This window comes from Homalodisca vitripennis, unplaced genomic scaffold (assembly GCF_021130785.1).
Source record: "Homalodisca vitripennis isolate AUS2020 unplaced genomic scaffold, UT_GWSS_2.1 ScUCBcl_1120;HRSCAF=4345, whole genome shotgun sequence".
NCBI classification, from domain to species: Eukaryota; Metazoa; Arthropoda; class Insecta; order Hemiptera; family Cicadellidae; genus Homalodisca; species Homalodisca vitripennis.
In genome coordinates this window covers 1-72,089 of record NW_025777238.1, presented here as the reverse complement: position 1 = coordinate 72,089, position 72,089 = coordinate 1, and the positions used below count along the sequence as shown (strand labels likewise).

The 72,089-nt window shown below is 32.8% G+C and overlaps 2 protein-coding genes across 2 annotated transcripts; one reads left to right on the top strand and one right to left on the bottom strand.

The window, feature by feature from the left end:
* Positions 1-3,597: 3,597 nt before the first annotated feature.
* On the bottom strand, positions 3,598-33,092 carry LOC124371211 (protein yippee-like 5). The gene is made up of 3 exons (XM_046829542.1): positions 32,869-33,092; positions 27,873-28,045; positions 3,598-4,286 (listed from the first exon to the last, which is right to left on the bottom strand). The coding sequence occupies exons 2-3, from the start codon at positions 28,031-28,033 to the stop codon at positions 4,088-4,090; spliced, it is 360 nt and encodes a 119-aa protein (XP_046685498.1). The 5' UTR covers positions 28,034-28,045; positions 32,869-33,092; the 3' UTR covers positions 3,598-4,087.
* A 5,269-nt stretch (positions 33,093-38,361) lies between these two features.
* Positions 38,362-70,496, top strand: LOC124371210 (serine/threonine-protein phosphatase 4 regulatory subunit 3-like). Its single transcript, XM_046829541.1, is given in 14 exon segments — positions 38,362-38,790; positions 49,141-49,313; positions 54,408-54,463; positions 57,404-57,502; positions 61,743-62,039; positions 62,041-62,092; positions 63,016-63,109; positions 64,172-64,205; positions 64,207-64,353; positions 65,756-65,905; positions 67,154-67,315; positions 70,285-70,317; positions 70,319-70,390; positions 70,392-70,496. Coding segments are annotated over 13 exon segments (1,428 nt in total). The 5' UTR covers positions 38,362-38,790; positions 49,141-49,171; the 3' UTR covers positions 70,482-70,496.
* The last annotated feature ends 1,593 nt before the right edge of the window (positions 70,497-72,089 follow it).

Below are 72,089 nucleotides of genomic sequence, written 5' to 3'. Positions count from 1 at the left end.
CACGACAAGCTCTTGGCCGTGAGCCTGCCTCGTGGTTTACCAGACGTTCCAGTGTCGTCATTCTCAAAGATACAATCAGGGAAGTGAGTCTCAAGGAGAAGTTTGAGGCTATCACTAGACCCGGAAGTGTGTTGACCTCCCTGGGACCTTAAAGATCCCAAGTGACCGGTTGGACTTGAGGCTAGTAAGCGTTGCAGTCTAGCTGCCGCGCTTAACTCATTTACCTTCTGTGTAAACTGCCTCCAGGAACTTTGTTTTGCTTTTTTAATTGCTAGGCTGTATTCTGTTAGAGCTCTATGATAGGACTCCCAGATACGGCTCCTTTTGCATTGATTGTACAGCTTCCTGACATTAGCCCTTTTGCGAGCGAGGTCCACAGTCCACCACTTAGTATTGGTTCGACTCTTCCCCCGTCGCAATGGGCAATTGTCGTGGAAGCTATTGATTATAGCATTCTGCAGGTCAGAAGCTATCTGATCTATGTCTGTGAAGCATCGCACCCTTCCGCCTACCGATCCCAACTGTGACTGAAGGTCAGACTTATATCCCAACCAGTCAGTCCTCCTGGGATTGCGATAGAGGACCTCTGCAGCCTCATCTTGCAAGTTAAAGCGGATATACCTGTGATCCGATAATGAGGCCTCTTCGCTTACGTGCCACTTATCAACCATTCCAAGTATACCTTGTGTGCAGATTGTTATGTCAATAACTTCTTGTCTAATTCGTGTTGCGAACGTAGGGCGGTTACCTTTATTACATATAAATAGGTCCCTACTTAGAAGAAATTGTAAAAGTGCCTCACCTCTGGGGTTAGTGTTGGTGCTGCCCCATCCAGCAGAGTGATGGGCGTTGGCGTCACAACCTAGAAGAAGTTGTTGACGTCTGGCTTGTGCTTCTTCCACCAGGAGCTCTAGGTCTCTTGATGGAGGGAGTTCCCTGGCATCATATGGCAAGTATACGGAGCCTACAATTGTGCTCTGCACTGTGCCTCCATTCTTCCAGGTCAGTGTGCCCACAGTGAGATCTCTGGAGCAGAATTCGTTGAGGGTTAGAAAATCCAAGCCTCTCTTCAACAGGATGCAGGTTCTGACATTCCTTAGAGAGGTACAGTAAATTAACTTACCTTTGGTTTCATTTAGGCCCGCCACTCTCCCTTGGTGAAGCCATGGTTCTTGAATCAATGCCAGATCAAATCCCTCCTGGAGGAAGAACTGGCAGAAGGCTGCCGAGGCAGCCCTACTGTGCTGGAGGTTGATTTGTAGAACTCGTGGCATTGTCCTTGACTGTCGAGGAGACAATTGAGACCTGCCAGAGTCCTAAGTTGGCTCTACAGTTGGAAGCCTTCACAGCCTTGTAGCAGACCTCGTCCAGGAAGCAGACGAATCCGTAACCTTTCGGATCTGGCTTGGATGGAAGGATTTTCCACTCGTTTACATTCAGGTTGGGGTTCTGCTTATTGAACATCTCAAGTACCTTTTCAGGTGTCTTCTTCAGAAGCTTCGGGTGAGCTCTGAAAAACACCCTAGTGGACCTCAAGATGTCCTTACGCAGACCCACTCTCAGAGAGATGTCGTCTCCCAGAGGTTTTATTCTTTGAATAACTTCTTCCAGCCAACGTTTGGTGTGCTCGTTGATGCAGGAAGCAATTAAAACACCTTTCTCTAGGTAGGTGCCCGCAAACGATGGAACGGAACCATCCTCCTGGGGTTGGGATTTCTTCCATAATTGCGTCCTCGATGGCTTCTCCTTGCTCTGCACTAAGCTTCGCTTCCGGGTAGCCTTCGAGGGCTATGGCCATTTTGATCGCTGCGACCTCTCTGTAGGTAGCCTTGGGTGTGCTACCAGAGGCCTCGGGATCGTGGGTTTCGGGCTTTTGGGTTTCCCTCCTAGCCTTCTTTGCGGGTCCCTCAGCGGAGGGCGGGGTGACCAAGGTGCCTCTGGGGCATTTGGCCGACCCCTCCCCCGCCTTGGTACCCGCAGTTGGGCCCGGAGTTGAGACCTCCTGCCGTTCTGGATTCTTTTTCTTCTTTTTCCCCCTCCTCCACTTGGAAGGGTCAAAAGCTTCACCCTTTTCAAGAAGTTTAGCCTTTAGTGCTTCTCTTCTTTGAGCAGTGGTGAGATTGGGCCTCTTCATTCTGAGGTTGCCGAGTTGCTCTGTGGCATCATCCAGCGTACCTGTAGACATGGGAGTGCTTGGGCTGTTGAGGAGCTGATCTTCTATATCTTGAAGGGATTTTGCTTCCTCAGCGCTTGTACTGCCTTCCTCAGATAAAGCCTTGCCATGTATGGGAGCTTCAGTGTGCAATGGAACCTCCTGTGTTCCTAAGGCACTTTGTTGAGGAGAAGGTAGGGATGTTGGCATAACAACCTCTTGAGTTGTGTTGCCAGGTGGTGGTATGTGCGAGGTAGCTTCAGGAGCTACCTCAGCAGGATGAGGTAGGTTAGAAACAGCTTCAGGAACTGTTTCAAGGGTTGGTTGGTTTTGGTTTTTGTTTTGTTTCTTTTCATGTTGTTCCCACGAGAAGCTAGGGAATGGAAGGTCAACCCAGACAGAGCCCCGCATGCCTGGGTAAGCTGCTTTTAAACTGGAGGGTCGCCGGTGTCCAGAGTCCGCATAGTAAAGACTGGTTTGCCACCAGCCATTCAGCCCTGGCCTACGCTGTTCCACCGTGGCTTGGCCCCTAGTGGGAGAAATGAAAGGGAAACTAGATCGAAGAGTTGAGGAACTTTACCTCAGATAGAAGAGAGTGAAGAAGAGAGATAGGCTGACACATAGAAAAGTGTGCCAGCCATAGGCCTCCAGAACAAGAAGAGAAGGGATCTGGAGCATTAGCTAGGGTACCTCGGGGTCGCCACTACCCGTGCGGCCTCGAAAGTAAGACCGCCCCTGAGCTTCACTGAGCTTCACCCCTGAGCTTCACTGAGCTTCACTCCCTGTTAACGCAATTGAAGGCAAGTGCCTGGGAGAGATTTAATACTAACCTTACCTCTTCCAGATTGTAACAAGGTTAGATTATTTTACCATCATTGTGATACCTATTTTCCGATAGTGGTGAAACACCACGTGGTGATCCCAACACAAATCCTTATTATACTCCCCCAAAGGCCCGGATCAGTGATTATTTTGAGACACTCCTCTAGCCAGCTTTGATTAATAATCCTTAACTAATATTTGCCCATTATTAGAACCCCCCCCATTAATTAAAACATAACACTTAACCTCAATACCCGACACATGCTGCCCCCGTTCCCCACAACCCCGTAATCTTACATCTAACCTGCTTAATCCGCCATAATTTATTGGGATCAAAAGTAGAACAAAATTATATACCTGGATATCAAATAAAAATTATATCTAAACTAACAGATACTCGTACAGTCACATGCATCGGTCAGAGTGCGTTCTGGCCCAAACTCGTTCACTGACCAAACGGCATGATTGAGCCCCGTCTCGATCCACGGTCAAAGGTCAGGCCGACTACATCCTACCCACTGACCGACCCGATCACAGTGGCGGTCACATGCCACAAGATCATATCCCAACCACCGTAACAAAACTGTATTGAATGAGTAAAGAACACCACAAGTACATTATTATGTGCAAAAATCTTTATTTTGTTAAGGAAGTACAAGAAATTAATAAAATTGTGCAATTAGAACTTGTGTGAACTAAAATAGCTTGTACACTGAAATGAAAACAAGATTCTTTAAATATGAAAACCAAGCATAAAAATATAACAATTTTATTACAAAGGATACAGTTAATTTTTAACAAAATAGACATTTTGTAAATTTTCAAAATAATTTTTCAACAAGGCTTCTTTATATAAAATATATTAGATACACATACAAAGTGACACTGCCTTCTTAAATAAATTACAAAAATGTAGAAAACATTTGAAAAAAACTAACTGATTGACATTAACATTAACATTGGCAATATCGTATAAAATTTATTCACATTTCTTGTTGATAAAAATAAAGTTTTAATATATCTTAATCACTAAAATGTTTTATGATAAACACACCTAGTTTCCATGTCAAAATAAAAATATGTACAGTTTGTCCAGCATAATGTAATTTAAATTCAACCATCACCCATGTGTTCATCTATGCCGTCACTCTCCGTGACCAGAGCTCTCTCAAGGATCACTCGGCCCTCCTTGTAGCGTTGGTTCTCTTCTGTGGCAAACTCATAGATCCAGCCGAGCTTGGCATCACAGTTCTTACAGGAGACATCCCGCACCATGTGACGTCCCGTCAGCATCACTCTATCTTGTACCTCACTGTGACACAAGGGAAGGTATCAGTTCCAAGCAATAAAAAAAAGCTCCAAAGTGGTTTATACTTAGACACTGTAAAGTATACTCCCTTGGAGGGTCCACTCAGGGTTTATGTGTCAGTAGAACTGACAATAAGATCAAAAACTGATGCTATCAAGTACATTTGGGCCTATCTGTTTGATCTGTTACACCTGATGGCTGCATAAATAAAGCTCATCACATATGAAGGTGGAACATTTCCTGCTTGTCTGATTTTGATTTCAGATTTATTTTTCCTTAAAGTTGGTTGCTACAAAACAAAACCAAATTTTAGTTTGTTTATTAAACAGTGAAAATAAAATTATTATGACAAAAAGTATTTCCAATCAGATTTATTTTTCCTTAAAGTTGGTTGCTACAAAATAAAACCAAATTTTAGTTTGTTTATTAAACAGTGAAAATAAAATTATTATGACAAAAAGTATTTCCAATCTGTATTGCACATTAGAAACCTTGCATCAGCAGTATAACTATTAAAAAGGGAAGTATTTCTAATGAAGTAGTTACTATAATTAATTACATAGCAATAATAATTTGTGAAATTGCTACCTCATAAATAAATTCTAACATTGAATAAATATTAAAAAAAGAGATACATTTAAAGAATATCCACTGTCAATCCTTGGACTGCCACAAAGCATTGTCTGCATCCCACCCAATCAGTGAGTCACAACACTCTGTTTCGTATGTTATTACATGTGTATGTATCACATTTCACTATGACTACAGTCTTGAGCTAAGAGTTTGCAGAAACTTAGCCAATCTCTCCAGAGAATATCACACATAGTTTTTGATGTTGAACCTACGAGTAATACTGAGATAAAATACTGGTTTAAGCAATTCAGGATGGTCACACTGGAGACTGACCCATGATCTGGCTGGCCTGCAACAGCCAGAAATCTAAAAACGGTGGTCAAAACTTTATGTATAATTTCACAAACTGCAGATTTTGGGAAGTCAAGCTCTTCTTCCAACTCCTGTGCTATCAATCAACATTCATTTAAACCTTTAAGCTCTTTGCTCAAGACGTTCAGTCATAGTGAAATGTGACCCAAGCACATGAAATAACATACAAAGGAGATAATTGACTCACTGACTGAGCAGAGCTTTGAAAATTCCTGGTAGCAGACTTGAAACAGTCTCCTCAACCCCATAACCAATCTGAAACTGTTAGTCGTGTAATAATTGGGTCAGCATTTAGGAGGTTACATACTACTCTTACTGGCAACATAAAATAACTAATACTACTTGTCTTTCATGTTTTACTGGCCCAAAAGGCTGTTCATTTATAAGAGATTTTTAGAATACCTACCAAAAACTAAATTACTATCAAACCAGATCACAATCCTACTAGTATTAAAGAAAACATTGACACTCTTCATTTGTACAGAAAAAGTAGAATTATTATTACACTTGAGGAATTTTAAATGATCTAATCTCAAAAACTGAGGATGAATATACATTAAATAAGAAGTTGAATTACAGTAACACAATTTTCAACACCTTGATAAAAGCATGATGAGAGCAGTGATTCAAAGACAGGGTGATAACACAGCAGAGGTCAAAGTTCAAAAATAATAGGAATGACAGGGTTGCTACAGGAGTCCAATAATGAAATTCCCTGACTTTTCCCTGATTTCCAGACCAAATTTTTCATTTTTCCCTGACTTTTTTCGATGCTGCCTGCTTCATGCGCCGCGTCGTCTGCAGGCTTGGACTCAGCGCGGCGGCAGTAAGTTTATTTGTGTAAAGGGATTTTATATTTTTCCCTGACCAACGTCGAAATTCCCTGACTTTTCCCTGACTTGAGACCGGATTCCCTGATTTCCAGTCCTGTTTTTTTCCCTGACTTTTCCCTGACTTCCCTGATTTCCCTGACCTGTAGCATCCCTGAATGAGTACCAAGAATTTGACAGCCAGTAAGTACAGGTCACACTATCGTAATGTGCTTGTGATCACTTTTAAAAATCCTACTAGTTTTGTTGTCCATCATTGTATCGATTAAGTATTGTATTTTGCTTAGTTTTAATCATGTTTAACAACACCATGAGGAATACTAATCTTGTACATCATCTTATGATTGTCACACTGAAATCGAAACCGGTCATGCTCATTGTCATTGACAGTGGTGACTTACTTACTTCACTATGTATAAATATATGTAATTAGACAAAAATAAATTATATAAAATACTAGCTCGTAAAGCCATGCGATTAAATACAGTCCAATTTTTCAGTCCAGCCATTAACACATAATAAATTAAGGTGTTACAATGGTCATTGTTTAGTTAACCCAGTAATAGTTGATGATTTCTTTCCGCATTCTCTTCATACTGTTGAGTTTTTATTTCTTCAGGTAATTGTTAAGAAATTTGGCACCAGTGTAAGAAGGCTGTTCTTCAAAAAGAATAGGTAGTATAAAATGTTTTTTTTCTGTTGTAGTGATGGACCTTAGGTTCCTATCTTAGGCTGTATTCTAAGTGCCTGGCTTGAATAAGTGCCCAACCAAGGTGAGTGACAGGAGTCTCTAGGGGCATGGCTGCAAATATAAGTATGGCTTTTTGCAGTAAAGAACACTGTGTACCGTATTTGTTTTGGGAAAGTTTCTCCATACAGATATCCCATTCATCAATTGTGATTTGAAAAGTGTGAAGTATCCTGTTCTTGCTACGTCATATTAGCTAGAGATATGTCTAAAGCATATACAGAACTGAATTTTATTTGATTTTGTCACAAATATTGTCTATATGGTTTGTCCAAATTAGTTTTGTGTGTCTTGTTAACTCTATGTATTTAGCTTGCGTAACTTATAACTTCAAGAAGTTTAGATACTTCATCACTTTTCTGCCAAATGCAAGCTGTTCACTCTAGTTCTCATTTGATACAAGGTAGTTTTTGTTACAGTATTTTTACGTCATAGTAAAGGCAATGAAATATTGTATTTCTAGCTCAGTTGGCTGTTAGTGTTTTAGTAGTAGGACAGTACAATTACCATACAGCAGTGTTTTACCATAGCCAATTAGGAAGTTTGTAAGATCACTAGTAAAGATGTATAAAATGGATCCCAATACTGACCCTTCCAGGATATCTAATTTTATTGGTAATGGTTTTGATGTTGTAGACTGTGTTACCAAACAATGGTTGTTGTAATTTTAACTGCTTGTGTTTTACATGTTATTTAGCTTTTAAACTAACTTCTTATAGTACCTCTTACTGCAATTGATACCAGTTTATTTAGCAACATCTTGTAGTTGATAAAATCAAAAGCCTTAATGAAATCTAAAATGAGTACAATGGTTGTGACTACATTTTTTATGACTTGTATGAGGTAGTCAATGCCAATATACAGTACTGATTGATTTACAACCAGGGATCCATGTTGTTCTTTTGATAATATGATCTCTTGAGATATACTCTAAAAGTATTTAAAGGGCAACTTTTTCAATAACTCCTGAGAAAGTGAAGAGCAATGAAATCGGCCTAAAATCCTTAGTTTATGTTGGATGCCTTTGAATTTAGGATAAACTTTGTCTATTTTGAAGTGGGATGTAAATAATACTTGTGAGAGAGATTTGTTTATTATATCCATTAGTGGTCTTATTAGTCCACTTTCACATGGTTTCAATACTCTTCATAAGACTTCATCATAAAGGATTACGTTTTTTTTGACGATTTGGTTGACTTAAAGACATGTTGATGATAATATTCTCTTAACATTACCTACATCAAAAGGCTTCCTTTAATATTTGGATCAGGTAGTATTCTAAGGGCTGGTTTAACAAACAAAAATTTTCCGCTACATGAGCGAAAATAGTCATTTAACGCCTCTACTACCTCCATAGGGATATATTATATGGGTTAACACTAGTGACTGAAAAGACTAAGTTGGTTCTGCTCACGTGGAAAAGAATTCCTACAGCCATTCAACTCCAAGTTGGAAGAGTTGAAATACATACAAAGCCTGTTGTGAAGTACCTCGGTATGTACCTGAATAACAAGCTCTCATTTTGAAAATATATCTGGTACTTATAAGAAAAAGCTACCAAGGTAACAGCAGTATTGTGCAGACTTATGGCAAATATTGGGGGGCTGACCGCAGGGCAAAGCCGACTCTTGATGTTGATTACCAATTCCAACCTACTCTATGGATGTGATGTTCGGGCCGACACTATAAAGAAAGGAGAGTATCGAAAGAGAATGGTTTTCTATTTGTAATAAATCATAGCAACAATATGTTTATACAAAACTGTTGTGTGCCAATTTTCAAAAAAATACATTAAATAAGTTATTTTTTGACAAAGTATAATAAAATTTTGTCAGTTTGTAGATAATTGTATGGGCTTCTAGAGAGTGTAGTCATAATTAGCTCAAAGTTGTTGATCAGTCTGGGGCTCGAGAGTATGTCTCCAAGCTTGAAGGTGACTTTTGATAAACTTGAGTTTCAGTTCTCTTTCACTCCAGTGACAGAGACAGATGTGTTAAACGCTATTATAAGGATGTCCAGCAACGCAGATGGGGCCGATGGCATTCCTATAAGATTAACAAAAGATACTCTTCCAGTCACTCTTCTAACTATCACCGCTATTTTCAATAAATCTCTGGCTACTTCAATGTTCCCATTGACATGGAAGTCTACTTTAGTTTGCCCACTTCAGAGGTGTTCCTCTCCACAATATCCTTTACAATTCATTACGGTGAGGATGCTCTGTCCAGAACTCAGGTGTTTCAGTGGCACAAAAATTTCCGGGAGGGCCGCGGTGACGTCCATGATAAACAGCGCGTCGGTCCTCCATCAACGAGTCACACGGACACAAATGTGCAATAAGTGCGTATTGTGTTGAACAGTGATTGTCGTCTGAGCATTCGGGCTATCGCAGATGAGGTCGGAATTGATAAGATGACCGTTCAAAACATTATTAAGAACGATCTGGGCATGAGGAAGATCTGCGCGAAGCTGGTACCCAAACACCTGACTGATGAGCAAAAGAAGTGTGTTGCTGTCGCTTCGGAAATCCTTGATCGACTGCAAACCGAACCAGAGTTTTTCAACCACGTTATTACAGGAGACGAGACGTGGGTTTTTGAATACAATCCTGAGATGAAGCGGCAGAGTTCGGAGTGGGGCGTCACCACGACCGAAAAAAGCGCGCATGAGCAAATCGAAGGTGAAGTCGATGCTCATTGCTTTCTTTGACGTGAAAGGCATTGTTCACAAAGAGTTTGTGCCACCCGGTCAAATTGTAAACGGCCAGTACTACAGAGAAGTTGCTCTGTCGACTAACCCGCCCGGGTTCACCAAGTCCATCCGGAGATTGCCGATTCGTGGATTCTCCATCACGACAATGCACCGTCGCACACCTGCCTGCTCGTCACCGAACAGTTGGCAAAACAGTCGAGGGCAACGTTGCCACAGCCTCCTTACAGCCCGAATATGGCACCACCGGACTTCTTTCTGTTCCCCAAGATCAAGAGACACCTAAGGGGACGCGGTTCGGGGCTCTGGAAAACGTTCAACCTCGTGCTACGACGAGGCCTCTAGACAACATCGAGGTTGCCGACTTCCAGGGAGCGTTCAGGGATTGGAAAATACGGTATCAGCGTGTTATCGACTCCAATGGGGACTACTTTGAAGATTTCTAAAGAAAAATTGTACATATTTTGCCAATAAAAAATTTCCTGAAGTCAGTCCGGTTACTTATTATACGGACCCTGTATATATATATATATATTATATATATATATATATATATATATATAAGTAGATATAGACCTGCCGATTCTAGACCACTTTCGGAGCCAACAGAAAATCAATGGAAAATACTGTTTAAAGGACAATAAACGAATCTGTAACTCACGAATGAAAAATTACCGAATCTATAGCTGTTTGCTTCTACTTTCTTAAGCTGTTTTAATGTAAAATATATTGGAAATGTTGTCAAATCTGCTACGAATAAACGAAAAATCTTCGAAATCTTAATAAAATTTAAACAATTTAGAAGTTTTTTACTAAAAACATACTTTAATAAAAAAACTTTTCTACTAAATAGCAAACATGAACTCACCAAGCTCTCTTCAGTTTCTAGCATTTAAAGAACTTATAAAGAAAGACAATTTTAATGAGTTCAATGAATTACCAAAATATGTAAAACAACAATTGATACCTTCAACTGACGAAGAGTGGTTTGAAATCTTAAATACAGAAGATATTCCAGTGTTACAGGTGATGCGTTTATATGGTGTTTGCAGAGTTTTCAAACTTTTGAAACGTGAAGATATTCCTGAGTCAATTTCAATTGATATATTTAACAAACTCGCAAAGTATTTTTATAACAAAATTAAAAGAACAGCAACAATCAGAGTACTTTCTACATTTGTTTATGCTGTTTTTTGACAGTTACTTTAGTTTTAATTACAGTTTTACTTTCATGCGCAGACATGAAAATCCTCTTACCATTGAACCACTTGATTTATTAGAGACTATATGTGAATACCAAGATTTACCAACACAGTTTATTAAAGACTACAAAGATTTCTTTCTTAGTGGAGATTTTGATGGATATTTAATAGCGGCAAAAAATATTGACGTGTATAATATTCCATGTGATTCTGAAAAAGAAAGAAAAAAACTAATTAGTTGGAGAACCGCTTGGTTTTGCGGTGAAGACCCATGAAAAGTTTTCAAATTCAAAAAGTGCATAACCATTTCTCGGTCGACCTTGAAAAAATCAAATGTTGCCAAATCTGCTACGAATAAACGAAAAATCTTTGAAATCTTCTATTCTACAAAATTGATAGTAACACAGTCTTTATCTTTAATAGTCTTCTTTCCAGTAACAACCAAGTGTAATTTATCATGTTTATTCAATTCTTTAATCTTTTTTTCATCCAAAACAGTCAAAAGTCTGTTCGGTAAGTGTACTTTATAATCTTCCAACTCAGCAATTATTGTAAACCCGAATTTATCTTTTATTTTCTCCAAATTCAAAATTTTGTATTTCTTATTTTCTTCTAATTCATTCAACTTCTTATACTCTTTAAACTTGAATTCACCAACAGCGTTCAACTCTTTCAAGAACTCCATTTAGATAGAAACAATTTAAAGACGGAAAAAATGAAATTTGCTAACAATCACTCGAGAAGTCGAGGGAATTGCCAACATCTTCATTGTTTGACGAGGTTCTTCATTTAATTTCTCCAAATGTACTATAAAATTATCAAAGATTTCAGGCTTAAAATCGTAATCAAATTCAATATCCAAATAGTGAAAGATTATAGGTAAAATCTTCTCATAATAAACGTGTGTATCGATACCCACAAACCTAATGTATTCTTTGAAAAGGAAAATAATTTTTTCAATGGTTCTAAGAGATAAGTAAAAGTTTTTATTTATTTTCCTAAACTCTGTAACAAATTTTGTTTGTTTTTCACCTCCGTATTGTAATTTTGTAAGCAGATTATTCAAATGTGTTAGTTTATTTCGAAATTTCTTAGGTTTAGGTCTTTCGTACAAAATTAAATTACAATCTCTACAAACTAAATATTTTTTATCAATAATTTTTCCTCTATTATAACACTTGTAACAGTTGGCATTATACTCTTCCATTTAAACAAAAAGATTTTTTTATAAATGGAGATTATGGAACTAAGTCTGCCGAGATATAAATTTTTCAGCACAAATGTTTATGTTTACATTTCTACAACAGAGATAAATAGAAATAATTTCATTCTATTGTACAACTATTTAGGATATTTTGTCTATGATTACAAAGATTATTACGGAAGAAATCGAGATTTTTCATCAGCGAAAGAGTATATTTTTGAAGTTTTAGAAGGAGTGAAAGAGAATAATATGAACATCATCAATTATTGTTAAAGACATACAAAATGAGTGTTGTTAGTGTGCGTGTTTTTGCGATATCTACTTAACTTCTAAGAAATTGGGAATGGGAGAAGAAGAAAGGTATCATATATTTTATTTCAATCAACTCTAGATTTGTGACGTCTGCTTTTCAGCTGATAGCGTTTGTACCACTAACGCTTGACCTCGAATCTCATTTTATTGAAACATGTGAGAGGCGTTTTGTGTCACTAACGCTTGACCTTGGTTTGCTCACGCCGTGAACAATGACCTTGCTTTGCTTACACTACAATGACCTTGCTTTGCTCACGCTGTGTGCGACAATGAAATCATTGTAAAAACACTTAATTCTGTATTACAAATGAACACTATTTTCACACAATGTTTTTATTACAGTTTAGAATGTCTACACAAATTCACAATCTTCTTGTAATGTCTTTCTTCGAGAATATAATAGAAACTTATTAAATATGAAGGACAACGCCCAGTGGAACACTTCACTTCACTTTTAACAAGAAACACAGATCTTCACAGCAATCTTCTTACTTTATAAAGTCCATATCTTCTTTCTTCAACTCACAAATACATTAGAATCTTCTAAATAATGATATATCTTGTTAAATTTCGTTAAAATAGAGGAGGATCACACATGGCTAGCTATACGTGGCCAACGCCCAGCAAGAGATGAAGACGAGATGTAGTGTTACCAACATGTTAAAATGAAATGTCTCAATTCCCTAGAACTGTTATAGTTTCCAATGTATATTAAATAAGTGAATATCAATATTTATTTCAAACCTTGTTGTTAAAAAACCACTCAACCGATTTTAATGAAATTTGGTACACATATAGTAAATACTTAACTCTTTCGACTTAACTTATCCATAAGGGTGAAATCATCCCCTATTTCTTAATATTCATAAAAAAAATAAAAAAATTATCAGAAAAATCTGAAACTTCAAAAACAAGCGAGTTCAACTTAAAATTTCATGAAAATAACAAAATTTTCAAAATCTACCCCCATCATCCCTTATCTTAAAACTCTTATATATCGAGAACTATTGGAGCTTTTTTGATGAAATTTGGTATATAGGTTCAGTAAATATTGAAATATTTTTTAAAATCATCACTTCCGGTCCATGACCTTGAAATAGTTTTTTCCTAATATCATCCCTATTTTTCAAAGTTTTTTAATGCAATTTAAAATGAATACTTTTATCAATGTCTTTAACAATTCTGTAAAGTTTTAAAACTATCCGACGAATAATAGCGAAAATAACGCGATTTTTACTGAATTTCTCTAATATCGTTCTTAATCACATCATAGGCTAAAAATTTCTCAGAGACAACAACAACATAACAAATCGCGTTTGTAACAGCATTTTGAAAATCCATATTGATAATTATATCGTTCTTTGAACCAGAAATATTTGTCAAACTCTTTGTTGTATCAATGACATAAATAGGTCTATTCGCTAAAAATTCTTTAGGATTGTAATACATTTCCTTATTATTACAGTAAACTTTCTTAAAATCTTGATACATCTGATACATGATTCTGAAAAGACCTCCTGAAATGTTTAAATTTTGTAATTCATCTGGATAATAAGAACCGTTCAATTTTACTCTGATATTTTTTACATTCAAACTATCAAACTTTGAAGGATTTTTTTCTTGATTATTCTGTCTACCTGTTTGAAAACGTATAATAACGAACTTGGGATTGAAGATATTTCTATAAATGTTTGTAATATCGAACGAATAAGTTGTTCCGGAAATACCTTTTTGTTCAATACATTGCCAATCTAGAAAATTAAACATAATGTTTTGACTTTTTGTAATTTCATCAATCAACCTAATTTTACTCGTGGTTTTATAATCAATCATTGGAACTCTAATAAAAAAATCTGTAATTGTTATTTTTCCAGTTGCAGTCTTCAGAATCACATCATCGTCTTCTGCTCTTATAAAACTTAGATAAAATCCTCCTTTACAGATCGGAATAGTAACATTTTCAAAAAATCCTAATCCAAAATGAGATAAATTTCCAGCTGCTTCAAAAACACCAAATTTAAAATCTGATTCAAAGCCATTAGAAGTTTGAGAAATAACATCACTTTTTGAATACGAAATAGTTCCTTTAATTGTGCTTAATTGGCCACAGTTTTCGACTTCTTCTATCAATTTATTGTGTTTTCTTACTTCAATCTTAGAAAATAAAAACGGTATAAAATTATCGATTAATCTAACATTATCAGTTCCAAGATATGCTTGACCATCTTGTTTTGTTAAAGTTCCAGAAATATAAAACTGGAAGTTAGACGAGCAAAAGTTATCTCCAAAATCAATATTAAACTCAGTTCTTTTATTCGGTTCATTCAAATGTTGTTTACTAATTGGATAGAAATTTTTAAACTCCGCCCTTTCAATATCACTAGCATATTTTCTGTAGTCCGCCATTTAATAAGAGAAAATTTAGAAATTTTAAACATTATGTATAAGAAAGATATCATTTTTTCATCGATCTAATGTACGTTTTTATAAGAAAAGATATAAATTTTAGTAAAATAATTAAAAAGGTTAGAGTCATTTTTAATGATCTACTTCGTCATATTCGGGATTCTCTTCCTTAAATTTTGCGATCTCGGTCACATATTTCAATAAAATTTGCACAGGATAGTAACCGCTATCTATAATATTGTTCCAATCAACTGTATCTTTATTTTCATCCAAAAACTTTATACTCAAGTGTTGATAGAGACAAAGAACAGACATATGATCTTTTAATTGATAATGTATATTTTCTTGAATGAACTCTGATGATAAAGTTTGATATTTAGCAATGTTATACCAATTCAATTTGTCTACGTATAATCTCATCATATCTTCGGATAATTCATATTTTTGAGAAATATCATCCCAATGTTCTTTTTTCAAATCTCTTTCGTGTTGCATTATAAAAAGATCGAAAGCACTGTAATGTCCCGCCATCTCTATTTATTAGGAAAAAATTTCAAAATCAAGTTTTTATAAATTGGCTCTTTTTAATGTTACATTCAGCACATTTTCCAGAAACTCTTTTAACTCCATTGATATTTGCATAGTATTTTATATCATTTGTTTCAGTTTTTGCCTTACACCTCACACAATATATGAGCGCCATTTATAAAGGAGAAATTTTGTCATCATAGCCGACTAATCCATTAAATCTATTATCAATATTTTCAAAAGATTTATTAACATCTTCTTTAAATTTATTAAAGTTTTCTTCTAGTTTATTTACTTTATCGAGTTTATCATGTATACTTTGAAGTAATTCACGAATTTTATCTTCATATGTATGATAATTTTGCGCAATTTTTCCCAATTGCTCATTAATATATTGCTCGATTTTCATAAGTTTTTCATTAATTTCATCAACATCGTCTACTGATCTTTTACTTCTTTCATCAAGTTTTTCATAGACTTCTGTTGTAAAATCTTTAACATGCTGTTTATGATTCTCATAATTTTGTTTTAGTTCATTAAACATTTTAATAGGATCTTCTAATTGAATCATTACAACAACATCAAATGGATTAATTCCTTTACTAACATTGCTAATTCTTTTTCCTTTAAAATCTAAGGCATTTTTAACATTCGGATCATGTAAATCAACAATATCGATGTTTTCTGATAATTTTAGAGGTTTTAAAATTTGTTCTTTAACAACAACATCATGTTTGTCAATACCAGGTCGAACACCGACAATTCTTTTTTTATTAGCCAAACTAACATAATTCTTTTCAACTTTGATCGCTTCAGTAATTTTATCAGCTTTTTCGATATGAGACATTAAATTGGTAAATATTTTTTTTGCACCATCTTCAAATTCTTTTTTCAATGTTTTTATTTTATCAGCAACTTCATTTGAACTCATGAAATTTGCAAGTTTGTTATCATATTCTGCTTTAAAATCTTCAATCTCGACAGCAAACATATCTGAATCTGGAAGGTTTTGTAATAAATTTTCTAACTTGTTATCAAACTCATTTCTCAAACTATCAAAATTCAAACTATTATCTACATTTTGAATAATTTGTGTTCCAAATACGTCAAAAATATTTTGTGAATCCATATTTATTAAGTAATAATTTGTTGACAACTTCTTTAAAATCTTTACCATTACTCAGTTCATTCAAAACAAAAACACATAAATGACCACAAATTGGGGGATCTTTATAATCTTAAATCTGAGAATCATTGTAGTAGACGCTTGATTTTTTCAAATATTTAATCAATTCTATAGGTGGTTTGTACTCAATTCTTCCATACGAATCAAAATAACATGCATTCTTATCATTTTTATAATAACAAATCCAATGCGTTCCACCTCCCATAATCGAGTCTAAATTCACAATTCCACATTCAAATTTCTTAACTTTTTCAGGTAATGTATCTCTCATGAAGATTCCTCTAAAATGTTTAATGTTTTTACAGATTTTTTCCAATTCTCCGAATGTTAAAGGTTTAAATTTTTTTTTCAATGTTTGATTTCACATAATTCAAAGTTTTTTCATCTAATCCAGATCCTGTAACATCTTCTAACTATTTATCTAACCAATTTAAAATGTTTCGAACAATAGGAATCACATCTTTTTTAACGATTGGAGCAGCTTTACGAACATAAGGAACAACATTTTTAACAACTGGAATATTTTCTCCAAAATCTAATAAATCTTTCAAAAGTCCACCATTTTTAAGTTCTTTCAACTGATTATAAGAAAATTCTATTCTGGTTCCTTTATTGTTTTTCTTATGTTTTTCGAGTTTATTGTATTGTCTATTTGTTAAAAATATCTTATCTTCGCCATTTTTTAGTTGATCTATTTTAAATCAGAATACTAACGGGTATTTTTTTCTTAAAAGCGGATTTTATTTTTTCTTTCTGATTTTTGCTGAAATTTACGTTCACCTCCATTTATATAGTTAAAATTTCAAGTTCTCTTCGATTCCCATTCCTAGTTTTCTCTTCAAAAACATTGCTCCAGCTGATGGAAGCGCAACAAATCTTTCACCTAAACTAGCATCTTTTGATAAAAATCTATCCATTGCTTTATCTTGCAAAATTTTATCTGCTATATGTCTGGAATTTGTGTCTCTATGTTTTGCATAAAAAATATCGTGTTTCATAGCAGCTTGATCTAATTTATTTATACCAGGATCTCCTCTTTTTAGTCTTTTTTCGAGTTTTGTACCAGGCCCCAGATACTGATAAGTTGGTACGTGTAATTCAAAAGGTAAATTGTTGATAAAATCATTCAAAAGTCCGCTACCTTCAATCATAGATGAACTTATTGCCGGAAAAACTCGTTTTAAATATTTAATTCCATCAGGTTTTTCAATCATTTCATCAAGTTTGTTCGAAATAAAATCCTTAATCGCTTTCTTTTTGTTCAAAAAATTGTTGTTTCCAGCCTTTTCTTGAGCATAAATATAATTTATAATTCCATCGAGTTTTGTCAAATCGTCGATATATCTGTACTCAATCTTATTATCATTGTATTTTCTTACACCTGATCCTTCGATTCGTTTTTTCCCAAATTGGTTTAATTAATTTAATATATTTTTTACCTCTACTTGACTTAGGCTTCTTAGTAGATGGATCATTATTTTTGTAAATTGAGTCAGATTCCCATAAAATTTCTGTATACTTTTTCAAATCTTCTTCAGAATATAAATTATCTTTTGGAGCGTCATAGTCTGTTAATAATCTCCATAAACCTTGAGTTCCTTCATATGTTTTTTCATTAATAATGATATCATTATGCTCAAAATTAACGGGTAAATTTCCAATCATAAAACTTTTCTTTTTTTATCCCAATACAAACCAAATTTATCATCTTTTACTCTAGGAAGGAATTTTTTACCAATTTCACCAATTATTATATCCGTTGTTCCAGGACTTATTGGTTCAACTATGGTAGAGTCTTCAATGATTCGAGGTCTAAATGGTGTTGAAGATGGTAATTTTGGCAATTCAAACTCTTCTACTTCAGATTCTGGAATTGAAATATCAGCAAATTGTCGTACAACTGGAACCAAATTCATCAAATTTTGATTATCGCTTAAAACGTTTTCAATTTTACCTTCAACATTTTTAATTGCAGAAGTTACAGGTTGATTAATTTTTTGAATAAATTCTTGTTCTTTTTCATCAATTCGAATCTGTTCTTTAAATTCTTTGATTAATTTCTTTTCGATTTGATCAAGTTTTTTCGCTTCTTCAGAAGTTACGTTCACCATTTAATTAGAAAAATTTTGAAACGTGGAACGTAAAAACGTGAACGTGGAACGTGAAAACGTGAACGTGGAACGTGAACGTGGACCGTAAAACCGTGAACGTGGACCGTAAAACGTGAACGTGGACCGTTAAAACGTGAACGTGGAACGTAAAACGTGGAACGTAAAACGTGGACCGTAAAACGTGAACGTGGAACGTAAAACGTGAACGTGGACCGTAAAACGTGAACGTGGAACGTAAAACGTGGAAACGTAAAAACGTGAACAGATTTACCGTTTTTCAGTTGTTTTCATAATGTAAATAAAAAGTAAAGATAATGTAAAAATAATTGTAACAAATATTTTATCAAGTAGATTTGTCAGACCACTGAGCAGCATTTATATTAGAAAATTTATTCAAATATTTACCATTTTTAGGCTTCAAAGTTAGATTAATAGTTAAAAATCCATAGTCTTCTTTCCAAATTTTATCACATAATTCATTAAAGTGGTTAAAACTCATATCAGATCCCACATAATTGTTGTAAATCTTTCTCGAATAGTGATCGTCTTGCTTAAAAACACACAACATATTCAAATTATTTCTAATAACTTGTTTATCAACCTTTGAAAAGCATTGGGAAAGATAGATACAAGATATGTTTTTGTGACGAGACATTACGAAATATTCCTTAATAACGTCCTGATTTTCCAAAATACAATCATCAAAAACGATTAACGAATTGGGTTTACATTCGCTTAACGGAACTATGTCCTCAGAAGCATTATAAAAATGTGATATTTCTTTGCTTAAGTTCTTCTCAATATTTTTGAATCTTTGTTGTAATTTTTTGTATGCGTCTTGTTCTAAAGATTTACTAAAAACATACAAATTGGAATAAGGAATCAACCTATTGTAGATAAAATTCAATAATAAAGTTGTTTTTTCCACATCCACTTGAACCAACAATTAACAATCTGATTGGTTGATCTTTCTTATTTTCTTCAAACGTTTGAAGTTTTATCTGATCTTTTTGCTTTAAAAATTTCTCCATTTAAATAGCGAAAATGAAGCTGTTCAAGTTGACTTCAGAAAGCTCTCAATTATTTTTAAACTTGGAACATCCTATACACTTAGAGGAAGAATCAAATTATTTTATCGGTTTAAGCGGTTTCTTATTCTGACAATTTTGTAATAAATATTAGTGAAAGTTCTCCTTATTGTATAGGATTTAGTGAGAAGAACATAACAAAATATTATGGTTTAAACAAAGGATATTATACTTTCGATCAAATAAAAAATTCCCTTAAAAATTATCTGAAAACATTCAAACAATCAGATAAATCTTTAAACTTTGACGAAAACAAGTTTGAAATGCAAAAAAATTATCTCTCTAATAAAATTCAAATAAAATCACCAGTAAGAATAATGTTTTCAGCAATTATTGTAGATTTATTAGGGTTTGTTCAAGAAACTATTGAGCCAAATCAGGTATATTTAGGAAATAAAACGCCAAAATTTAGACCGTTCGATGTAATTGAAGTACATTGTAATCTCGTTGAACCTAGTTTTGAAAATCATACCGAACATCTTCACAAAGAATCTGAAATTTTGTACACATTTTTCCCAAATGTTGCTTATGGATCAAAAATCAGTGAAAAACCGAATGAAATCGATTATATTCCAATTAGAAAAAATAATAACAGAATTCAAAAAATCTCTCTAACTATACAAGACTCTGAGGGAAATTTATTAAATAATGAGAGTAAAACAACAATATATTTAAGATTGAAGAAAGAATGATGAATCAAGGGGAGCTATTGAATAGCTTACCTTCAAACTTTCAAAAAGACACCGTTTTTATCAATGAATCTGGATTTTACACTCAAAATAAAAATTACTAGTTAAATTTCTTTTCTATCTAAATAGAGACAGTTGTAGATCTAATAAATAACCAACTCAAATTCAATAATACAGAAATTTTTATGATTGTTGACGAAAATAATGAATTTTGGTTTAAGGCGAAAGATGTTGCAGAGGTGTTAGAATATAAAGATACGAAGAAAGCAATTAAAGAAGATGTCAAAGAAAAATATAAAAAAAGCTTCGAAAACATACATTCTGAAGGTAGGGGTGATTCGCCCTCGCCTTCAAACTTTCAAAAAAACACTGTTTTCATAAATGAAGCAGGCATATATTCTTTAATCTTGAAATCTAAAATGAAAATAGCAGAAATTTTTCAAGATTGGGTTTTAGAAGAAGTTTTACCAAGTATTCGTAAATTGAGAAATACCGAAAAGATTGAAAGAACTTGAAATTGATTACCCAGAAATGGAAATTTTATTAAGACATGGAGATCCAAATAGTATAAATCTCTACAACCAAATGAAAGAATCTTTGAATATTTTATACAACGGAAATCATTTTACTACAGATATGGCAGAATCTCGACTGATTTATAGAATATCTAAATTACACGATGAAAATGTTTCTAAATTTTACTAAAAACTCTCGATTTATTATATTTTGTTTGTAAATGTTTAGCATAACTAGGTAACCATCGTAGAATTTTTTTTTTCATATTCACAAGGCATTTCGTTTTTATAACTTTCGCTGAAAATTTTTTTAGCACAATCTTTGCAAAAAGCATCTTTTCTATCTTTACTATACTGCCAGTTATTAAATTCAGAAATATTTTTAATTTCTTTACAAAAGTAACACTTTTTCTCTTCTAAAGTTAATTTGTTCATTTTATCATATAATTCCTTACAATAACAGTCTTTTCTATTCTTTTCCTTATAAAATTCTTGACACTTTGTACATTTCTTTTGAGACTCCATTTATATAGAAAAAATTATTACACGATGAAAATGTTACTAAATTTTATTAAAAACTCTTAACTTATGATATTTGGTTTGTAAATGTTTAGCATAACTAGGTAACCATTGAAGAACTCTTCCACATTCGCAATGAGTCGGTTTATTTTGACTTTCTCTCGGAAAATTCTTCTAGCACAATCCTTACAAAAAGCTTGTTTTTTATCTTTACTATAATGCCAGTTGTGAAATTCTGAAATATTCTTAATTTCTTTACAAACGCAACATTTTTTCTCTTCTAACGTTAATTTTTCTATTTTTTCGTATAATTCTCTCTCATATTTACTACGACAATCCTTACACATAGACCCTAATCCTTCTTTTTTATTCTTATTTTTATAAAAAGCTTCAAAATCTTTAAATTCTTGACACTTTGTACATTTCTTTTGAGACTCCATTTATATAGAAAAAATTATAGCTTTGACTTTCTCAATTCATATTCATAAAACTTTCCGGTTATTTCTTCATTATTTAAATCTTTTATACTATAAGTTACAGGATCTGTGTTATTAATTTGATAAATCACAAAGATTTCTCTTGACCAATTGTTCTTATATTTGTTCGAAAATGTTGTTTTTTTTACTAACAATTCTTACATGATCATTGATTTTAAATTTAGTTTTCGTGTGAATTTCTGGTGGAATATACTTGAAAACGGTCTCTAATAACTCCTTTTCTGCATCCTTATCTACGTCTTTGGGCTTCATTTTGATTGTGCTGTGAACTGTATCGTTATAATTGTTTACGATTTTTTGAAGAATATCGATCCATTTAAAGTTTTTATTAATCTCAAAAATTACTTTCATTATCTCATTTTGAGTTCTGTTATATCTCTCTACAATACTTGATTTCTCTTAGTTTTTCAGTATGATAAATCTTAATGTATTTTCTCAAAACATCATTAAATTCTTTATTTTTAAACTCTAAACCCTTATCTGTATGAAGTAGGTTTGGAGGTTTGTGATTGATCCTTATGGCATCTTTTACTATATCTTCGAAAGCTTTTGAAATATCCTTGCCGTTTTTTCTTTTGATAGCTCTTGACCAAGCATATTTTGAGAAAGTATCAATAACATTTAACATATACTTAAATCCATCATTTTGATCTGAATAGTTAGACATTATAACTAAATCTGCTGCCCATAAATCGTCAATTCCTAATGTTATAATTTTTCTCTTTTTAAACTTTTTTCGTACTGGTGCATGAATTTCTCTAGCTTCAATCTCTATTTCCTCTTTGTTCTTCAATTCTTTCTTTACTTGTTTTTCGTAAGGATTCTTTATAAATTTACTCTTATTTGTCTTACATTTTGAACATTTTGCTGCAATTCTATACAATCCGTTTTGAGTTTGAACAATTTTAGAATCTATATTTTTCGTTTTTTTTCTTACATTTGTGGCAGTGAATTAAATCATCTTCCATTTATATATCAGAGTTTCCAAGTTTATTTAATTCGTCTAAAATATCTGTTTTATATCCATACGGTACTGTATCGATCTTATTTTCTAGGATAATTCTCTTATCATCTTTAGCGCTCAGTGCTAACTTGTTTATGGTAACTGTGTACAACTCATGTTTGTAGCTTCTAATGCAAGTCATCTCTCTAAATTCTTCTTTACCTTCGAACAAACATCTCTTCAAGTTTTCGATATTTATTGTTTTATTTACAACGCTTCTCTTAATTCCTTTACACCTAACTGGATTTTTGTCTAGATATTTGTACGAGTACATTTTCGATCTCAATCCACAAAATTCTTCTAAAACTTCGCTATTTAACTCATCTTTGAATTTCCCTATTACCTTCTTATTTTTAGTAGTGAAACATTCGTGATCTTTTGGATAATCACTTGTATCAAAGTCATCTATATTTTCTTTAATAATTTTAAAAGGATCTCGTTTCAATTCTAAGAAATAACTGTCTGTATCCATGTAACACAGATTCAAATCTGGGTCAAACTTCTTTAATTTATCGTAATAAAACTCATACATTAACAATTTTGATAGGTCAAGAACTGAAAATCCTATGTAGATCGGTTTGTTAAATTTAACCTTTTGTTTGAACATGTGACTCGCTATACAGTTATCGTCAAAGATATTGAAACATTTGAAGTTCGTTTTCTTGGCCTGTTTCATTGAAAATTCTTCATTTCCTAGTTTGATATCACATCTATTTCGCACATTTTCCATAGATTTTCCAAAAACAGAGTTGTTCATCAGCTTGTAAAAATCTTTCTCAAAGTCACTTGTAGCTTTGGTTCTCATGTTTGTGTTAAAATCAATGTACTTTTTCATAAAAGGCTTCTGGTCGAACGCTATAACTCTATTCACATGTTTCAACACCATCCCTTGTTCGAGGTAAAATTTCAAATTTCTTGAATGAACAACGTATTCAGTTTTATCCAGTAAAGTTGTGCAAAGTTTGTTTTTATAATGTTCGGGAGCAAGAGGTAAATCCTTGTGATGTTCATGTAAATTTGTTGGATATCCTAGATCAACTTCGAGAATATAGCCATAATCTTCGTCGCCAGTGAGTTCTAAAATTGTTTCTTGCCACTCTTCTTTTGTATATGTTTTAGGATTCATCCACTTGATATCACTAAACGGCAGTTTTTGCATAAGACCATAACCATAAAGGTTGTTTGCATCGACATAAAGTAAATAGTTTTCAGGTTTTGTCTTATCGAAATCTTTCAAATATTTGTTATTTGCTTTCACATATCGCTTAATACATTGAGAAATACCTCCACGAATACCTTTTTCAATCATTAAATACATATCGTAAACGTGTATCAGTTGAAGCTCGATTTTCGTTAATTTTAACATAGCGTCCCATGCGAGACTTGGAGCTGTTAGATAATGTGCTGGATCAAGTTTGTAACAATTTAGACAAATGTTTCTGAAGTTTTCGAATATATCAGCGAGCAATAGTACATCTTGGATATTGTACAAATCAGAGTAATTTCCAAGATTTTTATCTTTTAATTTGTTCCAAACGCTCAAGTAGTGTTGATAATCTTTCTCAGATATGCTCTCGTCTGTCAAAAGTGAATAGAAATCTTGAATTTTCAGCTCTTCTGTGTAATCAAGTTTTTCAATACTATCGATAAATTCGTAAGGAAATATACCTTTTCCAGATAGAATTTTAAAGATTTCTTCTTCGTCATTTGGTTGTCTTTCTAGAATTGCGTTCAGACCATCTTGTATAAAATGATTTGTATGTTTGAAGTCTTCTTTCTTGAGGTTTTTAGCTAACTTTTCAATAGACGATGCCATGAATCTAAATGTGTCTACGAAAGAAAACTTGATAAATTTTCTAGGTTTATCATTGTCAAACTCATAGCCATATCCAGAATTTACAGAATAATTTATGTATCGTTCATCGGTGTTTGCAATCAAATCAACGTTTCCATATTGTCTAGCCAATTCCTTTATGTACAAATGAGTATCGTAATTTGACATATTGTGACAGAAAACTGGGATGTTCTGGGGAAATTTCAAATTCAGATTGCAACATGAATGAGCTGTGCCTCGAAATTTACCTGTTAAATGACAATGATCTCTTACTTTTAATCTTTTTTCACCATCAAAACCTTCTGTTTCACAGATATGACAAACGTTTGAATTTTGATATGAAATTTCTTCTTCTTCGGTCAATTTCATAGGCTTCATGTTCCTTGAATTATATTTTTTAGCTATGTATTTTGATATTTTATTGAGTTCTTCAAACAATTTTGCAGGAACATTAGGCAAATCGTCTTCATTTTTTGCTCTATAACATATAGGTTTGTACATGCGATTGGTCACATTCGACACTAAATATAGAGTAAAACCATAAGGAATGTGCTTCTGAATCTTGGTTGTAGTTGATCTTTGTGGATTGTTCTTGCATGTCGGAATTTTTTCTAATATGCTCTCAAAATCCATATAAATAACGTACGGATGGTTAAACTTCTTTTGATAATTAGTAAATTTAGTTGTTTGACCTGAAAACGGCATAATTGGCTTACAAACTTCATGTTGCTTGCAAATTTCTAAATGATCTGTTAAATCTCCAGATTTGTAGAAATGGCTTAAACATCTTCTACATAGAAAATTTTTATGTCCATGTTTGAGAACTCACTAACCTACTTAAATCGGTTATCAAAACAAAATGAGATTTGTCTTCTTGTTTTACATACAGTAGATCAATATTTAATTCTGCATCATATTTTTCAGAAATTTGTAACGGAACAACCTTAATACTTTCATCAAAACTGTAGACATTGATAGACATTTTTGGATATTTGTACTTGGAATTGTAACTTCGTTTCTCAAATAATTGTATATCTTTTAAGGACATTGGATACTCGAAACCTGAAAATATCTCGTCATTTACAAATTTTTCGTATTGTTTTGCTCTGTCAACATGTGTCTCGGGTTTTTCAATAGCACATCGGATAGAATAAATAAAGCAATAATCATCTTTATTTTTGATATTTATACAAGCTTTTTTATCTTTGATTTTCTTTGGCAAATCGATATATGATCCAGCATTCATCATTTCGTGTTTGTTAAGGCTCAAAACTAGTTGTTTGCAGCTTTTAAATGTCCATCCTGAACCCCTATTTGGATGATTTGTCTGTTCTCGATGTGATAATTTATTAACTTGTTTAGAAATAAAGTCGTTTACATCAAAGATCTCGTCTGCTTTTATAGTAAAGTACATTGGGCAAGTTTGTGGTTTACCGTTTACTAAAGTTCGTTCGTATTCGCATTCCAAAGAGAGATATCCTTTACTATTTTTCACAGTGTCTTGAAATTTTTCTATTAAACTTTTAATTTCTGGGCGCATAATTGAAAGATATTTGTAAATTGACATAAAATTATCGCTCAAATTCGTTAAAATGTATTGCTTGAAAAGACCTTGCATAGAGGATAAAACTTCAACATCTATGATATTTTCAGGTTTTTCGTTAAGAGTTTTATCAATGTTTACAATGATTTCAGACTTGGTTTTATCGCTAGTACCGATAGCCAACTTTTCAGCTATTGAATGAATTTTTTCATCATTAAATAGGTCGAGATTTTTTTTTTTCAAAACTTTTGAAATTTCTCTTTAATTCTCGTAATTTCTCAATATTATTCATGTTTTCGTGATCGGCAATTTGATTTTCTCTAGCCCATTGTCTTAAATAATTTAGCTCCTTTTCATAAATTTCTTTATTTTTGGCATGGATTTTGGAGTTATAATGTCGATCATAGTTTTTTCTTAAAATTTCTTTTTTACAGAATGGACATGATATTTTATCGGGCTCCATTTATATTTAAAAAATTTGAGTGTGTCAAGTTTCACTATTTAGTAAAATATCTTTTTATTAAGGAAAATTTATCAACTTTTAAGCTTAAAGTTGGCAATAATTTGAGATAATTCAGTAGATTTTCAGGATTTTTCAAAAAATCTCTAATACTAGTGTGTAGGGACCTTAAAAAACCTTGATTTTAACCCTAAAAACTGTGATTTTGACTCCACATTGATTGATTTGACTAGACAGCTCAAGAAAGTAGAAGCAAACAGCTATAGATTCGGTAATATTTCATTCGTGAGTTACAGATTCGTTTATTGTCCTTTAAACAGTATTTTCCATTGATTTTCTGTTGGCTCCGAAAGTGGTCTAGAATCGGCAGGTCTATATCTACTTATATATATATATATATATATATATATATATATATATATATATATATAAAGTTACATTAATTATTGATGCTTGTTTTGTAAACTAAGGTTCATGTAATATATATATATATATATAATTTAAATAAATGAATTTATTTTTAGTTATAAATTTATACATGTTAGTTTAATTTTTAATGAGGTTAAGTGGTAGAGAGGACTTTATAGTCCTAACTTCATCTCTAATAAAGACATTTTTCAATTCATTTCATTTCATTTTCTATAACACTTGTATAGAAAGAGTAAAAATCACCCAATAATAGTCTGCCACAACTGCCAGTTTACGTTAGAATGGTATTAGTTATGAAATGGTGTGACTGATACTTCTGTCAGTAGACGCTGAACTGTCAGAGGGACAATTCTGTCCAAAGATTTTATATACTTAACCAGTAATACGATCTCTCATCCAGCAGGGATCACTTCTGGCTGGTTTATACCTTCCAATTGAACCCACCACTGGGCACAACAAAAACCGATGTGTCACTTAAATCTGGACAACCTTATGGATGTCCAGGAGCGGCACATCACTAACCGCAAATGTCGAGATTCTGGGGTTCATGGGCAATTCGATAAGTCTAGTCTACTGTGGGAGATGACTGTTGTACTTGGTGGGGTTTGTTCCCTACCTCAGAGGATCTTGTTAGCCTAATATGAAATCTGTTTAGTAGGTAAATAAAAAAAGACAAATAAAAATAAAGCTTATGAAAGGAGCAAACCATGATGTCTAGATCAATAATGTCTTCAGTATTACCTCCTGAGGATAGTTTATCAATTGAGAAGTCCGTGTAAGCATGAGCACTAAAAATGTGTTTAACAATTTACCTAATGAGTTTGCACTAACCTGTAGTTAAGATTGACCACCTTATTGAAGAGAAAAGCTCTCCCAGTAGCACCAGTGAACCTTGTGCTTATCAATTCACTTCTGTTTGTTAGAACAATGTCACATGACGCACAGTGAAACAAACGGGACCCTCCGATGTGCTCCAAAAAAATTCGCCCCATTTCTGGAATACCCTAAATAAACAAAACATATATATATTTTAAATGTTAGTGAATCAATCGTGTCCAAAATTTCTGCTCAAAACAACTTATTTTGAATCTCTTCAGTTAGTCCTGCCTAATTTGCAAACATACTAGGTACCCTATGTAGAAACTGTATTTATCCATGATTTGAAAAGAAGTACAATTATCTGCAAATTATAATGCATGTCAAGTTACTAAATAGCACAAAAAGTGTTAAAAACAGGGTAGTACAATATGCTAAAGATTTAGCATAATACATTATTTTATATGAACTCTGCTCAAACGTATATAAAGTGTCAAAAATATCCCCAGACAGTAAAATATTTTTGAAATGTTTAAGATAGAGCTACAAAACTTGGTACAGACTTACTGCAATTGAGATTTCAAAATAGTTTTAATTTTTTAACCCTCCAAGCGTCCAACATCAATACTTTTGATAGTGAAGGAAACAGGATTTTTCCGGACATTTGCCATCGTTCAGTGAAACAAGAAATCAGTAACACTATGTTTTGAGATCTGCAATCTGATCTCTTCTTCAGGTAAAGAACTAACCTAATACATAATTACAAACTAGGTTAAAATAAACAAATCTTACCAAAGCGTTGTGGCACGCCTAAGTCAGGAATCACAACCTACATGTTGTTTGTCAACTTCACTAACTCTATAAACATGCACTTAGTAAAAAACTATACAAAACACTAATCATTAAAACTTAACTACGGAATACAGGTCACAATACGTCTTCATTCGTCTACTAACCACCTACGACTGGCTGTGGTCACAACATCATTATTAAAAAATCATTGGTACTTTGGGATTATACCGACCACACCCAGACATGAATCGTTATTTCACATTTCGTTTCTACTGATTACTAGATTAGCGTAGAACAATATTTCGTCAATATAAAAACAGGAATTGTCTTATCGCAAACCCCTCCCATCCTCAGACAGAGGTCAAAGTCGAGCGTCTAGTAGATAACGTGATTGCAGAGTCTCGCCGCCCGTTCAGCTGGTGCATCGCTTTGTTGTACTTCCGTGTTTTACCTCTACATTTCTCCAAAACACAAAAATTCAACAAAAACAAACATTTACCAAACTAAACTCTTTATTTAAAAAACACTCAAAACTTGTTTTTATTCTTGATCACATTCCGCCACCCAAAATGCGAGTGCCTCCGGCCATCAGCGCGGGCTTCGGCAGCACCTTTGGTGCTGCCGAAGCCCACGCTGATGTCGACGAAAGAAAAACATCCCTCGAGATAGTACCTATCAGTAAAATATCAAATTCTAGAGGGGCTAATCAGAAATATAAATTGAATTGTAATGGAAAGGTAATTATGTACCGTGCAAATCACGTGATGCCGCGCGGCCTGCCGTAATCAGGATTCTCGAGAAAGATAAGATAACAGCGACAACAATACCGATCACAATACCTGGAAATGCTTGTAAGTTTGTAATTTTTGTAATTGAAGAGTTGTTTTTTCGTTCTATCATGTTTGTTTCTATAAATTTCTATTTTTGTGTTCTTCATACTGGTGTGGTCGGTATAATCCCAAAGTACCAAATCATTATTAAAAAAACTTACATCAATGTGTAATTGACTACCACAAGTAGGACAAAATTTCAAATGTGCACTTTTTGATTCCAATGTGTAAAAAAAGTTATTAATTAATACAAACTGTCCAACATTATACATTTCTGCCTTCAGGACAAAATTTTCTACAATTTGGCTATTCTGAATTTTGAATACAGTATGATAAGCGGCCACCAACACAATCGGATGATTATTATTTATTTTTAATATTAATACTATAGAATACAACATTTGATCTATGAAAATTCATAATCGTTCCAGCTTTCTTTATTTAGACTAGTGACATCATTACCAGCTGTTGTTATTTCGTTTATGTAGGAGGTCAGTGAAGACAAGAATAATGGCAACGAATATGCAAATATTGGCTCAAAATGTTTTAATAAACAAAGAAATCTTTAAATACTGGTCTCAAAAGTGAGTGCCTTAATGATCATCTTGCAGAATATAAGTATCAATGAGAAATTATGATTTTTGGTGGTGATCCATTCGAGCAAACATGTCTACCCTATGAAAGAATAGTACTACGCGGTTCAAGAGTACCTTAAATACAATTTAGGGTACTTCGGGATTATACCGACCACACCCAGACATGAATCGTTATTTCACATTTTGCTTCTACTGATTACTAGATTAGCGTAGAGAACAATATTTCGTCAATATAAAACAGGAATTGTCTTATCGCAAACCCCTCCCCATCCTCAGACAAAGGTCAAAGTCGAACGGTCTAGTAGATAACGTGATTGCAGAGACTCACCGCCCGTTCAGCTGGTGCGTCGCTTTGTTGTACTTACGTGTTTTACCTCTGCATTTCTCCAAACACAAAAATTCAATAAAAACAAACATTACCAAACTAAAACTAAAAAACTCTTTATTGAAAAAAACACTAAAAACTTGTTTTTATTCTTCATCACACTCACCACCCAAAATACGAGTACCTCCTGCCACCAGCGCGGGCTTCGGCTGCCCCGCGCTGATGTCAAAGAAAGAAAAACATCCCTCGAGATAGTACCTATCAGTAAAATATCAAATTCTAGAGGGTCTGATCAGAAATATAAATTGAATTGTAATGGAAAGGCAATTATATACTGTGCAAATCATGTGATGCCGCGCGGCCTGCCGTAATAGGGATTCTCGAGAAAGGTAAGATAACAGCGACAACAATACCGATCACAATACCTGGAAATGCTTGTAAGTTTGTAATTTTGTAATTAAAGAGTTGTTTTTTCGTTCTATCATGTTTGTTTCTATAAATTTATATTTTTGTGTTCTTCATAATGGTGTGGTCGGTATAATCCCAAAGTACCCAATTTAGTTATTCCATACGATTCATTTCTTTTACATATACACATATAGTATCTCTATATTAACATTTTTAAAGCCTAAAACTTAATTCAATTCGACATCATCATTCAAAATTTATTCAAAGTAAAAACGTGTTTGGAAATCTAAATAGAGAATAAAAAAGGTTCTTTTGTGTTAAACGGAGGCCACCTATTTATGTCTTTTAACATTGCTTTATTATCAAATTTAAAAATTTACAGCTTCTTACAATTATTTATCTGCTGCCATTGACTGCCAGAAATGGGAGATATCAGAGAGGAGCGCGTCAGTGGCAGTGTTTCAGTCAGTCAAAGTCAATAGCCTGTGCACCAACGGTACGATTATCTTATCTTCCTAGATAGCTATTCACTCACAACCTGTCTGTCTTACTCGCTTTGTCGCCTGCTTGTACTCAGTCTACTGATTTATATTTTAGTAATTGGAGATGAAAATTATTTTTCTTGCCGCAAAATGTCTGATTTTGTTTTGATTTGGAACCTTCCAAGAAGTGAAGAGTAAGCATGTTGTTGTTTCTGCAAAGTAAAGGACGTTTACCATCGTCAAAACTTTGTATGAATCATCATGGTATGAAATAGTATTTTACAAATGAAAACCCATTTTGGCAATGCAACACTAGACCGTGCCAGAAAAAAGTTGGACTTCTTGTTGACACTTTTCAAATAGTTTGTGACAATTGTTCGGTTCCTGTATTGCTGGTGCGAAGAACTAACTTCAGTTTCTAGGTGCGATAGACAATTAAACATGGGTGGGAACAGTGGACTGGAACAATTATATGAGGGAAGTGTATTCTTTTTCAGTTGAACAGAAAAATGAAGGGAAGATTGGTGGTGATGGATGTATTATTGAGATAGATGATAGACGAAACGTAAAACCAACACTTGCCGGATATCGTGGAACAGCTCTTCACCACCTGAAATCGTACGTGGCGGAGTACATGTGGTGATCAACGGCAGTTAACAATCAGTTTGATGCGCTCCTGTCCGACATCACCCAGTTCTGGCGGTCACAGGCACCAGATAAATAACTGTAAGTGGCTATAACTTTTTGCATTTGTTATTAAAGCATTTTACTTTGTGTTCATATTGTAATTTTACTTTCTTCACCAATGTTAAAAGACATAAATAGGTGAACTCCATTTAACACAAAAGTACCTAAAAGAATCATATATTTCGTTATTGACTAATGGTGGCGAGAACAGTGACGTACGTGTCTTCATTTCATAAGCAATCACGTTTATCCTTGAAAAGAAATGAGGTAAGTAAAGTAAATATTATTGTTTTGGTGTAATTATATATCATATTTTAATTTGTAAACTATATTAATATTTATACATTACTTTTTAAGATAGCAAACTAACCAAACCATTAGGCTATTATTCTTTGAAATATCTATTACATTATTTGGTTTGAAATTTTACTTTGTCATTTGGATGGTCATGAATATTGATGATTCCATATCATTCGATAATCATCAACCGATTGTGTTGGTGGCCGCTTATTATACTGCGCCTATTTCAAATACATGTGCATATGTTATTGCAAATTTTGTTTTATTTTGTACTTATTTTTAACTTTTTTATTTCTAAATTAAGACATTTATTTTCTTAACTCCACTTGTCAAGATTTATTATTAATTTTACAAGGAGAGTCTCAAGGGTTAAATGTGATGATCTAATCACTTTTAATTCATAACCATTAACTTTGGCCTGTTTTATTGATTTGCCATAACCCTACAAAATTTAATAGTTGTGCTCTAAAGCATAATTACTGTTCCCGTAAAAGGTTTCATATGTTTAACTTATGTAACTAAATATTTATAAGACATAGGCCTAGTAAAAAATATAGATTAATCTGTTGGCATATAAACTAAAGAACTAACCTAAACAAATTTCTAAATCTTGTTTTTTTCTTATTTCACGTTTGCAGTACTCTTAGCAAGTGTCACAACTTTATCTTAAATCAACGTGATGAATATTATATCCACTAAAATAATTTATTCTCTCTTCAAATAATTCTATTCAACAGTGCAAATCTATTCTGACATGTCAAGAAATTTAACTATACCTATCAATCTCGAAAAAATCAGTCTGTCTAAGCAAAGCAAACGCCACGACAATCAAGTTCACAGATCACTCAAAGTATAGACTTTTACTAACTGTACAGAGTAAAGTAAAGATAGATATTTCATAACCAAGGGTAAAGATCATACAGAGCTTATACGTAACGTAATATGATCGGGTGAATTGAAACCTAATTTAACTATTCTTCTTCATACTTAACAATAATGATGACTTTCATGTTTTCCGAAAGTAACTATTCTATCTTGTTCACTTTTCTTTATCTTTATCCTTTCAATAACCTCTTTGGAAGTTATTGATGTTCAACATCTGTTACTTGCTGCAGACGCAAAGATGTACACTGATCTGCAAAATCATCAAAACTGTAAAATTCTTAAACTATGCCTTTATCACATTGAGCAATTGTGTAAAAATAATTTAAAGACAATTAACTCAACAAAATGTTGTGTAATTAATTTTTAGCAAGGAATAAACCCAATCATTTGGAATTACTGACTAGACAAGATTGAGAGGATAACTGCAGTCAAGAGTATTGGAGTAATCTTGTCATCTAACCTTGGATTTCATATGCACATTGATTACGTTTGTAAGAAGCCTTATCAATTGCTGAGTCTTATTACCAGGGCACCTATAAATGGATTTGGTTTAGAAGCATTAAAATGTTAAATACACTTCCTTAGTCAGACCCTTTATGTAGTATTGCAATGTTGTACAATCTCTACATCAAACTGGCCTCATTGGCCGCTTAGAGACGACTCAAAGGTAATTCATTCGTATTGTTGGAGCTAAAATAGGTCATAACTCGTATTTCAATTTACCTGTTGAAGATGTAGCAGCTTGTCCAAGATCACCATACTTTATGAGGAGTATATGGCTGACGGTCTTTTCCCGGAAAAGCTTCTTGCAAGCGAGATTGGCTGCCCTATCTACTCCGCCTAAAAGTTTTTCGGATACAGGCAGTAACCCGCGCTAAGGAACTATTCCACTGACAACAATATACTTGTAAAGCGGTGTGGGTTGTGTGGTATATGATTTTTGTTTCAGCATGTGCTGTGGTAAGTGTGAGAATTTACTTCAGCAGAGAGCAAAATCTGGTATTCTCCCCTCCCTTTTCCTTTTCCTCCACACTGTCCACTAGACAGTAAACATAAAAATCCGAGCTTTTAGAAATGTTTCCCTTTATTTAACTTCTTCAGTACAATATGCACTACCGACCATAAGTTGTTACATGTTGACCTTCTTATTGATAATTATTATTATATTTCCCTGTTGTGTTTTGTTCTTGTTCAACCTTACTAGACCTTACGTATTGTCAATTTGGGAATGCCTTAGTATTAGTTAAAACATTTGCTTATTATATTCAGCATGGGATATAGTAGCATGTTAATTACCTAAATTTGTATGTATGTTAATTTCTTTTTAGTAAATTATGAGGTATTATCTACAATGCCATCTGCATCAAGGGAGCCTAAACAAGTTATGGACTACAGAAACTGTGATCTTGACTCTGTTTTTCGGCAGGTACAAAGCCTTGATTACCCAAGCCTAACAGACCTATCCCAATCGGAGATAACATTCAACTTGTTCTTTTCTAAACTTAGTGAGGTAGTGATGTCAAATACTCCTCTAAAAGTAATATATCCTACTAAATTTCCAATATGGTTTACCAAGGACCTTAAAATCTTAACTGTAAAGAAGAAAAGACTTCATAAGAAGTATAAACTATCAGGAGACTTTCATGACTATGAACATTTTAAAAAGGCTAGGAGAGAGTGCAAAATACTTTCACACAAATGTCATGAGGATTATATAAGTGGAATATAGAAGAGCATCCCGGGAAACGTCAAGTCCTTTTGGTCTCATGTAAATAGCCAAAAGGGCTCTTCTAATCTCCCACCAAGAATGTTTTATGGCAATGCTGAGGCACATGAAGCTCATGGCAAATGCAATCTTTTTGCTCAATTTTTTACATCAGTTTATAGTGACTCTGATGTCATCGCACCTTCGTTTGATTTTGAATGGAATATGTCTATCTCTAATTGTCCTGTTTTTGCCACAGACATCCAACGGAGGCTTGAGTTATTGGATCAGCACAAAGGAGCAGGTCCTGACGGCGTACCCCCACTGGTACTTAAGCATTGTGCTCACATTTTGGCACCACACCTTGCTCTGCATTTTGGGGTCTTACTTAGATCAGGTGTCTTTCCTGCCGTTCTCAAGCAGAGTTATATTGTTCCGATTCACAAGTCAGGTGACAAAGCAAATGTTAAGAACTATCGTCCTATATCTATTCAACCTGCCATTGCTAAAGTGTTTGAAAGTGTTGTTCTCGACTTCCTCTACTTTCGGCTTAGCCGTTGTATGGTAATGGAACAGCATGGATTCATGAGAGGACGCTCGACTGTGACGAATCTTCTTCAATTCCAGGAAGTCGTCACTTCTGCGCTTGTTAGCGGTCACCAAGTGGACTGCGTCTACCTGGATTATGCCAAAGCATTTGACAGGGTTAATCATCATATTCTGCTTGCAAAGCTGAATGGATATGGGATTTGTGGGTCCTTGTTGAAGTGGCTGGAAAGTTATCTACTGAACAGAGTGTTTCTGGTCAAATGTGATGGCACTACATCAACGCCTTATCCTGTCCTTTCTGGCGTACCGCAGGGATCCCACCTTGGACCCCTGCTGTTTAATCTATTTATAAATGACATTGGAGGTGTGGAGGTGTTATTACCACTAAATTTTCTATGTTTGCTGATGACATCAAAGTTTATACCTGTGTGCTTAGTGAGCAAAAAACTCCTCCCTAAGTTACAATGACCATATTTTGAACGTCACTTCTAGAGCCAATGCTCTCATCGGTTTCATTGTAAGATCTACTAGAGACTTTAGATCCCCAATCACCATGGTCAATCTATACAAGACCCTAGTACGCCCTGTTTTGGAATACGGTTCTGTAATTTGGTCACCCTATCAAATTGGCCACAATGAGATGCTGAACAGGGTTCAGGTACGTTTTGTGCGTCTCCTCGGAATACGACTTGGATATACCTTTCTGGGCACTCCAGTGGCTGAAGTGGAGGACATGTTTGGCTTGCAGTCCCTCTCTCTCCGAAGGAAGTTCCTCGACCTTGTGTTTTTGAACAAGATCGTGAGTGGTGTGCTGGATTGCCCGGTCATCTTAAGCTACATCGACATATCCATCCCAAGAGGTACTAGGTCGAGGACAATCTTCCAGAGAAGATCCATGCCCTCATACTATGCGTATAACTCATCAGTCCCAAGACTCCTCCGCTGTGGCAGTGACGTGGCTCCACTGATTGACTTCTTCATGAGGCCAACTGGATTTAGAAATGAACTATTTCAAATTATTTATAAGAAACCCTAGTTGGGCTTTTGTTGTGGCAGTATCATAGGTATGGCAATTTCTGTTTAGCGTAAAATTTTTGCACTCTTTTGTTACTTTATGTATGCCTAACTCATTGTGTGTTTGTTATTGTCTTGGTTGTTGAAGTTTGTTCTAGGTTTATCTTTTGTTATTTCTTTAGGAAATTTAATTTTGTTATTTTTAAAATTTTTATTATATTGTTATAGTTTGTTTCAAGTTTATTCCTTGTTATTGCTTTAAAAATTTTACTGTTGTAGTCGTTCAAGTTTTATTTTTGATTGTTGCCCTCTTTTCTTGTCTGGACACTAGTCTTGTTACACTTGCTGTTTTGCTCACCAGCTCCTGACTTTTTTTTGTCTTAGTTGTTATCCACATACTTAATGCATATATTATTGTGTATTCATATAGTATTAGTATGCCTATATTGTATTGTGTTATTCGAATATTATTAATTATTATTGTAAAAATGGTGGATACCGTTGATGAATAAAAAAAAAAAAAAATGTAAACCCTTAAAAAGTAGTATAATGCTGTTGCATGTTCTGTTGTTAGTTACTGTTACGCTCTCCTACTATATTTAATTTGTTAATTCTTTTTATTACTTTATATATTATTGATCCGTCACACGTGTAAATCTTAGATAACAATAAATTATCCAAACTTAATTAATGGCTTACTATAGCATGCTGAATAACGGATTTTTATTTTGTTATGTTTATTTTATAATTGCTCAAATTAATGCTCTAAAATAATGTTAATATTTCACTTATACCATTTATATAAGCAGCCAATGTCACTAAATATTAATATTGATAACAATGTAAATAAATTGCAAAAACTTGTATTCTCTTAGCTAAACCTTCACCAATAAAAGTACCGGTAGCATACAAGGTTTGTCACAGTTGATCCTTCCGCAAGAATGGTATATGGTGGGACTGATAACAGATCCCAGACAGTAGCACAGCTATAATCTCTGATAACATTAGATTTTCAAAAATTTGGTCCATAAATGTTCTAAAGAAAAAAGGTCAATTATTGCTCATCCTTTGATAGTTAAAAAAAAACTTCAGGATACACACCTTTATTACGTAGAGGTTGCAGAGGGGTTGCAGTGTAGAAGCAAAGACGTAATTACTTTTGGTAAAGTCAACACAAAAAATATTTAATGAATTTTAAGGAAGTAATTGGGATTCAGATGATAGTCTATGAGGTAAATTCAAGAGAGGAAGCTAAGAAGCCTTCTGGTGATATAGACATTTCATTTTTTACCGTGCAATGTAGACCAAATTTCTTGGGAATTTGTCATAATCATAAATAAATCCCATAATTGTATAACAATATGCAGTGAACACCTGGAAATCCTTAATGCTGATGATAAATATAATGCCTTCGTACTTCACAGTGATATATTTTAGAACATTTTAGAAACTAGAAATTAAGGTCTATAACAGTATTGAGTAATTTGGATGTGTATGTACTCTGCTGAAGATATCAACAGCTCTTTGTTCTATTATTTGCAGTCTGATGTACTATTAAAAAGATGATTATCTTAGATCTGAAATGTTACTTTATTTATGATAATGTTAATATAGAGGCTTTAGATGTCAATAAGAGTGTCTAAAACATTAAAACCTGAATTTTTTCTGACAGTACAGAATACAGATATTTTCATGAACAACCATTGTCACATTTAATGATACAAATTCGATCTATCGAACTTTGTTCATCCAAGAAATAGAGTTTACCAAAATATAAGCTTCAAAATTTGTTGTATATCTTGTAATTAATTGTTAAAAAGCTTGGCTGAAATCGAAGTATACTCAATAATTGTGATTCAGTGCAATATTTAGTTTATTGGCTGAAATTACGTTCCATGGCCAACAGCGAAGACAACTAGAACGCCGTCGATTCCTTTGTGTAAACCCCTTTCCTTCAAATGGTGTTAGGAAACCAAAATGGCTGATATTTTTATCGAGTAGTCAGTTGTTGATAGTTTCCTTCAAATATCGCGAGTGTGTTTATTATTGTGAATATCAGGGATTTGAAATGTTACTGACATCAATAGCCAAGTGTGATCAATGGCAGAATGAGCTTGAATGCATGTGAAATCCAGTGTGAAGTGTTCAATATTGTGTCTAAACCTTCAGCGTTTTAGCCTATTTAGTATACATTTGATCTAGAATACACGGTAAATTGTTTGGTCGTTTTTGAACAGAATTGGTCGTAAGGACACATTTTAACTTTTGAAAGAGAATTTTTATTTTACACGTCTTTATTTTAAGTTATGGATCAAGCCATCTTACCATGGTGAATTAAGGAATTTGCATTTATTTTTCAGGTAAATGAAACATTAGCTATGTTGAATGACCAATCAGTATAGTCTAAATAGAACTGGTTATACTATAACAGTTGTTAAAAATAAGTTTCGTAGGGTAAACAAATAGTCCATGATAATAAAATACAATAATATCATTTTAACACAGTTATTTATCTTTACCTATAATTGGCAGGGTATTTGAAATTAATTTTCTTTAATGTTTATTTGTTAACCATAGTAATAGTTGTTAGTAAATTGACAGTCTAAATCTGAAAAAATCAAATATATATATATATATATATATATATTGTTGTTTAACTTTTTATTGTATTTAGTTAGCCTGTTTGTATTCACCACTATAGACCTATGAATAAGCCATCACTGATAAAGCTTAGGCTTACTTTTGATAATAGGCTACTTTTAGCTAGGTCATGTTAGCAGCCTGGTCTTAATAATTTATCGTAGACTATGATGTTAGGAAAACCTACAAGTCAAATTGTGTTTTTTTTATCATGTAGGCTACATTAAAAGTTGGAAATCTTTTAAAAGCATTTTAGACTAGTGTCAGGATATTAGGCCTATTGTAAATAGCTAAAAAGGTTTTATGTCTAAAAGTGAAGTGTCTCACAAATTTGTGTAGGATTTTCAGAAGTCATAACTAGGTAGTTCAAATTCGAGACCTAGTTAAAAAATTCACATATTATTTATTGTGAATAGATTTAGTACGAATTAGACAGGATTGGATTGTTATGATTTTTGGTTTGATTTAGAAACATCTCATTAGATTGTTGTTATTTTATGATCCCAATGACATTTCACGATGAAACTCGTAAGTGTTTAAATTTGGTATTGATTGATTAATAACAATTATTTTATATTATTAATAAAGTTACCTGAAAAAGATTTGGGTAGAGTATGATAAGCAGACTGGGTTTTAATATTGATTAGTGTAATCATCGATACTTAATATTCATATAGGGTAGGGTATGATAAGCGGACCCGGTTTTTTATATCAAAGAATATAATCATCGATACCTAATATTAGCATCTCAAATCCTAGACTATCAATCGATATAAAAGTATCTGTAGTCCGCAACAACAAACATATGTTTTAAATTAAAATTTGAATTTAATATTAACAGTGATCAAACAAATTATTATAACGAAAATTAGGAAAACTGAAGACGACCATATTTGCTCCTCTCACAGTTATATTTGTTTTCTTCCCCACAAATTTCACATAATGGGTTTTTCGGTACGAGTCCTACATGTTGAAGCCACGAAAAACATGCCTTATCATTTTTCAAAGCAATGTTTAGTTTTCTAAAATTGAGTGCCATTCTTAATAATCAAATGTTACTTTTGTAAAACTGAAATATTACCTTATGTGTATTATTTGAATGTGTTTACAGCTGTTGATACAGATTATTTAGCCCTCTCCCACTCGCATTCTTTCCAGGCGCTCACAGTGCTTCTAACCTCAATTAATTCGCTCTGCCGGTCGCACTCGATCAAAATACATCGCGCCTCAACTTACACACGTTCTGTTATTGTAATTAACTATAATTATATATATTAATTAATTTTACTATATATTAGTTCAATGAAGTTGATTGTACGAGACCAGGGAGGGGGAACCCGGACAGCTTGGAACCAGTGGCGCGGGGTTGTTGCGCAGTTACTTGGTGAAGGTCATTGTCTGGCTCGCCGTCACTGCCACTGCCACTGTGATCACTCTGAACTACATCCTCAATGCAACTAGGCTATTTCACAAGGCTCTGGTACATCACTACACTCACTTGAATCGTCGCAATCACTACTAATAACGAGATCGATTTTACTGCCACGAAGTGTACGACTACAACCCGCCATTGTTTCCGCACAACTAATATAAATAGCAAAATAATGGAATAAATCTACTGTAAAAGTAAAGTAAATGGTCTCCTGATAGCAAACAACCCGTAATAGTACAAAATATTGCTACTCGAGAGCAGCACTTATCGGCTCTAGAGGGTAAAGCATTGCGTGCCGATCTGTGCCTTTTAAGCTGCAGTGGCTATGTGGTGGCCGTACCGATTCATGCCTTGCGAGCGGGAGAGGGTTAAGTTAATTGTTAAAATTAATTAATGGTAAATCTTAAGATCAGCGACTACCCCTCCGATTGCTGTAATTTTTTGCATACTAACACAGGTTAACGTAATTTCACATAATAAAAAAAATAGTCCCGATTGTCACCGGGGCCGTTTACCCCCACCCCCCAAAAAAGTTGTAACTAAGCAAAATTTAAATAAAAACAATTAAAACTTAAAAAATTGTTTATTTACCTTAATGGTATTTTTTATATTTCTGATCAGTCCCTCTAGAATTTTATATTTTACTGATAGGTATTATCTCGAGGGATGTTTTTCTTTCCTTGACATCAGCGCGGGGCAGCGTGCTGCCGAAGTCCGCGCTGATGGCCGGAGGCACTAGTTTCAACTCGATAACAACTAATTAATTTTTAGCTTGAAATTTAAGAAAAACATTGTTCAATTGGATCAAAATTCTGCTCATTTCAGTATTATTTTTCATTTACGTTTGCAAAGAATGCCTCGCATCCGATGACATCATCATGAGGTTGAATCATGCTCACAAAAGGTCACGTGATGCCCGATCATCAAACAAACACGCTTTGAAGAATAGCGTGTGACAAGAACCATCGCATGCCATGTCAACAACTTCACTAATTACTCCTTGCTCATGTGGGTTTGTTAGTTGACGTCTGGCAGTCAATCGAAGCCGTCCTATAGGTCACGTGATCCGCCCGGCCAATCGGAAACTTTCCTGTTTGTCACGTGACTACTGTCAACTCATCAAAACTACCATGGTCAGCCATTGTTTTTAGTTTGATAGTCGTAAATCTTGTTATTTATGTGTTTTGTATTGCCTACATTGTACTGCCGAAAAAACTGGTTTTTATATGTTAGCGACAATTGGGACTATTTTTTTTTTTTTTTTTCAGTGAAAATACGTTACCTAACCTGTGTTAGTATGCAAAAAATTATGGCGATCGGAGCGGTAGCCGCTGATCTTACTATTTACCTAATTAATTAGTATCGATTGATTATATCGATGGTTATGACTGAGTAATATCGTTTGCCAATTTCGATATAAAAAATCAGGTCCGCTTATTGTACCCTACTCTTCATATATCGAATACGCATCCATATATCATATCAAAATATCATTAGTCATAATAACAATCATGTTTGAAATTAAAATAACTAATATAATACACAGAGTGACAATATAAATAATAAAGAAGCTATTATAATTAAACAAACAATTAGAAATGGAAAAAGGAAAAACTCGTAAATTATAATTAAATATTGGTAAAGTACAATATGCGAACCCGGCTTTTATATCAATATATGCAAACGATATTACTTTCGATATAATCAATCGATATCAATTTTTTAACAATAACCAGCTTTTGTCAACTATAAATATTTTCATATAATAAACACTTTTTCTTACCGTTTAGGAGAAAATTAACCTAAAGAATTATGCATACTTTTCTGTCATCTGTTATGGTTTTATCATTTCATTATTATTTATTAGCTTTCCTGTTTTCAGTTCTAGGTATTCTGTTTGTTTGATTGTTTCATCTAATTTATCGTTTATGAGATTCGTCACTATATGTATTATATTAGTTATTTTAATTTCAAACATGATCGTTATTATGACTTAAGAATTTTGATATGATTTATAGACGCGTATTCGATATACGAATATTAAGTATCGATAATTATACTAATTAATATTAAAACCGGGTACGCTTATTGTACTCTACCCCAAAATAATAACGGATAGACTTTAATAAGCGGCTTTCACTTGATATTCGATTGCTATTATCGAATGGTTGGAGTGTTTTTATCCGAAGGAACAAGATGTAACTAATATTTTGAGACTTTGAAAATGCTGATGAATATGAGGAAAATATGTAAGATATTTCCCACAGTTGATGAGATTTGTTTAAGTAGCTTCAACATGTGGGTTTGGCTCCTGGTAACACATGGGGAAAATTCTTTCCTCCATTTCACAATAGCGGTTACTTATTGATATTGATATCATTATAAAACAATTCGATATATATATATATTATCCAACTTCGATGTATGTAAAAATCGTACACAACAAGAGCTATAATACATTACCGTAACAAGAAAAATATCGTACATTACAATTTTAAATAAATAAATAAATTTTACAATAACATTCCAAACAACAAAATCAACTACAGCCTAGATTTAGATATCAAAGGAACTTTAAAATATTTATAACTTTCCCAGCTTGATATCAATAAGTAACCACTTTTGTGAAATGGAGAAAAGATTCTCTCATGGGTTACCAGGAGCCACATCCACATTTTGAAGGCACCTAAAAAAAATAACAAATTTTCTTATGTTATATTGTAAGTTTACATCTTAAAAGAAAGCACATGAGGCTTTTTTCCCACAATCTAATATATAAAAATGAAACTGTTCGTGTGTAACAGCATCACTCACAAACGGCTGGACGGATTCGCCTAATTTTTTTTAAAATTTGTTCGTCTTGATCTGTAGAAGGTTATAGGATACTTTTTATCCCTTTCCCGATTCAGGATTCCGCCCCACTGGTTACAGAAATACCCGTAAGAAATGCATTGCAGCAAACATATGTTATTAAGTGAAAGAGTCTTTTCAAATTTTTAATCAGCTGTTCTTTGTAAACATATATAATGCGACAAAAAATTGTTGTTATTTTTGACAGTAACTAAGTAAACATAAATATTTTTGACGTTTCTATGTAAACAAACATTTTTTGACATTTACAACGTGTCAAAAATGTCAAATTTTTGATAAACGTGATTTGATATCTTTTTTACAATTTCCAAGAACAGTGTTATTTTCCATCAGTAAAAGGTTTAAAAAAATAGGCAAGTATTTTTGTTTTCTCATGTAAATATTCTTTGAAGAATGTTTTTCTCAACATTTTTTTTTACAGAATTCCTTTGAGCAGTTTTTTGACGAATTTTATTGGAAAATAACATAATGCCGCCAAGAAAAAAAAGTGCTTTAAGCCGTCACAGCGCACGTGCGATAGCAACAAAACGAATTCGTAATAATCAAAGCAACGACCAGCGCGCAAAGGTAAACGAATTGAATCGAATACGAACATCAGCATCAAGAATGATGCTGTCGCAAGAAGAAAGAGAAACATCAAATTTGAATGATAGATTGCCACGCGAGCGGAGCCGCGGGTTTAGGCTAGTAGTTATATAAAACAATCACATTTATGCCTCACCAAGAGACAAAATTTTATTCTATGTAATCAATATAAAAAAAATAATGTCATAACATTATTTAAATGCTTTCCCGTTTGTTACTAATTTCCTTAATTTGTTTTTGGGTACTTTGGGATTATACCGACCACACCCAGACATGAATCGTTATTTCACATTTCGTTTCTACTGATTACTAGATTAGCGTAGAACAATATTTCGTCAATATAAAACAGGAATTGTCTTATCGCAAACACCTCCCCATCCTCAGACAGAGGTCAAAGTCGAGCGTCTAGTAGATAACGTGATTGCAGAGCCTCGCCGCCCGTTCAGCTGGTGCATCGCTTTGTTGTACTTCCGTGTTTTACCTCTACATTTCTCCAAACACAAAAATTCAACAAAAACAAACATTTACCAAACTAAACTTTTTATTAAAAAAACACTCAAAACTTGTTTTTATTCTTGATCACATTCCGCCACCCAAAATGCGAGTGCCTCCGGCCATCAGCGCGGGCTTCGACAGCACCTTCGGTGCTGCCCCGCGCTGATGTCGACGAAAGAAAAACATCCCTCGAGATAGTACCTATCAGTAAAATATCAAATTCTAGAGGGGCTAATCAGAAATATAAATTGAATTGTAATGGAAAGGCAATGATGTACCGTGCAAATCACGTGATGCCGCGCGGCCTGCCGTAATCAGGATTCTCGAGAAAGATAAGATAACAGCGACAACAATACCGATCACAATACCTGGAAATGCTTGTAAGTTTGTAATTTTGTAATTGAAGAGTTGTTTTTTCGTTCTATCATGTTTGTTTCTATAAATTTCTATTTTTGTGTTCTTCATACTGGTGTGGTCGGTATAATCCCAAAGTACCTGTTTTTGTATTCTATTTTATTAGTATAAAAAGGTGATCATTAACTTGTCCCTCTGACGTGACACTAACAGTTCAAGTGGCTTCACAGGAAAAAAGGACGTACATTGGACTATTAATTGCCCTAGACAAGTTACAATAGGATTTATTTAATTTAATTTTGGACATGGCAGAAAAAATTTCTTTTGGGGATTTGAAGATTAAAGTGTAGATTTTACATTGAAAGTAGTTTGCAAAACTGAGCATTTACTACCAATGTTTTATTTTTTACAAATTGTTTATGTAGAACGAATTACTTTTCATAAATGGTTCAATTGGACTTTTACCAAAATAGAGTAAACTATAGATAAACTGCTCGTAAAGGAACGTGCGCAGAAGCAAATTTCTAAGCTGTACCACGCAGGAGGGATCCCCTCCGGCGGGGGATTGTGGTGGGGAGTGGGACCAGCACCATAGACGTATCCAGGGAGCTTGCATTTTTTGTGAGCAGCTTGGCAGTGGCCAAATAGAGGTGTGTCATTCGATCTTGATCCGTTCAATTCTAATGGGTCAGTCAAATGAACGAGTGATCCGGATCAGAGTGTTTCAAAAGACCCGTTCACCTCGAACATTTTGTTCACTTTTTCCTGCCAACTGAATAAATTTGATATTTTTCAAACCAGATATATATATTTTTAATGACCGTTAAAACTTACAATATTATAATTAAGTTCATTTTAAAACCCTTATCCATGAAAAATAGCTTAACATCATATTGAACTAGGGCCTAACTGTAACTATAAAGTTTATACTTTAGGTTACATTAGATCCCCCAAAATTGTTCAGCCGTTCCTTTCGTTCACTGCTAACCGATTAAGAATAAAACCGTAATCGTATAACTCAATAGAGGGAGTAGGGAGTCTGGATATTATGAAAAGTGGTGGAAGTTAATCGATCGTATATAAAATATCTTGTTATTTATAAAAATAAAATGGTTTTCAAACGAGCAATGTGTCTGTTTAAATTTTAGTAATTTATTTAAAACATTAATTGTAAGGGATAACCTTACTTATGATAGATCAAAGGCATATCAATCAACCAAGTCCTTGATTATAAGTATTAACATTTAAAATATTTAGTAATGTACCTGATAACTTACAGTTGCATTTTTTATCAGTTTTAATAGATCTATTTACATTTACCAGATTCCTAAAACAATACATTTATTGTTTTATATATATCTATCCATTTACTCCACGATATACTGTTTCTTCCTCTATACAGGCGGATCCTTTCGTTCACGTCGGTTATTACATTCAGTCGTTCATTTTGTTCGGTCAGCACAATGACCGGTATAACACGCTCTAGCGGAAAGGCTCAGTAACTCTGTACTGACCGGTTGAACTGAAATAATCGCAGCATTAAACGAGACCGACTGAGCCAGATCAATAAGATGATCCGATAGAGCGAATGCCGAGCAATGGTGGGGATTCTAGAAGAGGCAGCATCACAGCGTCAAAGGGGTATTTACCCCCCCACCCTGCGTGAACTCAAATCATCCAGGTTCTTTTTGTAAACGGTCTATCTATAGGGTTATTGCAAGCTAAAAATATTAATTATAATTATGTAAATTATTAAAAACAATTATAAGTAAAATTATGCAGTTTTATAATATTGTGTACTATATTTACTGTAAATTAATATCAATCTATGTTTAAAATAAGTATATTATTTATCTGAGAACAACATTATTATTGTAGTCTTCAGGTCACCTTGTACAGGTTATACAGTAGTAAATGAGCACCTGCTCTTTGATTGCCCTGCAATAGCAAAAAAAGCGGTGTATGCCATCTTTGGTAGCATGGACAGGGGTGGTGAATTTTCCCAGGAGGACTTGATAGGTTGTTTTCGGCGGTTTGTTGAACTGCTGAAGTTGTAGACTAGTAGGCCTCATGGTGTTTCCGGGGTGCGCAAAAAGCCCTTGAGGCTTAAGTGCATGGCAGTAGGCCGCCCCAAGAGAGAGAGAGAGAAAAAAAAATAACTGTAGCCTATACATTTTACCAATGTTAGGTGAAAAAATTTTATTTACTCTGTATAATTAAATCTTTGTTGAAAGTAAACTCTAAATGTTACTAGGGGATTTTAAAATCACATCATTTACATTTTGTTTTGATTTTAAAAAAATATCTCAGCCCTCCTTTGATATAATTAATTGCCTGAGAGATGGAGAAGGAATTGGTCAATGGGACAAAACTTCTTTGTTGTTTTAACAAAAAAATCAAGTATTTTGATACTTAAATTGGTAAAAATATTAATCTTAGTCAGATCTTCGCACACTTTGTGACAGTGTTACTTTGACAAAGTTGTTCTACCTCCACATACACAATATCAGTCTCGGGTTCAATTTCTGGGAGTTTTTCATGATCATTTTGACAGAAATTGGTTTTGTGGAATCTGTTTGTAATTGTCAGAAACTTGATTCCAAGCTCTGTTGCTCATATAGGCTGCATTGAATGTATATCAATCTTCAGTTTCTGGTTTTTATAAAAAAATGGAACCAAAAGTACATTTTGGACAAGTAAAAATAGTATAGCATTGCTGTCTAGCATTGCTTACAATATTTTTATTCCCTGGTGCATTGTTTGAACTTGTTGATCATGTTGGGAGAGACAACAAAATTTTTCAGTAATCAAATAATGCTAGGTGTGCTGTACAGTTATTAATTAATAACAAAATATAATGACTTTGTTGGAACGTTTTCTTGTCTAGCTTTTCAAAGATTTCACTTATCATTCCTTTTCTTTTGTTCATTTTTATTTAACAAACATTTACTTTACATTTTTTTTAAACTGTTGACTTCCTATAATCAATAAGAAAGTTTTCCATGTTGACTATGTCAAAAGAGTAATAGGAGCCATTATATTCTTTTTTAAATTTTCCTGCACTCTGCTTGATATGAAAGTTTATGTTTGTCAGGTGTAGGCTACGTTAAAAAATGGTCTAGTTTTGTCCACATAGAATAATTTACTTCTCACTACCTGTTGTTTGATACCTTCACTTTCACCTTTAGATTACCTATTTCAAAAGAAATGTCATTGTGTTTCTTAGACAAGTTGTCCTTTCTAGTCCTAAAATAATTTTTTCCTAAACTTGGGCATATGTATTTTTAAACTTAAGCTAAAACACTTGACTCTCACACCAAAATATTTCAAGAATGTAATATCACAAGCACTTCTCTACTTCATCAATGTTTGTCTGTCCTTTTAATCTCTTTACCGAGTTCACTATTTTTGTTACACTATTTAGGATTTTGTTGTTATTTTTTTAGTAACTACTGTGCATAATGTAACAACAACCAAGGGTTTGAATTTTTAAATTCTTTCCAATTTCAGTATTTTTATTCAAACCTTTCTTAACCTCTGTAATAGTTGCTATCTTTCAACTAAAGAAAATGTTTTATACTAACCTTTACAAGACTTAGGGCTTTGTAAAACATAAATAAATTTAGAAGGTTATCTCCAAACGTAAACCTTGTTATGGTTTTTTTGTTAAATATTATGAAACTTTTACACAAGCTACTTATTAAGATCTTTTGAATATATAAACATATCACTCAGTGCTTAAAAATCTACTTTTAAAAATAATTTATTATTATTGTCAGAAAACTAACTGTGAATAAGAAAACAAGTGCTGAGTACGTAGGCAAGTAGTAATAGATCATAGTTGAGCCTGTTGTGTCAATCAAGCCATAAACGCATAGACTCTTTCTTGTTCCTTTTGCCAGAAATTATGTTTGGTTGTTAAAACAAATAGATTTGAATAGCTGTCAGTGGATGCGAAAGAACTAGCAGTTCAAGTAAACAGCACGTTGTTGGTTTTTTAAAATCACTTACTGTCATTTTGGTTTTTAAAATATATTTTTGTTGATGTCTGGTAAAGCAGACATTATCTCCTCTAGCTTGATAGTACTGAAATAGTTGAATCTTTAGTTTGGAAAACAATATCTTTATAGTCTAATTAACAGATTGTATTTAGTGGGTAGGAGCATATTACGTCTTGAAATCATGCAAAAAAGTATAATTTTAATTGTAAATTTAGCCTATTTTCGAATTGTTATACCAATAAGTAGGTACACTAATAAGGTTTCAAACATAAGCTAAAATGTAATTAAACTTTTTATTGATAGCACTTTGATGTAAAATTATTATTGTGCAGATGTGAAGTGACTGCACTCTGAGACAAGGCCATGACGGATACACGGAGGCGAGTCAAGCTGTATGCGCTCAACGCAGACCGCCAGTGGGATGACAGAGGAACGGGCCATGTCTCATCCAACTACGTTGAAAGACTTAAAGGCATTTCACTTCTTGTCCGAGCTGAAGCAGATGGTAAGATCCATGATAAATGTTTTCTAACTAAAAAAAACAATATTGGAAAAAAATGTGGTAAACATCAGTTAACCCTTTGAACCCCAGACCAAAATATTGATGGTGGGAAAACGTACCAAAACCATTTGACCTAAGAACTACCGAGAATCCCCGGAGCAGAAACAGCTGTATTGCATACTGTTCGTAAAGAATTAATATTTTTGCTATTTTTTATGCTATTGTCTTGTATTACACACCAAAATGTCCAGAATGAAATTGTGTACACAGAACAATATTAGGCTGAAGTATAAAAAATTGTTTAACCTGTTGAGTCCCGGGTTATGGCAGCACAGGGGCATCTGCTGGCCCGGTTTTTTTCTGGCACTTGGTTACTACTTTGCATTATAGTTATTTTTTGCATCTGCATAATCATATACTCATAAGTTTTATTTTTATGTTTATTTATTTCATATTATTATAACACTATCCAAAGTAGGCTTATTTGGACGATTATTAGAATAAACAGTATCACCTGATGGTCCTGGTACTGGTTCATCGAGATAACCTAAATCGTGGTTGAAGTCTGCATCACGAACTAGTTCACTAAAAATAAAATCACCACTTCTTACACGACTGAAAATATCCACATCACTTTCGTCGTCACTATCAGATAGTTCACTAAACTCACTGCCCAATAATTCATTAATATCTTGATCAAACAACTCATGCTTACGCGAAGCCATAATTATTGTGTACAAACAACAGCAACCGGCTGAAACGCCTCGACGTTTAGAGTAAAAACAGGCTGCCAAGTATCGTAGCGCGAAACAAAAATATACCTCACGAGAAAGCCAGTGTTCTCCCGAGTAACCCGGTATATTGAACGTCATTTAATTTAGCGAATTGAGTTGAAGAAAACACAAAAATAAAACGCTCTGCGCGCGGCCGCAACAGTACGGCAACGGGCCACGACTGCACACTTGCCTCAGTCGCAACTGTGCGGCTACGGGATCCAACAGGTTAACAACATTAAAATAACTTTAAAATATATGTTTTTAGTTTTTTAGGTAAAAAAATAGATTTTAAGATTTTTTAATTCAAAAATAAAAATTTTTACTATGGGCACCCACATTTTATTTTTCTAAATTTAGTTTTATGTATGTACAAAAACAACTATATTAATATCTCTAAAGATAAAGATTTTGCAACTGCGATCTCACTGAGGGCCGGTTGGTCATTGTCCGGAGTAGGCCTAGCGGCGGCGTTACCGCGAGAAGTAGATAGCTGACTAAATGGCATTTCTTCGTCATCTGAGTCCGAGATACTTGGCCTATAGGTAGGATCAACATCAGTGTCATCACTGAAAATTGATGAGACGTCAGACCAATCGTCATCTGATAGGTCAACATCCAGTTGTCTGTTTAATTCACTCGGGTGATTTACAATGTTGTCACTCATTGTTCACAGAACTGATTATTACTATAAGATTAAAACTAAAGAAAAAGTGACTAAAAACAGTCCTCAGTTTCAACATTTAACTCAATTCACACGCATAAAGACAATATACTTAACATTAGACCGCTTTGTAAACAAATACAGCTGTAGCAACAAAGAGTAATATATTTTTTTGAGCATAGATGTTATTTTAAATACACTATATTAATAAAAAAATTTGTATTTTACTAAAATACTTATAAATATGTATTAATACTCGTAAAATAAGTATTTTACGGTTTCAAATAAATATGTATTAAACGCAGATACCATGGTGACGATATTACGTCGCCGCGGGGATCTTCACGTATCTTCTAGGCGACGATATTTCGTCACCTGGGGTTCAAAGGGTTAAAATCTATTGGGTATAATAATTCATGATTATTTAACAGCACAAGTTTTAATTTTAGTGTAGGTTCAGTTTCCTTAATTTTTTCCAATCCTTTATGGGAAGACGTCCAACATCACAATATTTCCACTATTATCCTGTGTCACATCATTGGCCCTGAACATCTCACCGACTATACCGCTAGTAGCAAGTTTCAACATAGTTAGTGACGTTCTTGATATAAGGCATGGGCGTTTTCATGGCTGGGACTTATACAATCACATAGTCATAGTCAAACTACTTTATTCTGTAATATGTACAATGTACAAAGAATAGTGTCACTACAATGAAACTTAAAACAAATATTAATTTTAAAATATAATTTAAAAAAGTGGCATCTTAACAGTTTATCTTCAATTCTTCTTTGAATGAATTTATCAGTTTTTTATTGAAATATGACTCAAAAGAATATAGAGACAAGGTTAAATAATCCTTGACTTCTATTTTTAAATTTTAACAGATGTGTTTTCATTATAAATTTTGTTGGTAAATTATGTAAATATCTAACACCTCTGTAATATGTTTTCTTTTTGTAAAATTCAAGATTGTATTGATAGATATGTCTATTAAAACGAGTATTATATGCATGTTTAATGGTTTTTTTTAGTATGGGATCAAAAAATTGTTTTACATAAATTATTGATTCAAATATGTGTAAACATATACTGTCAGAATTCCAAGTTCAGAAAAAATATGTTTTAACAGAATCTGTATATCTTAAATTTTTCATGATTCTCAAAGATTTTTTTGTAGGACCAATAGCCTATCTAAATTATATCATTATATCAGCACTATGTTTTGTTAAGTCAAAATTTATTTGTGTGATGTCTGTAATGTTTGTATTTGTAAATATTTTATCAGAATCGTGTGTGAGTGACAGCATTGATATGATAAGTTAACCCATTAACCACTCTATTCCTGCACCTATCCTCCTTGTACAAATCCAGTTACACATTCAAAAAATGCAAGAGTCTAGCAAAAGTTTCACCAAAACTTCAATTACATTGCTATTACGTTGACTGAGCTATTGTATTTAAGTTAATGAAACAGGCTATAGCATAATGTAATTTATAAGAATGTGAAGTATATAAAAAAATGTAATTTCTATAATAATTTTAAAAATTTGAATTTTGTTTGTAAATTTTGAAAGCATAGATAGTACTTTTACTCTAAACATAGTTATATATAATCTATGATATTTGGTGTAGTTTTATAGATAATTTAATTCTTTATGTGGAAAATGTTATTTAACTAATTTGTCTTTATTTTTTTAAATTTTACTTAGATTTTTGGTAAAATACGACATTTGTGCTTTTACACAAATCCAAGCAAACACGCAAAAAGTGCAAAGATTTGGAAAAACTAAAAATAAATTCAACTTTTTTGTGATTTGGTTGACAGAGCTATTGCTATTTAGCTAATGAACAGGCTATAATATAATGTAATAACACATGAAGTATATAAATTTTAGTATAAAACATAGTTATATAGTGTTCATGATATTTGGTATAGTTTTTTAAACTACATTGTTTATGTAGAAAAGTTTTTTGGTAAAAAAGGGTGCAAGGGTTTGGTAAAACTCAACAAAATATTAAATTTTATAGGCTAGTGTTTTGGTTAACTGAGCTACTATTTTTTTTAGTTAATGAAGGAGACTAGAATATAATCTAGTTTTTGACCAAACACAATCTAACTCACTAGAAGGCTCTGCCATGGACGCACTGTGTTTGTTTGTAAACCATAGATTATGCTGCAGAAACAACATGTGTCAGAGACATCCAAATATAAAACACAAAGTTTTACAAAATAAGATGCTGATCGATCGTTTTACTAAAATACAACATTATCTGCAATTCAGTTACATAACTGGCTAGAAAAAATTCAAAAATACAGTATTACGCTTTGATCCACATTGTTTTTCTGGGGTTAATAAAGAAAAAAATAGTTGTTTAAATATATATTTCAGTCCAATTTACTTCCGGTCTAAGGTATTTCCAGTTCCATAGTTGAATTTGTGGTTAAGGAAGTACTATATTATATTAACTACTACTACTATTATTATTATTATATTATACTATATTATATTAATTATAGGTTTGAAGAGCCTATGTCAGTTAAAAACAATTAAGGTGGGTTATCTGCATTATACTACTGTTCAAGCACTGCATACCTAATATTTGATATAATTTACAATTAAATGTATATTTTTATGAAAACTTCCAATTTTATTATCTTACAATCATGCTCAACATTGATTACAAAAGGTTGAAATTAGAAGTATTGTTATTTTTAAGGATCCTGAATGCTTTCAAGACAATAAATGTAAAGGAGTTTAAAATGGAACTTAAATTAACCAAACATATAATTGTGTTGTCATATTATAATATTTACATAGAACAGTTGATGACATTTAACAGGGTCTTTCACAATAACACGTGTTTGCTGCTATGCATACCATATGGGAGTTTTGACAACTTTAGAGACTAATGGGACGGAGTAGTACTGAGGTCGAAGAGAAAAATTCTTCCTTACTGCACCTCTAGCCCACAAGATAAACCCATATACCAAATTTCATGTCCCTATCTTTCATAGCTTTTGCTGGGCGTTCAGGAATCATTCAGTCAGTTAATCAGGACATCTATTTATTTATACACACATATAGTCATAAGCTTTAGAGCAGGAGTAGTGAGGATAATGTATGGTCAAGTTATGTAAATATTTATCATAAGTACTAACATAAAAACAATAGACTGATTTTGTATTTTTTTAAATACCTAATTCTTTATTAGCATTGGATAATTTTAAGGAATTCAACAGTTTAGTGTACGTTTGCCAAACACAATGGTCATTGTTGTTTCTTTTAATCATGCAGAAAAAAAAAAACTTTATTGGGAAGGCTATATTTTATATAGGCATTGTTCTTACCCAGTAATTAAAGCATTGAGGGATTTGAGGTTAGGTAAGCTATCAACATGATTTATACTGGTACCGTTTACCTCAAATCTTTGATGAATTATGTGTATAGTTTTCAGGCTGAGGTACTATTTTGTGTACAATGTATTTCTTCGAAGAGATGTGAATATTTTTGTTATTGGTAAAAAATGTTCATTTATGATCATTTTGTATAGTATGTAAATCATTATATCCTAAATTTTATGTCTAACATTATTGTGTATTTTAAATAATACAATTTTACATTTAGTTGTTGTTTAAGCATTGGTTTTAAATTTCAGGGTCCCTTCTGTTGGAGTCCAAAATTCAGCCTGATACAGCCTATCAAAAACAACAGGTAAGTTTTATCTTTAATCTTATCTATTTAGTTTTAGTTTAAAAAACTAAAGTTAAACCTATTTTTTTAAGTTTAAAATGTAAATAAACAAATACAATGGAGTACTGAAGGACCCTAAAAAACTTTATGCAAGAGTTACTGTATCACACAGACGGACGGACAACCCGTAGATCTTTCGGTTCTATACGTTGGTACAGTCCTTCCTTGGACCTACAGGAACCAGAACTATTCTATCAAGAGTTACCGCACAGATGGGCGGCCAGACTACTCTTTTACCTCTTAATCCCAAAATTAGTGTTATTCTTTCTTGGATGAAGAGAAATTACCATTCCAAGTTTCACGATTCTGGGACCTTTCTATAAAGAGTTACCGCGCAGACGGACAATACGACTTTAAGAAGGTCCTGTTTGGTCCTAAATAACATTTATATTACTTCTGTTTTAGTCGATGTACAATTCTTACTAAATTACTTTATTTAAACATGTACTGTAAAATGAATCAAATGGAATAAGACATAGTAATAAATTTCCAAATGTACTATAATATAAATAAATGCTATCGTTATCTCTAATCTTCGTAGCTGGTACTAAGTGAGTACATAATAAACCAATTACTGTTGTTTTAAAGCTATAGCTACATTCTATCATTAAAAAAGGAGAAGGAGGTGGTAAATTTGTAAGAAGTATGAGGTTTTCCTTGTTGTAATAACTCTCAAATTCAAATCCCTATCTCATTCAAGATATTGAAATAAAAGTGTTTACTTTTCAATGTCAAGAATAAAAAACTAGTGTCCCAACAGCACAATAATAATGACTTGGTGAACTATTGAAGTTCAAGAATGTCAAGTTATTTAATTTTTCAGGTCAAATAATTGCATTGAATTGTTTACATTAATTAAAATATGTAGTTTAAGTAGTAAAATTAGTTTATTTTTACATATTTTGTAATTGAAATTAACAACTCTCAAACTAAACCACTAGTTCTTTAACAGTCAATATTCAGTGATTTACTGTCTTGCAGAATATCCTCGACCTAACCAGACGTGTGACTCAATTGTATTTAATTTTTCCCTTAACCCATTGCGGATCGTACTGTTTTGGCACGCGGGCACGAATTAATTTACGATCAGCGGACCCGAACGAACAGCAATGGTGCGCCACATCGTATTGCTCGCTATTGTATACTAGAAAATTCAGCTGTGAAGGTATTCGATCAGATGGAACATGGGCCTGCTGGGGTATCTGTGATGTAGGAAAGATAACACGCGAGCAAGGTTCCGGGGTGGGTGGCAGGGATGATGTCTGAATCACAGTCTAAATAAAGCGGCTCGGGCGAAGCGATTACAACATCCGGGCCATTGTCTAAACTAAACCCGCCAACATGTACTTCTGTATCGTTTAGTTCTGTGTCACTAACCTCAAAAGTATTATAATAACAATTGAGGAAAACACCCAATCAGAAGTGCTAAAAAGCAGAGTGTAAACTCATATGAATGATTTTTCAACTTCGACATACAACTGCAATCTGTAGGATATTTATCAAACTTTTGAAAACTCTAAACGATCGCCTGATCTATCAGACATTAATAGAACTATTTGGAGGGAAACTTAAAAGCAGTCCGCTTTTGCGACCTGAGCTCGTCATCATGCCGTTAGGTCCGGCCGTTTGTGATGAGCCCAGCTCGTCAGTGATCAGCAATGGGTTAAGATGCCTGGCATTAAAGTAATGGATAAATATGCGAGGTGTATCTTTTCTATATGAATTGTGAATATTCCATCAATATTTGAACCATTGAATATCAAAAGTTAACAAAACCATATATTTATAATTTCTAGTTTATTACTCAAGGGATACAGGAAAAGCTTTTATCTAGTTTTATAATACTTACCTAATCTATTTTTAGATTTATTTAGATTATGTTTATTTCATGTAATGGGTTAGTTCAGATTGTAAAAAATGAACATTAGATGGAATTTGAAGTACAATTTCATACAAGCTCTCATTGGTTCATTTTACTTTCAAAATTATCCATGGTTAAAATCCTATTGGTGTAGGAAATATGTAATTCTAAATTACTTACCTGCCGTTGGTCAACTCAATTAAAATGCGTTTGTTCAGTGCATGTTTCAGTAAGCTGTATCATCATCAGCTTGTTCATTGTATGGAATTTGTTAAATAACCAGAAGGCATCATCAGGTGAATTAAAATATAACACATAACAAAATATAAACATAAATAAATATAACACTGGAATAAACATAATGTAATGAAATATTGACAGGCCTGTGGAAAAAATTCATGTCAATTTATGTGTCATTATAACATATCTATTGAGAGTGTCATGTGTTTTGGTTTATTTGTATGTTATGTGATGTGTTATATTTTAATCCATCTGATGATAATGCAGTCACGTCAAAACATGTCCTGAACAAACCTATTTTAATTGGGCTGAAAGATGGTACATAAGTAGGCCTTATCTAGTTTTTACTATACAATTTTGTACAACTAATAAATGTCTTTTTTGACAATCTTAACAGTTTGTGTTGAAATTAAGTTACTATATGTTGTATTATATATTTCCTTTACATTAAATGTCATACTGAATTTTGGCAATGAAAAATATGTTAGAAAAGAAAAATGTTTAAATAATTTTCTGAGAAAACGTATTCTATGTTATGCCATATAAAAACCTTTCTCTGTCATGACTTTTATTGAATTGATATTTTAAAAACTAATAAAATTTTCTTTTTTTTTTTAGTGATTTTAGTTGATTATGTACATATTTACTTATGTTAAGTATAAATTTAATTTGACCTATTAGAAATGTGTAGAGTTTCTGCAAAGATTATTCTCCTTTTAACTGTATCATGTAAGTTTACACATATTATCCTTTTCTAACCTGTTTATGCATATCTGATTGTTGTTATTGTTTTACTTTAGGATACACTCATTGTTTGGTCTGAAGGGGACAATTTTGATTTGGCTCTCAGTTTTCAAGAAAAAGTCGGCTGTGATGAAATTTGGGAGAAGATTTGTCAGGTCAGTTAATGAATAAAATATCTTTATAATGTATTAGAGGTACAACACTGGCATTTTAATGCAAGTTTTAGCATTTTTTTTAAAACTCTTGTCTAGCATCATAGAACAAGTCTTTTCATGCTCTATTCTAGATTTTCAACATATGTGCAACTCTTCTTCCTCTGTTTCTTACTGGTGACCTTTTTTACTTTGCTAGATCTGTTATGGTAGTAATATAACTCTATCTCTTATCCAAAAGTTCACATTATCAGTGAAAATCACAATGTCTATATGACAAAAAAATGTTTAGATAAACCAAAAAGTAATCAAAACTTGGGGCATATTTTATGTGTTTTGTGTTTATATTGGTAAAATCAAAAGGTGGTTGTTTAAATGTAGATCACTAGATAATATAGACACTAAAGAAGACTCGAAAGAGATATTTGTTACGATATCATCTCAAAAGACTTATTGTGTTAACAAAATATTAGCCTATGTTAGTGAGGTGGAATGTAAAGCCTACAAAGTGTGGATTAAATGAAATCTTAATGAAATCAAGAAAATTGTACATTTTATGTTTGAACTATTACAACAAATTCCTTTATCATTGAATTGGTTACAAATGATAAAAATGAAAATTTATGTGACGGAACAATCAAATGTCAAGTGTAGTTTGTAGTTATACTTTTTTGGTGTTGTAATTTTAACTAGTTGTGAATGCATTTTCTTTAAATATATTATGGAAAAATTTAATGAAGAGTCTTTTTGTAAATGGTCTGTAATTAGCTTTGCACTGTTTTATAAATTTCTACATCTTTTACTGTCAGTGGTGTACTATGCTCAATACATTATGAATGGGACTTGAGAAATTTCAGATCACCAAACTGTATTCTCACCTTTAACATTTTTAGTGCCACTGTTATAGCCTACTATCATGCCAAAAAGTGATAGCCTATTGTAGCCAAAATGAATTAGTTTGTAGAAAAAGATCATATAATATTTGTTTAAAGAAATAACTGTATACTTTTTAATTCTTTTATTAATTTAAAAAGAATAAATAGATTCATATAAAACATTTTAGCCAAATATATAAACATAAAACACAAAAATTAACCCTTTGAGTGCCGCAACATTGCTATTTTTGATGTTTCATATTTCAATAATATTTTATGTAACCAGATGGCTGTATTCAATAGGTTCCAAACTATTGATAAATAGGAGATTTATGTTGTTTGATCTGTGAAACATATGTTGTTTGGGTACTTGTCAGGAAGCCACTATTTTTGTATATTTTTCTTATCAGGGAAAAAATAAATTACAGTATTAAAAAAAGAACAGACTTTTTAAATCTATTTTGAAATTTAAAAGTTATTACAACAATCAATGAAAACAAAACTAAAAAAAAATTACTATTCAAAAGTGACAGGGGATTGTGCGTCTAGGCCTACTTGAAGGGTCGCTCTTATTGAAGGTGATTGTTGTATGATTTTGTACATTAATTGTACATTAATCACAATTGCAATTATTGTTCTATTATCTGCTAAAATACATACATACCTTGATATATTTACTACAATGCTTCACTGAATGAAGAACATTTTAAAACTGTAGTAGATGTGTTATAAATCATTCAATGAATACGTTTTTGAAGTTCTTTTTTTTGTATTTATATAAAAATTAATCCAATTAAGCACAAAAGCTATTATATGTGCAAATATGAGAATAAGATAAAATATTCAGTATTATCTCATGAACGTACTAAGGTACAGGTTAGGTACAAGTGTAACAGTACAAGTCTCTGCAAAAATCTTTGATGGTATGAAATCCGTGAAACCAGTCAGACATAACAAAGGAGAACGTTGTAATCACGCACATCCATGTCGTGTCCTGGTGCCGCTGCTTGCCGACGCTGGTCTATTTATACACATGGCTTGCTCTCCTCGGCTTGTCCTTCTTATCTGTAGCAGGTATGATGGTGGGAAAATTTCTGAGCTGTGTGTCTCAGGGGAGCATCTTATCAAAAATTTGTCTGTAAGTCTTTCTCGTGTCATTTTACGTAATCAGTAATCACACAAACAGCCACGTTTATTTACTCACGCAAAATACAACAAAACGTTTACAATCACAGTAACCAGTAACATAAAAGTAGGGGTACAACCTGTATTCATTACAAAAACAGAAATAGAATTAGCTGATTAACTGATTGAATACTGTCACATAGCTTGAGTACTGTCGATTGGGTCTGAAAGAAATAAATAAAAGAGCAACTGCAATCTAGTGGAAATGACGAAAACTACTTGAAAGTGTTTATTATCTATTTTGCTACATCGCATTCATATTCAGGTGAGAGATTATTCATCACCAAACACTAGTGTGAAAACTGTTTAGCACCATAGTGCTTTCCGCACGGTTGTCGGAATTGCCACAGGCGGCACGTACTGCGCTCCCGAATTCTTTTCAGGATTACTAGTCAAAGGGTTAAAGTTATTCTGATAGAGGTCATCATCTGTCACACTAATATTGCACTAACATTTCCTGCAAACTATCTCAAGGGGTGAAGCAGCAGACCAAAGGATCAACGATCAGTTACGTCAATGCATATCCGATTTGTTTGTACTGAATATTTCTTTGGCTACCTCCTATTTCATTTCTATATTTTGAAATGAAAAAGCATTTTTATGTATTGTGCTGTGCTTTAGTGTGGCACACTCCTGTGTACACCAGGCAGTGGACATGGCAGTAAACAACTCAGTTCATATTGCCTCCAGTGTCTGCTGTTGACAAGTTCTGCTTTCATACGCTGTGACATTCTCATTGTTGTTAAACACACAAAGATGAAGGATGACACAGAGTCACGGTTAACAGCCAACTTTAAGCTGTCCTGAGTCGAGGAATATTTTTCTCTATGGAAATAAAATAATCGTGGAGAATTTGGATAGCCTGCTTAGCAAGATGGAGGGATGTGAATGACCTGAAAGAAGAGGGTGTATGGTTAAGGCGTTAGTGGAAGATCCGACTTGTGAGTGCAGTGACATCATCTCCGATGCAGCTCTTTGACAGGACTCACCATCACTCAAAATGAACTGACCTTCAGTAACAACATTGTACTTCAGACAGCTGAATACTGTCAGTACATGTGCTGAAAGGCCCTGGCACAACGGTTAAGTAAGTAATATTCAGACCGATTGTATATGCTATCTTTCCATTTAGTCTTTCATATTTCAGTTAAATTTTTGTCAACCTTTCACAATGTTTTATATGTAATTAATTAATTAATGTAACTGCCTTATCGTCAGAGAATCTAATTTTAAATAATGAATTGAAAATTTTGCTTTTTACCGTAACAAAAAATAAAAATAATTGAAGAATCTTGTTTGAATCTTTTTCTGAATAAAATTATATAATGGTAAAATTGTTTTAAATAAGCATATAAAATATGAAAACAAAAAACTGAAATAAATGAAAAACTACAAATGGACAATATTTATTAATCACAACTCTATAATGTCTTAACTGAGTTAGTATCTCTTCTGTTGGCTGGTGACAGGTTTTCATTGTTACTGTCCATTATTCTCTTTACTTTGTAAATTTTTTCTGTACCAAAATAAATATTTTAAAAGTTTTTTGATTGTTTTTGATTATTTTATATGTCCCAATATTAATCATCCACAGGTATCTGGTAGTGTTTTCAGGTGTCAAGTAGTGACAGACTTTGTTTGTTGGTCGTACTAATTCAAGCAAGGTTCAGCATTTAAGTACCATTATACTGGGGGGAAATGAGGCAGAAGTACTCAATTTAAAATGTGTCTTTCTCTCTGGGTATTTTATGGTTTTATCTCATAGCTCTAAGACCTGAGATCTTTTGTGCTCTAATAGGTGTCCTATACTGCAGAATATTTTTAAAAATTGTGCTTTAAAAATTTAAAAAAATTATGAAATGTGGCCAGTTTAAATTTGAAATGTATTTAAATTTACTCTTTTTGTCGGAGACATGTTCTATGACATTAAATGTACCATCAAATCAAATTTGGTATATTTAATTCTATTCTCGTATTAAATTTAAGTACAATTTAAAATAGAGAATGTCTTAAATTTAATGCTTAGCCTAACTAAATAGAAACATTTACCTCTAATTTAACAACTTCCCCTTCTCTATGGACACTTAAAAATTTGACTTGCATCATATCAACTTTGTATAGTCTGGAAATATTATCACTCATCTATTGATTTATTATTTACTCATTGCTATGTCCTTGTTTAGGTGCAAGGTAAAGACCCGTCAGTGGAGATCACCCAGGATATTGTGGAAGAGTCGGAGGATGAGAGGTTCGATGACATGTCTGACTCTGCTCCGCCCATTGAACTGCCACCTTGTGAACTCAGCAGACTAGAGGAGATCAGTGAGCTCATAGCGAGTTGTCTGTCTTCACCTCTGCGCAAGGAGAAGCTTGCCGCTGCCATTGAAAATGAAAACTACATCCGCAAACTTCTCAATCTGTTTCATATGTGCGAGGATCTTGAAAACGCTGAAGGACTTCATTACCTCTATGAAGTGTTTAAAAAACATTTTTTTACTGAACAAAAATGCGTTATTTGAAGTGATGTTTGGAGGTAATGTACACAGCCCCTATTCTCTATGTGTTAATTGTGAAATTACTGCTTTTAAAATATTATGCGAACTAACTAGACATCTAACCAGTAGTATGGTAATGGCTTGTGAAAACAGTAAGCTTTATTTATTAGAATTTCTTTAATTTGAAGATTTTGTATTTGGTCTGCTTTTTAAATTGGCTTCATTATTTGATATACTGTTATGTTCAGTTTAAAGGCAATTTACATAAATTGTAATTGAAAAACTTGGAACCCTTTTTATGATAATATATTAATTTTGATATTTAAAAATTATGTGATTTAAACATTTTATTTTGAAATTTAGTTTTTTTTAATTAACTAATTTTAAATAAATAAATAAATAATAATAAATAAATATATATATATATATATATATATATATATATATATATATACATTAACATGCTCTGCAAAGTTAATATATTCTGCAGTTATAAGAAGAATTTCTGTAGGCATTCCATATGGATTTGAAGTCATGATGGATATTTTCAAATCATAAATTATAAAAAAGACAATTTAAGTTAGAAAATTTTAAATTTAAAGAATTGAGCCATTTCTGAACAGTTATTCTTGTTTTAGGTTCCAGTATAAATTATTTTTTTATCATACATCCAAAATACAAATAATAATCATAGATCTGTTCAAATCCCTATTCAGAAAATTTAAACAAAAAGTCAAATTTAAACTCAGCTGTAGTCTCTCACTTCATAATAATTATGGTTGGTTATTTTAACTTATGCTTAAGGATTGTTATTCCAATAATTCCAAGTAATTATTTGTCCATGTCTTCATGTAATTTCAAAATTACTTAATACTGTCTTTTGGTTACTTAATTAAGCATTGATCAGCAATGAAATAAGTAACTCTCATATAATGAGTTGTAACTCTGTATATGGTTACAGATGACACAATATTTGATGTTGTGGGTTGCCTGGAATACGACCCAAGTCTACCAGCACCAAAGCGACACCGTCAGTACCTTAAGACGTGTTCAAAGTAAGTAAAAATAGCATTCAATTTGACCCTTTGATTAGTAATCCCGCAATGCATTCGGAAGTGCCCTAAGTGCTGCCCACAGTAATTCCGATAGCGTGTGGGAAAAACTATGATGCTAAACAGTCTTCATATTAATGTTTAGTGATAAATAATCTGAATACGAATGCGATCTAGCGGAATAAATAAAAAATAGTTTCATGTAGTTTTCGTCGTTCCCACTAGATCGCAGTTGTTTTTTTTATTTATTCATTTCAGATCCAATCGACGGTATTCAGGTCATATGACGGTATTCAATCAGTTGTTCCAAGTAATCAGCTGATTCATTTTCTGTTTGTGTAGTGAATACAGATTGTAACCTCACTTTTACGTTACCGGTTGCCTTGATTGTAAACTTTTTGTTGTGTTTATTGTGAGTAAATAAACGTGGCTGTTTGTGTAATTACTGACGATGTAGAATGGTCCGAGAAAGACAAGATACTCTCCTGAGACTTACTGCTCAGCATTTTCCTGCCACCATCCCTGCTACACATAAGAAGGACAAGCCGAAGAGAGAATGCCACATGTGCAGATAGACCATCGTCGACGAGCAGCGGCACTGTGACACGATGTGCCGGGATTGCGCCATTCTGCTTTGTGTATCCAACTGTTTTAGCAATTTTTATACCATCAAAGATTTATGAGGAGACTTGTGTACTGTTACTAACTTGTAACTAACCTGTACCTTAGTTTGTTTATGAGAAAATGATGAGTATTTAATTTTATTCTCATATTTTGTAAATATAATAACTTCTATGTATAATTAGATTAATTTCTGTATAAATACAAAAAACTTCAAGAACGTTTAATTGAGTGTTTTTCATAACACATCTACTGTAGTAAACCCAAATCACTTAACTCACTTTTTAGGGCACTCTTGCTGACCAGTCAAATGGTTAAGCATGTTATAGTTACTTTTAAAATTAATTCTGGTTATTTTTTTATATATAGATAAAAAGAAAAGTTTACACATATAGATTGTTTAGATTCTTCTGAAATGTTTAATCAAACAATATGAACTTCCAGGTTCAAAGAGGTAATACCAATGAGCAACCCCGAAACTGTTGGCCAAGATACACCAAACTTACAGAGTCCAGTACATTCAAGATGTTGTTCTGCCCACCCCTTCCGTCTTTGAGGATAATATGCTATCAACACTGTCCAGTTTCATATTTTTTAACAAAGTTGAGATTGTAAATTTAATTCAAGTAAGTATATACATATATTGTGTAACAGGTCTTATTTTGCAATATATTTGTCTGTTTGTTAATATAATTAACTAATTTAAATTATTTAGTTGTGACATTGTATTTTACAATAAATCTCTACCTACAAAGATTTGCAATGGAACCAGCAACAAACAAGCACTAAAAACAGTGGCCCTCTATTGTTTTTATACAATGTTATATGTGAGCAGTAACCTGTTTTGACTGATTCATTTCACTTCCAGTGTAAAATTCAATCTTTTCAATTATTTTTGTCACAGAAGTCAGAAGTCAGCATGCTTTATTCATGAACTTTAAGTACAGAATTTGCGTCATAAATTAATAAAAAACAAATTATACTATCAATAACAAAAGTAAATAGAATGGTGAAAAATGTTTCTTCTAGAGGATCAAAATTCCTGTGATTGTCGCCATCCGTAAAACTATGGGTTTTTAAAACACAATCAATTTTTTAAAATAATTATAATAAATATACAGAAATAATGATTACCATAATGTAAATGTTACCACTTAAAAACTAAATTCTGTTATCATGGAAAGGCTGTGTACAAATAAATTCATCTGTTGTCATCATTTTCGAAGCGAACTAATGTGAGCTATAAAAAGGCACGTCTCAACCAAAGATAGATTGTAATTGATGCCCTCAAACGTCCTGGCAAATTGTATTGAATTTACAATGACTGAGCTAAAATGATCACAATTATTGGTGTACTGATTTCACTTCTTTGACTAACTTGTCCACAGTTTTAAAAAGCAGTTGTTTTAAAAAATAAAGCTTTTGTAAAAATAATTTTTTTCTATAACGGTTTTTGGGTCATAAAGTTATATACCAAATTTCAACTTATTAAAACAACCGTTCTCAAATTAAAAATTGCCAAGTGAGGAGAAAAAAGTTAGCTGTTTGGGTAGTTCTCAAGTTTTTGAATGAAAATATAATATTTTGGTCCAGGAATAAAGAAAGGTTGGTAGAGCGTTCATTCCCATTTTGTTTGCCGCTAAATAGTGTGCAACTTGAACATTTTGCAGGTGGCAGCAAATTTCAAAGTTCTATGACATAGGTCCTCACAGACTAGAGCATTATCAAATCCACTTTGAATCAGGATACATCTTTACTTTATGATCATAAATACATAAGTTGCATTTATTCATATGATATACTGTAATTATTAGTATTACATTACAAGTGCCATTTTGTTTTTTCACTTAGTAATGTTTTGTATTATGGCATTGTCTTTTCTTGTCATCACTTTGTTCACTTGCTCTATAATATTTATTTAACCTGCAAAGTATCTTGTCACATGGTATCTTAGCTCCAGAATAATAATTTTGTGATAGATTTCTTACCATTTGCTCTGTTGCTTAAAGAAACTTTTCTTGCTTACAGGAAGACGAAAAGTTTTTAAGTGATTTATTCAGCCAATTAACAGATGAGTCGACGCTAGATTCTAAAAGAAGAGACCTGGTATTGTTTTTAAAAGAATACTGTAACTTCTCACAAAATCTCCAGCCACAAGGAAAAGAAACATTTTATAAGGTTTGTTTTGTTAAGTGTCTAGTAAACTGTTTCTTTAGATAATGTGTCCTGATTAAGGAGATTGTAATTATTTTTAACAATAATCACCTAAAATTATTTCATAACTTTTTTTAATACATACTTTAAAAATTAAATTCTCGAAATAACTAGTGATTATTGAATTACACATTAGAGAATTTATTGACAAGATTCGACAAACACTGAAAAACGTTTTGGTCATAAGAACAATAAAACTTCATATGAAAAATGGTATATATATATATATATATATATATATATATATATATATATATATATATATATATATATAACCAAAGTTAGAATTATCGTAGTTTCAAAAATGGTTTTACTTTCATTTTTATTTTCTATATTTAAATTTGACAATTGCCCCGAGTCTGCTGAGTCTATTGGTGGACTCTTTTTTCATACTCTATGTATGTATAGAACTAAATTGTCGTACTTTTAAAACTATTTTATTTTGCAGTTCATATTTTTAATGTTCAAGCATCAACTCATATCAGTTGCTCTGCGGTAAACTGAGTAATTTTTCATTTACCTTGTGGTGTGTGTACTTGTATAAATATATTCTTCATAGCAATACTTGTATGTTTATTTCTTAATATTTTTTATCATGGCTAGGGAATCAAAATTCTTTTTTCAAATATACTAAGCCTAAAATACTCTTCATACTTTTGTATGTATTTTTTTTTTTAAGTAAAAAGGAATTTATACAAGATGTGACAAAAGTTAAAGATCCCTTTAAAGTCAAGTGGTGCAGAGAATCATAATGACGCCTAGTATGAAGTGTTTGTTATGCGGGGTTGCAAGCTTTAGAAGTTAAAACAATGTAGGCTAGGTTAAAATACACCTTCTTGGATTTGGTTTTGTAGTTTTTTCAAATTGGAAGGGGGAAAATGTAGCACATTGTTTTAAATTACTCCATTCTCAGGAATACAAATGTGAAATTTGTTTTACTATATCTTTATTTATTTAGAAGTTATGGCATGTTAAAATTTAGCTGGTTAACACTTTTAGCCCCAGGCATCTATGTCATTCTACAATAAGTGCAAATACGATTAATGAGAATCTTCACAAGGGACTGATAGTGCTGAACTTCTGACCAAAAAAAATTTACATAAAATTTAAAAGGTCTGTATTAAGCGAACACAATAATCCAAATCTGATCTCAAACTGTTGGATATACACAAAAGGGCAATGTAAATAATAGATAATTAATATATTTTTCAGACACTGTCTTCTTTGGGAATTTTACCTGCACTGGAAATCACCCTGTCCTCTGAGGATATTCCAACAAAGACTGCATCAATAGACATCTTGACATACATCGTAGAGTTCTCTCCATCAGTGGTGCGGGAATACACGCTACAGCAAACCTCCAGCTCTGATGAGGTAACACTGCACACATTTTTAGATGAATATCATCTTTAAAACTTTTTACTGTGGCATTTTATATTATTGAACACAAATTCTGTTACTTTCTATTTGTAGACTAATATTTTTCTGATAGATAAGTAGTGCTTTCTAAGGTTTCAAGCGAGTTTGTTGTGATTATTTTAGCAGTTTTCCATCAGTAATTCATAAATTTCTTTCATTGGAATTTGGTTCAAGGTTGTTGGGAATACTATTTTTATCGTAATAATCATATTTTACAACATTTTAGAACCTAATATGTTGCAAAGAAAATACTGTTACAAAAGGAGTGAGTACATGGGACTAATTATTTATTTTTACATTTCACATGTTATCAAAATAAAACTGGAGAAGGAAAATGGATAATAGGAAAGTTTATAAAACTGCTGACTAATTGATTTTTGGCATTTAAAAATATAGTTTAATTAACCTAAAATCACATGGTATTCTGCCTTAATAACATTTACCTTAATATTCATGGCAGTAATGATGAAGTCTTTAGTCTAGAACATTATCTCTTTTTTTTACATCTAACTTTGAAAACTCATTCTTTACCACTGTCGTTTATGCATATTGTTAGGGTCTTAAGACAGTAATTACTGTTAAAATTAAGTATTTTGACCCTTTCACAACCAATGTCCGATCCATTGGAAAGTTATAAAATTAGCATGTAAACATCTAGAAAATATTATTTTAGTTAGCTATAGTATAAGTCTGTTATTTAATAACCTTTTCATCTACATATAACATGATCTTCAATTCATTTACATCTGGTAACAAAAAGAATATTAAGGGATATATTTATACAGAATGTATCAAAAAGGTTGGGCTATCTTTGAATTTTAAAATTCTGTGTGTGATTCTAAGCTAAAAAATAAAGAATACATTTTTTCCAATTTTAACTTTGTTTAGCTGCTAGCCGCCGTTTTGTATTTTTTGTTAACAAATTATTATCTCTAAAACTAGTAAAGATAAAGAAACCAAATTTGACAAATAGGTTTTAATAGGTAAGGGAAAAAATTTAAAAAAATGTGTTATTTTCTGTAATATTAACAAAATGGTGTTTGTTGAACATTTTTAAAAGTTAAATAACAAAAAAAACCAGTATAGTTATAAAAAATGTACTAGACACAAACTATTTGGAGAATTTTATTGCAATTCCAACAGTACTAGTTTCCGTCAAGGCATAAGCGTGCACAACTACTTTAAAGGTACACTTGCACGAGCTGTGAGCGCCAAACATTTTGTCTTTTGACATCAGCTGTTTTACATTGCTTATACAAATTTTAAAAAGATACCAATTAATTTGTAAGTTTTATAACAATTCAATTTTATAACAGTTATCATCGATCAAGGTGTGTTAGCATTCTTCAATCATTTTTGAAATGTTTGTATAAAAGTACGGATGTTGACACTAACAATATTAAGTAACAGGGTTTACTCCAAAACAATATTGTATAATCAGTGAAGACACTGCAAAACAATTTTAGTATAGGATAACACGAATAAAGCTGCTGGTAACGAGTCAAAGAGTCTTTATTAACCATTGATCATACATAATGAAATAGGTTTAAATTATATTTTGTTCAAATATATCAACTTATTCCAGGGAGTATTTTCCTGAACATTCAGTTATACAAGAATTCAGTAATATTGTTTCAAGTTTTACAATCTGATTTCTTCTTCAGGTAGATGTAACTAACCTAACACTTATCTACTATATAGATTAAGATCATACCAGAAGCATTGTAAACACAAGTCAGGAATTACAACAAAACATTAATTATTGAAACCGAACTAAAGAATACAGGTCATAGCAGTATATTTGTAATGAACAACCAACACTGAAAACTGACCAGAGGCCAATATTAAATGGCAATCATCATGTCAGAAGCAAAAATGGTGTCAAATCAAGAAAAAGGGTTGGGCCGTTTTTTTATTATTTGTTCATTCTAGAGGAAACTCTCTTAACCAATACTTTTGGTTTCTTTTTCAGTTCAGTTTTACAGAATTGGTAAGCAAAGCAGCCTAATTTCAATTGACTGTTGACTTGTATGCTGTTGCACTCAATTATCCCGTAAGAGGGCTTTATCATTATGTGCACTGAACTCTAAGGTGGATGAATTTCTGATTAAGTTATTAACCCTTATAGCGTCACAGACGCCGTAATGGCGCATAGGACAAACTATCTCCAAACAGCAAAGACGCGGTACGGCGCATCGACACAAAAACTGCGTCTATAGCAAAATTTAAGTTCCTTTTAAATCCGATCAATGTCACTAATGGTATGCGTGAACCATGTGTGTGTGGGTTATGACCTATGTCAAGCGTCAAAATATAGCTGTCGCGTTACATTGTTTGAAACAATAGACGCGGTGTCTAGACACTCTCCCCGCCACACGGCACAGACGCCGTACAGCGCGCGCGCTTTTGTTTGCAGTTTGGCTTCAGGTAGTGCGTGTCTAACCATCGCTGAGTCGGTTTCCTTCGTCGTGTTTTTCTGTTTATATGGTTTTTATTTATTTTTTAATTTTATTATATATAATTTATTATAAATATAATTTATTTTAATTATATTTATATAATTGTCTGGTAATGTTTATAGTTTAGCTAATAAAATGTTGTGTGCCTTTTATTTTTACTTTATTTATATCTACAATTCAATGTCCCATAAATATATGTACGTACAAGATAATTTTAAAATTTTTACTTTTTTATACTTACCATAATTATAGAAAGTAAAAATAAAAATGAACTTTACACATTAAAATTTTTTTTTTTTAATGTTGTGCCGTTTGCTGGAAGTCGTGAAAAGATATACTGACGTTATAAGGGTTAAATGAAATCATTTATAAAACTGATATTGTACAGAAAAAATATTGAGTAATGGTGGATAATTTACCTAACAAAGGACCAGTATTTAGTATAACATGAATAATATTTTTTAGGAGCTAATACTACTGAATGTAATTATCGAACAAAATGATCTGTGACACGGACCCAGAGTTGGGCAGGGCGGTACAGCTGATGGGTATCCTGAGAATACTGATCGAACCCAGAGAACATGCTGGCCTCCATTAATAAGACAGAGAAAACTGACTTTCTCAACTACTTCTACAAACACACAGTATACACTTGCTCATAGGTAAGTTTGTTGTGCTATGATATTCTAAAAACCTGTTAGTAATGGAGACTTATATGTAAAGGTAGCATGATTTATATTGTGATATTGTTGACTAAGGAAGTCTTAGGGGCAGATATAAATATCAGTGTGTAATTTTTTCAAGTGCTCCATTTGGACGATGAGTCTGCTCGTTCACTCCCAATTTTTCGTTGTACATACTGTATGATTTGTACGTTTTCCTTACGAAAGTTTTTAGACACGAGAGAGACTTTAATTTCATTTATAGGTTGAAATGCAAGATCTCAAGATATTTTAAGAAATTTTAATAAGATTGTAACTTTCAATACAATAAGAACATTAACAGTGCCATATGTCATGGAAAGACTTGTTTTTTTAACTTTTTTATCATTGGTAGCATTACACGTTTACTCTGTACTAGCAGGTAAGAGCTAACGTTCACTCCCACAATTACTCAGACAGCAACCTAACTACTTCCAGCACACCATGCCATTCTGATAAAAGTAGAAAACAGTTCTATGTGAAAATCCAAATTTGCAAAAGCCTGCCACTTGATATAAAAAGATCTCAGAGCTGTAGAAATGCCATCAGAACTGACTCATGGATATGTCACTCCCACATTATGGAAGTGTACCTCGAACAGTTCAACATTCCTGTAATTATATATAAGCAAAAATCTTGTTGAAGATTTTTTATTTAAAAAATAACTCAACTCCATTAAATTTATTAATGTTTTTGACAAAAATCTTAGAGACTAAAGAGGGTACAAAACCAAGTTGTAATCTTGCGAATTTCTATAGGAATAGAAAAGAACGGGCATACTGTACCAGGTTCAAGGATAGTTTTCTTCTGAACATAGTGACACTAGGACGGTATGGTAGTCAGCTGCACATTGCTCTTTACGAAGGTCCAATTTTAACATTGGGGTAAAGCTTAAACCCCTTTGAGTGCCACGGGTATTTTCCGAAGGCGTATGCATAAAGTGCCACGCTGTTTTTTCGCATATTTGTAAGCTTTTTGGGAGAAAAAGCTGTTGTAAAATGACTACCAAACAGATTTTCATCATTTTGTTGTTGTTTTTTTTCTTATTAAATGCAGAATATGATACATATCGTTACAAAATAAAATTTGATTTATAAAAATATAAAAATTTCAGTATTTATAAAAAAAGTTTTTTACTTTTGTATAAAAAAGTTTAAGTTTTTGACCTAATTGTGTGTATACAGTATTTTAAAGATTTTTTTTTCTTTGTAACCATGGTAAAGGCCATATGATTCTAAATAAAACCCATGTGTAATATCTTATTCTAGAATTTTAAAAACATGGCATTATATGTATTAACAAAATGCTGCCCCGGTACCAACATTTTATAAACTGTACTTCATTTGTCAGAGTTTAGAAATTACTTAGTAATGGTGTAGTTTTCCCAATAAATCTAATAAAAAAATTAATACAACACAAATAAATATGATTAGTAAATTTAAAAACAAATACTTGCTAACATATTTACATAAAAGTTTACATTTACTAAATAACAACCCTAATAATATTTACACTGAAAATTCACGTTTTTCGCTTGAACACAACTCAAATCATATATTACTTTGTAAA

Excerpts from the sequence above, each read along its gene's own strand:
- LOC124371211 (XM_046829542.1), bottom strand. The coding sequence starts at position 28,033 with ATGGGGCGAATTTTTTTGGAGCACATCGGAGGGTCCCGTTTGTTTCAC. Across the intron at positions 4,287-27,872 it reads GTGGTCAATCTTAACTACAG|TGAGGTACAAGATAGAGTGA; the intron begins GTTAGTGCAAAC and ends CTTGTGTCACAG.